We start from the raw sequence: 72,089 nt of genomic DNA, 5'->3' as shown, positions 1-72,089 counted from the left end.
AGACATAGTTTGGACAATGTACAAGGAGACCTCACATGGTCCAGTTTGGGAGAGAATGATATTATTGTGTGATTCAACTCAGATGGAGAAAATGTCATCTGCCCGAGAAGAAACGGCCTGTTGCACTCTCTCTCGTTCATTATTCCTCATCACAGTAACGTGTACGAGCTAAAACAAAACTCTACTGTCATCGTTACCATTCTTATTTTTATAGAATCCCTGCAGTGTGGAAACAAGCCCTTCGGCCCAACAAGTCCATACCAACCTTCCAAAGAGTAACCTTCCCATGCCCTTACAGTTACAACTGACTCGTGCACCTAAAGTAGAAATCGCTGAATACTATGGACTATTTGACCAATCCACTTGTATTATACAGCTTTGGGCTGTGGGAGGAAACGGGAGCACCCATCAGAAGCTCACGCAGACAAGGGGAGAAGATGCAAACTCCACGCAGATAGTCGCACGACGCTGGAATTGAACTCATGCCCCTGATGTTGTAATGGAACAGTACGAACTACTGAGCCACTGTGCTAACCTGGAACCTCCTGCCAGCCTAATGCAAAGGGAACTCAGCCAAATCCAACTCTCCCAGGATAAAATCCCATTGCTAGCAGCTGTGTGAGTAGAATATCTTCAGAAGCAGAATAACATTTTGGACAATCTCTCAATTTTTCCTTTTGTCACTAGCTACATTAATATTTGGACAAGGTTCTTTCAACATGAAATTGCAGAGATTTTGTTTATTTGTGTGTGTGTGTGTGTTTGGAACGGGAAATATCGATTCTTTATTTGCAATACTCAAACAGTTTGCCATTCAGTGTTCCATCATAGTTGGAGTAACATTGCTCTGGATCATAAACGTGCTATTTGAGCAGATTAATAAACTAGCCTGACTTGTTCCTAAAACTGACCCTGACCCAGTCTGAGACCAATACCATCGGCCATGTCACCGATCTGATTACATTTAACATTTGTTGTGAGCAGTGGAGGAGTGGGACGAGAAATGGGACCGGTGAGCCTGATGTCGGTGATGGGTAAGTTGTTGGAGGGGATTCTGAGGGACAGCATTTACATACATTTGGGAAGGCAAGGGCTGATCGGGGTCATCAACGTGGCTTTCTGCATGGGAAATCATGTCTCATTAATTTAATTGAGATTTATGAAGAGGTGACAAAGAAGATTGATCTGGGCAGTTTGTTAGACATTGTCAATATGGACCTCAGCAAGGTGTTCATAATTGATGATTAGTAGACAGATTAGTAAGGTTCGGTCACATGGGATACAGAAGAAGCTCGTCACAATTGGCTTGAATGAAGAGCCTGGAGGCTTGTGAGCAGAAATTATAGCTGCAAATGTGTTGCTGGTCAAAGCACAGCAGGTTAGGCAGCATCTCAGGAAGCAGAAATTATACACTTAATGGTGAGGGCCTGGTGAGTGTTGTGAAACAAATGGACATCGGGCTGCAGGTACATTGTTCCTTGAAAGTGGAGTCGAATGCAGACAGTGCGGTACAGAACACATTATACAAATTTGCCTTAATCAGTCAGAGCATTGAGTATAGGGGTTGTGGTGGCATGTTGTATCTGTACAGGATGTTGGTGAGGCCACTTTTAGAATACTGCGTACAACTCGGTTTTCTGCAGAAATGATTTACACAGATGTCCCAGGACTGGAGGTTTGAGCTTTAGGGAGAGGTTGATTAGTTTGAGGTGTTTCCCCCTGGAGTGTCAGAGGCTGAAGGGTGACATTATAAAGGTTTATAAAATCATCAGGGGCATGGATATTCTGAACATCCATGTTCTGCTCCCCAGGGTAGGGAGATCAGAACAGGAGAGCATAGGTTGGAGGGTAGAAGGTGAATGATTTAGAAGGGACCTGAAGATCAATGTTTCACACAGAGAGTGATGTGTGTACATGAAGTGTTGTCAGAGGAAGTGGTGAAGGCGGTTACAATCGCACATTTAAAAAAGTATCTGAAAGAGGAAGGATATTGGCCAAATGCTGGCAAATGGGACTGGATCAGATTTGATATCTGATCGGAGTGAACAGAGTGGACTAACGGGTCTGTTTCTACTCTGCATGACTCTGATTTTACAAGAGGGATGACGAAAAATTCTGAAAGTACCTTCCAAATCAGAATCCTCTTCACTGGAAGTTTATCATGTCCCCATGTTCATATTGATTGAAAGTTGCGTCAGTGAAATATTTGACAGAGAACGGAGTCATGGATAATGGGACGCAGACAGGAAAGTGGGGCTGAGACCCCAACCTGATCAGCCACAATCTTAGTGCCTGGTGGAGAAGGTTCAACGTATCTAATGATTCACTCCTGTCCCTCAATCCCGTGTTCCTGTGTTCCATTCAGCCCATTAAACCTGTTAGGCAGGAGCATTTAGAGACTACTTACTTCTATAACCTGGTGCACATGAACAGAGGAGATCATTCGGTCCTTCAAGACTGTCCCACACGCTTTGAGGTGATTTGAGAAATGTAATTGTAAAACCCAGCCTGGGAATGAAAGAGGCCCCTCATCTCTCTTTACAGAGCTACCCCTCTCTGAAATTTGTGTTCCATTTGTGGGTCATGTTGTCGACCTAGATTCATTATGAATACAGCCCCCATACCTCACCCAGAGATGGCTCACAAAATCCTCTGGTCTCCCTGATGGCAACATTCAATAACAGAACATTCATGAAAATAACACCCACTAACTTTCCAATAACAGAATGTGAGAACATCAGACACAGGGGCAGGTCATTCACTCCTCAAACCTGCCTTGCCCTTCACTTAAATCATGACTGATCTGCTCTTGGTCTCAAATCCTCTTTCATATCCAATTCTTCATCGCCTTCAAGTCTCTGACAGGTCAATATCCATCTACCTCCTCTTCAAATACTTTCAGTCATCGAGCTCCCCGAACACTCTTGAGAAGAGAAATCCTGACATTCAATACAACCTGTTTTTGAAGAAAACCCTTGTTGCTCCTATACCATGGCCTATTGATGTGACCAAAAGAGGTTGACACAAGGGGTCAGGTAATAATGAGTGGCCCTGATATCAAGGCTTCTGTTGACTTCTGTTGACATCAAGGAGCTTAACAAATCTGAACTTAATGGGAATCATAGAAAACTCTCCAGTGTTTGGAGTCAAACATGGCACAAAGGAAGATGTTTATCATCTCAGCCCTGGGCCACCTCTGTGCGAGATCCTCAGGGTAGCTTCCTCTTCACAAACACCTTCAGCTGCTTCATCAATGTCTCCACACCCCCACCCTCCCCACCATAATATCCGAAGTGGGGATGGTCACTGAGCATTCCACAATGTTCAGAATAATTTGACGCCCCTGTCAGCTTCTGAACTGGACTGTGTCCATGTGCAGCAAGACATGGACTCCATTGAGGCTCGTGCTTTTAAAGAGTCCATAACATTCATATAAAGGACTGTCTGACACTGCACATTGCCACAGCAAAATATGAGTTCATTCCGCACCTCACACTGGTTTCACAGAAATATGAGGAAGTCGTTCAGCCCATTAACACTATTAGAGAAGAACAGGGACAGCCCATTCAGTGCCATCAACATATTACTCAGGAAGAGAAGGATTCTAGTGTGATGGGCCACACCAGAGCCCCTCGACAATGTTTGAAGACGGTAGCCTAGACTCTAATTTTTTTTTATTTTAAAGAAAATGTAAAGTGTCTGTTCCAGATGCAAAGTGACTGGTCAAACAACTCGGTATGAAGCATAACACCATTTACTTAAACACAATAGATTAAAATAAAACAAAAAAGAGGAATTTAGAATAACGTAATTATATTGGACAAGTTAACAGAATAATAGATCTAGGAACTAATACTAATGAACTGTTCCAATACTGGAAAATCACATCAACACAGCACTTGGCAAATAGGAATATTCAGACACTGAATGACACAAATATTTCTCCAATTCAGAATTTAAAAACAGCACCAAGAGAAAATTCATAGAGAGTAGCTGACAGGAGACATTCACTAAAGCTGTCAACTCGGTGGAGACCACAATAATTTCTGATGTTACTGAGAAACCAAAACCCAGAAATCCTAATCTGTGAGAGCTGACCATTCCCATTCCATCTGCATTAAAATAAACCTCAGGCCTCATTAGTTGTTTACTCAAGTGGTCCTAACTAGCCAGCTTGGTAACGGTCATTTAATCTCTCTCGTAAAATAAATCAGACCAAAATAACCTCTTACAGCTACAGCATCATCACACAAGTCAGCACATCGAGCTGTCATACAGGAACTAGGGGTAACCCAATCAGGCCCTTGGCCCTGTCCAATCGGACGGGGAAGAAGCCAGTCAGTCCCTTGTGTCACTTACACAGGAACAGTAGGAGGCCATTCCCATCTCAATGCACTTGCACAGGGGCAGAATGAGGTAATTGATGCTGATTCCTGATGAATGGCTTATGCACGAAACATCTGTTCTCCTGCTGTGCTTTTACAGGAAACCACTGTCTACTCTGATCTTCAGCATCGCCAGTCCTCATTGTCTCCTAATTGATGCTCTAACATGATGTCCAAGTGGAGCAGAGGCTGCACAGACAGACTGCTCCACGTTGTTCCTCTTAGCTCCGTCTGTCATGATACACACGTGGGACTTTAATGCGGTTTTCTAGTGGTGAGGAGGGAAGCCATATGTCTTGTGTGAAGTCACAAGAAGGCACCTTCCATCTCCGAGAAGACAACCTGGTGTTCTCTGTGTAGGGTGTAAGCTGGTGGGAATGGCTACCTGTTTCAGATGGAAGGTATTGTGGCTGCTGTTGGGGATTGTGAGTAACCTAACGTTCAGTACGGGTTCACACGCCGACTGCACAATAACATGGGGAGAGTTAATTTAGGGATATAAACTATTAGGAAAATCACGCTAGACTGATGGATGGACTCTCTAAGTTCAAATAATGCTGACCTTGTTCATGTTGATCTTGTCTCGTGCACGTCCTGTTCAGTGTAACCTGTATGCCTTACTCTGTCCAAGTCTGTTTCCACCCTAGGATCAGTCTGGCCATGCTTACTATGATCTGCTTCCACTGCTCATAAATAAAGTGTTTCCCTGTACTGAGGTACACGTGACAATAAATCAAACCAATAACTCCTGGGAAAAGTATGGAATTTCTGTTTTGGAAATAAGAGACCCCTGCCACTCCTCATGTTTCAGCATCACCATTTTTTCGTCTCTCACACTCTACAGGTTAAACACTCAGTTTCTTCAATCTATCCTCATGTTACCATCATCCGTGTCTGTGGTACGGGAACCATTCCTTAGAAAGGACATCAAATTTGTACAGAATGCCCCAAATGCTCTCTCAGCAAGGTTCTACAACAGCTGAAAGATCGCTTTACTTACGTACTCGAATCATCTTACAATGAAGGACAGGATACCATTGAGTGCACTCATTACTTACACAGGGTTTGATTCGGAGTAGTCAGCATAGACTTGTGTTTGGGAGATCATGCTTCCCAAATTTCTTAGAGTCCTTTGATGGGGTTTGATAAGTTTTCACATGGCAGGCTGCTCAGGAAGGTTCCAACATGTAGAATGCGTGGGAACTGTCCAATTGGATACACAGTTGGCTTGATGGTAGGAAGGAGAGGGTTTCATGGAAGGATACTTGTCAGACCAGAGGCTTGGTCCATTGCTGTTTGATATCTATGATTTGATTGAGAATGTACAAGGTATGATCAATAAGTTTGCAGATGACACTAAAGTAAGTGGGAACATGATCAGTGAGGAATATTATCAGAAATTGCTTCAGGACCTTATTCAGTTGGGGAAATGGGCCGAGAAATGGAATTTAATATAGAAGCGTGAGGTCTTGCATTTTGGAAATTCAAATCAAGGTAGGATTTTCATGGTGAACGGGAAGGCCTTAAGGGGTGCAGGGGGCAGAGAGACCTTGGCGTTCAGGTGCATGGTTCCCTGAGAGTGGAGTCACAGGTAGACAGGGCAGTGAAGAAGGCATTTGGCACATTGGCCTTCATCAGGCAGGATATTGAGTATAGAAGATGGGAATTTATGTTGCAGTTATACAGGACTTTGGAAAGGCCGCACTTGGAGTATTGTGTTCAGGTTTTGTCACTTTGTTTAAGGGAGGATGTTATTAAATTAGAAAGAGTACAGAAGAAATTTACATGGATGTTGCCAGGACCCAATGATCTGAGTTATAGGGAGAGGTTGGACAAGATAGGACATTTTCTTTAGCGTGTAGGAGACTGGGGGAGTTGTTGTAGAGCTGTATAAAATCACGAGGGGTATGGATAGGGTTAATGCTCTCAGTCTTTTTCCAAGGTGTAGAGAATCGAGGACGAGAGAGGATCAGTTTAACGTTAGAAGGAAAGGAATAAAAGGGAACCTGAGGGGCCACTTCTTTCCACAGAGGCTGGTACGTGGATGAGCTACTCGCAGATGCAGTTGAGGGGGGTAAATTAACAAGATTTCAAAAGCATTTGGCTAAATATTTGGATAGGAACGGACTGGAAGGATATGGGCCGACTGCAGGGAAATGGGGTGAGCGTGGATGGACATTAATAAGGTGGAGCCGAACCCCTCTGTTAATTAAAACCAAACACCCAGAAAAGCTCACCTCACCTCGTAATCTGTTAAAATATGAGTGACACAGACCTCCTTTTAAACAAAAATTAACAAGTTTGTTTCTTAACTTTAATAGTGAACACTTAACAACAACTATTCACAAATACAAGCCCCTCTTTTCTTAGCTACTTACTATCTGACTCGAACTCTGTATAAATATGTTGTTCCAACAACCCACATATTAAACATTACAATCCCAAGACCATACAGTCTCTATCTTCCCCGCTGTCTTCACTCTGTCAGCTGCTGATCTCCATGGGTCATTTTTTTGTTGCAAATAGGTTTGCATGAACATGTGTCTTTGAGAGAGTGTTTGAGATGGTCAGTTAGCACTCCTGCTCGACAGCAGTTGCTCTACTGTTGGATGGCAGCAGCTCTCCCTCCGGTGTTCAACATGCTGGGTTTATATACTCTCCATGATATAATAATTCTCATAATGTGATTGCTGTCCAGGTGTCCAAACAATAATATTCAAATTCTGTTGGCATCTGGTATCCTGAGCGTTATTTAAACTTTGGTTACATTTGAACGGCTGTCAAAACAGCAACGAACACTCAGGAATCCATTTCTCAGCTAATGGTGACATGTGGAACAGTGTGACCTTCAGCTGGCATCTGTGGCTTTAATTTATATTCAGCAAAACCCGATCTGTCTTAAAGTGTCCATACATGTTTTTGTCTTCATAACATCTCCCCGCTTCAGAAAATAAAATGAACTATCAGAATGAAAAGATGGCTACATTTGTTTTCCTCTAACTCTTAATCCCAATTTTATGAAATACCAAAGTGTTAATCTCAGTTATATCATTCATATTAATTCTGCACATCAATACAACACTGGAATAAGTCAAATCTTATCTACACTTTTTCCTTTAAATCCGCGAAAACGCATCTGCTGTCACATTATAGGAGCCACAGTATGTACATTTTGTAGGTTTAAAGTCGGTAAGGTAAGACACCAATGAAATAGTCTCATATTCTGGTCTTTAAATATTCCACAAAATGCGAGAGATTTGTCGTTGTCCACAACTATCTCCGACAATTTGTTTGTCATATACACATTAAAATATTGTCAGGCCAGTGTGGAACTTAATCATTCTTGTTCAATAAGTAACCTATCGGGGTCTCCATTTTAATTTTATGATTTTATCTTTAAGTTAATAACGTTTAACAATATATTCTGATTCATTTTCTGTGTGTGTGCATGTGTATGTGTGTGTATATATCTCTGTTGTACATCCATTAGCCTTTCAGGACGGAACACCTCTGCCTGTTCAGGTTTTTCCTGCACCGTTACATCAAACAGGGTGTCAGTTCACTGAGCATCAACTCATTTCTCTTTTTCATTCGTTTTTCCTTCCTGTTGTAACTTATGACAGTGGGATCTTGTTACTACACAGTCTGGAAAAAATCCTGGATAATTTTCTTTTAACTCACCAATTCCCTCATCTTCCTTTGACTTCACAAGGGGTGCCTCTCCCACCTCGCCTCCTGCTAAATCGTTCCCAAGAACAAACTGTATTCCTAGAACAGACACTCTGTTACTCACTGTCACTGTTACTTCCCCAAACTTGATTTGGCACTCCAACCAGATGTTACACAAGGGAATGCTTAACTTCTGTCCCCATTTCACAAGTTATCACGCTCTTGATTAACATGTCAGAAAGAGAGAGAAAAACTTTCATCTCGTACTATTAGAGGGTGAGAGAAAGTGAGGGCGGCAGATGCTGGAGATGAGAGTTGAAAAGTGTGGGGCTGGAAAAGCACAGCATGTCGGCAGCATCCAAGGGGCAGGAGCATTGACGTTTCAGGCATACGCCCTTCATCAGGAAAGTGGGGCATAAGGGAGGGGGAAGGAAGTTGAGAAAGAAATGGGTGGGTGGGGGGTGGAGCTGGGTGAAAGGGAGCTTGAAAGGCGATTGGTAGATGCAGGTGAGGTGTGATGGTGACATGTCAGAGAGGTGAGTGATAGGACACCTATCGGTGGTAGGACAGCTGGAACCCTCAAACTGTACAGCATCAACGTTGACTTCATCAAATTCCAAATCTCCACTCCACCAACTTCTCCCAGATCCAACCGGTCAACATAGCACCGCCCTCTTGAACTGCCCTAACAGGCTATCTTCCTTTCCACCTATCGACTCCACCCTCCCCTCCGACATATCACTATCACTCCCACCTACATCTTCTTAGTGCCTTCCCAGTGACCCTCCCACCAGCCCAGCTACTACGCTCGTATTTATCTTCCAGCCCCCTTGTCACCACACCACGTTCTGGACGATGGGTTTCTGCCTGATATTCGATTGTCCTGCTGTTCGGACGCTGCCTGATCTGTTGTGCTTTTCTGTCGCCTCACTTCCCAACTAATAGAGAGTGAGCAGATCCCTTATCTCACAAATTATAATTTCTTATCCTTCTTCCCCTGTTCTTTCTGAGTAAACTTTATCTACAGAGCTGAATTCTTCAGAGGGATCAGGCACTGCCTCCATACCCAGCCCTTGCCTAGGTTGTGCACTGCCCTGCAGCTCCTCGGATGCACTTGGGGTTTACTTTACCAGTTTCACTAATGCCACTGGCTTAGCCTCTTCTACCGCATCTTTCCCCAAAGTGTCTTCCTTTAACGCCCAGCACGGTGTGTGCCAGCTAACTGCAGTGAAAACAACGTTTTCCCTGTGCCCCTCTTAAACCATCGGCACTGCAATGTTATGTGTTCCAATCCCTTATAGTGAGAGCACCTGAGGCCTTTTACCACCTTTCAACCCCCTTGGGCTTCTTTCTTCACCTGTGGTGAACTATTGTAAGCTACTGTTCGCTTTGTAATGTGTGATCTTCCCTTCTCCCAATTTCTATCCCCCACAGGATGAAATTCCTGTCGGAAGCTAAATTTCATCACATGCCACAATGCATATTTACCTGCCATTTCTGTGCGCTTCTCACTTCTTGAACTTTCTATTCATGAATTTTTCCTATCACTGGAAGTGAGTCTTTTAACTTCTTCAGCAGATTAATCTTCCTTCAAGCCTCACAGGTCTTATCCATTTTTCAGGCCATAACCCACCTATCAAAATGACTGTGCTTAATTCTTTCAAACTCAATATAAGTCTGACTTGGTTCCATCTCTATTTTTCTGAACTTCTGTCTATATGCTTCTCGTACCAATTCATAACTAATCAAAATAGCCAATTTGACATCTTGATAATGTCTTGATCCCTCATCTGACAGCGCTGCACATACCTCACTAGCTGTGCCCACCAGCTTAGTCTGAACTAGCATTACCCAAAAGTTCACTGGACACGTCATCTGACAAGTCATTTTTTCAAATGAAATAAAAAAAAAACGTTTTGACATTTTTCTCACCGAAATATGACAAGTTACTAACCTAGTTGTATATATCCCTACGTTCTCCCTTCATCTCCATCCTGTTAATTTAACTTTCTTACCTAATTCCCAACTTCTGAATTTCAAATCCCCTCTCTCTTTCTTTCTCTTCTCTTTCTCTTTTTTCTCACTCTGTTTCCGTTCCTTTAGTTATCTTCTAACTCCAGTTGCCATATTTGCAATTTAAGTTTTTATAACTCTACTGCAGCTGTCTGATTCTCTGACACACCAAAGTGCTTGACCAACTCCATTACGATTTTAGCTTCCCTTTTCTCCCTGGTTAAACCCAATTCCAACCTATTGGCAAATTCTAAAAAATGTCCTCCTTCTGTCTTTCTAAACTTCCTTGGAAAATTTGGGAACTTCTTTAGTCATGTTAAAAGCCATTTCCCTCACTTTTCAGTTAACCAACCACAAGTAACAAAACTAAACGAATTTTCCCAATGGTTTTATTTGAAGATCAAAGTCACTAATTGCAATGAGTTGGAATTTGCTGGGATCTGTTGTATCTCAAATCTGTTCAAGTCTGTCCAAATCCCACACGGCAAGGCCCCAAACTGTTATGACATCAATGTTGAACCCCTCTGTTAATTAAAACCACATACCCAGAAAAGCTCAACTCACATCATAATCTGTCAAAACGTGAGCGACAGAGAACTCCTAAATTCCACTAATAAACAAAAAAAAAAATTTATATGTATATAAGCTAGTTCGCTGAGCTTGAAGGTATGTTTTCAGAAGTTTTGTCACCATGACTAGGTGACATCTCAGTGAGAGTATCTGCTAAAGTGCTGGTGGTATGTCCTGCCTCTCTATTTATAGGCCTTTGTTTCTTAAAGTGGATGATGTCATTTCCGATTATTTTAACAAGAGAATGTAGACAGGATCTAAATTGATGAGTTTCTTGATGGACTTCTGGTTAGAATACCATTCCTCTAAGAAGGTCCTTGCGTGTCTTAGTGTGTGTGTGTGCTTTGTCCCAGTCCAAGTAGTGCCCTTCTTTGTCTGTATGTATGGAACATAGTGATAGTGCGTACGTCTTTGGGTGACTAGTTCGTGTTCATGTATCCTCGAAACACGACAACAGGACAGTTTCAATGGTGAAAAAAGATTTTATATACACTGTTTAATCAATGTGTGTGTGCAGATAAGCCGCATATGATGTATAAAATTGAAAAAATATTAAAACATGATTTGATCCTCTCAACGTTCCCTCCTTTTCTGGGATTCCCAACTCTAATCTCTCATTCTTACCAGGATGCGTGCTCCAAATTCTTGATTCTAGGGTCCCAACTTATTTCAGTTAATCCCCTTTCTACTGGGAGTTCAATATATTGGCCTGCTGGGTTCTTTCCAAATCTAGTGTTAGTCACATAATTGGAGATAAATATTCTTGCATCAGACTCAGCATTTGAACATATGACTCTGTTGTACATGCACTGTACAAAGGACCACAGCACACAGGCATTGCCAAAACATTGGGGGATGTTCATCTACTTCTTTCGATAATGTAGTTTTCTCATTTTCCACATTTCTATATCTATATCCTCTCTCTAGATCTCCCTTTGTATCTGGTTAAGAATCCCACCAATTATTCTTCGTGTCACATCTCTCAAAACTCCTTCTTTCAGTTTTCATCTCTTCAAGATGTAATGTGGTTATAATTGAGGAATGTAACTGCAAAGACATGCGGGTGTAGCTGGCCAGAGTTAATTGGAAGGGGAGCTGAGCAGGAAAGACCATGGAGCAGCAATAGCAGGAGTTTCTGGGGATAATTCGGAAGATAATACCAGAAATGCAACCCCAAGAACTTGAAACATACTCATGGGAGAACAAGGCAGCCATGAGTGATAAGGCATCAAACCAAAAGAGAAAACATACAATGTGGTGGAGATGATTGGGAATCCAGAGAATTCATTGGCTCTGAAATTACATAACTCTGGCATCACTGACACTACAGAGCTCTTAATCATGGTCAGGGAAAGAAACAGAGGAAAAACAATCACTTTAAAAACAGAAGATGGTATTTCTCAAAGAAAAAAATTCAGGTGAATTAAACATTTGAATTAAGATCAGTTAAGTACTTTTGCAGAATGAGTCAGATTGGGAGCAAGACCCGGGGAGACAGACCGTCAGCAGAATGAGAGTTTGAAATTGAAGTATTTCCACATCAGAAACCAGGTTAGGTCACTGAGTGCAGGACTGTTGGGGGAATGGGTCTCAGTGAGAACTGGGGAACAGACAGCAGAATTGCATTGCAGATATTGCAGCTCCAAACTGCGTTTTCATGTAGTGCTGAAGACCACAGCAGCGGAAGAAGCAGAACAGCATCCAACCACAACCTGTAACTTTTTTCCAGGATAACACCCCAGTCTGTCATTACCATCAACACCATCTATGGCCCTGAAACGAGTGTAGGTGAACATGTCAGAGTCAGAATGACATGAACCTTAACCTGATGCTAACTCATTAAAGCTACCGGACTTGACCAACAGATCTGAACGAAGCCCTGCAGTCCTGTCACATTCAGTTATAAATGGTGATGGACGATTAAACAAATGGCTGGAGGAAAGGGCTCCACAAACATCCCCATCCTAAATAATGGAACAGACCTGCACATCAGTGTAAAAGAGAAGGATGTTTTATCTGCACCATATTCTGCCAGAAGTGTTGAGTCGATGATAATCATCACCCTCGCCATGATGCCCACAAAATCACGGATGTCAGTCTTCAACTAATTTCATTTGCTGCGTGTGAGATGAAGAAACAGCTGAACACAGTAGATATGACACAGGCAATGGGCCCTGACACCATTCCTGCAATAGGACTAAAGACTTGTGCTGCACAACAAGCCGTGTCCCCGAGGGAGTTTCTTCATTCCAGCTCCAACTCTGACATTGTTGGAGAGTCAATGTGGAAAATTACTCAGCTCAGTCCCGTTCCCTAAAACGGGAATAATTACAATCTGATCATTTACCAACCCCTCCATCCCATCACGACAGTCAAATTGCTGGGAGTTCTTTTTGACAGAGCTGTCAAGCAGCACAGAAATAACCAGCTCAGTGTTGTCTCTGACAGGTCCCCATGTGGAGATGGTGCTGTTGTGGAAATGTCACTGGATTACTAATCCAGACCAGGATAATGCTCTGGCAGTGGGTGGAAGTTAAAGACAATTAATAAAATATCGAGATCTAAAACCTGGTGTCAGTAACAGTGACCTTGAAGCCAATATCGATTGTAAACAGAATTTTCCTCTCCAATGTCTTTTTTGAAGTGAACCTCCCGGTGATTTCCTGAGCTGGCCTAAAACTGACTCCAAAGACCCTGACATATGATAAATAATTCAATGGTCTCTGAAACTGTCAAGCAAGGGCGCTCACTTGTATCAAACTGCTGCGAGGTCTGAAAGGATGAAACCGGACAGAACACCCGGCCCCAGCATCAGTGTCAGAAAAGGGAATGGGAACACAGTCCTGTCGACCCTGCAGAGACCTCCTTCCTAACATCTGAAAGCTTGTGACAAAATTTACCGAGCTTTCCCACAGTCTGCACAGAAACAGCAGGAGAGGAGTACGTCATACAACACGTTGAGCCTCCCATTCTAGTTTATGGAAAAAATCTCCTCAATGCACTTACCTCACACGACATACATATCCGCTAATGTGAGTAACCTTGGAAAACTATAAAATAGGTGGTGCAGTAGTACGTTTGGTCCATTGAGTTTGCTAACCAATTCCATGTAACGTTGGTTGGCCATTCATTTCCACACCGTACTCCTGCTCTCCCATCATCACTTTACTGTCTCTAAATCCTTATTTATAAGCAGTGCCATGGCTTCCAGGTGTGAGCGAATTCCCCATGGTCACCACTCTGTGAGTGCAGACGTTTATTCTCATCTCATTGCAGAGTGACCTGCCTTACTTAATACTGTGGTTCCTTGTTTTAGTCATCCCAGCCAGGGGAATATCATCCCTGCTTTCAATCTGTCTCACCCTGTCAGAGTTTTGTATATTTCACTGAGATCGCCACTCATTTCTCTAAACCCCATGGAACATTGGCCCAGTCACCCAAATTCTGCTCCCACAACAAGTCCGTCATCCCAGAGATCAGTCTGGCCATCCTTCACTTGATTACACTATAACAAGGGTATTGGGGGACCTTTGGACATTCTGTCCAGCGTGGGGCCATAAGACAGTTGAAATCTCCTTCTACAATAATCTGCCACAATGCAAGATAACTTAATTTGGAAAATTCATCTACCAGGATTTTAAGAGGGTGCGCCAGAGGGGCGAGGAACATTCAAAATATGACATTATTTCCCATAGTTCAAGACTTTGGGGATGATGATCCTCCCGTGAGTATCTAATACAATCTAGTAATCTAAATGGAAGACTCTTCCTAACTAGAATGGCTTCTCCCCTTCTCCTAGTATTAAAAGACGAGAAATAAACACGATCAAACCTGCCCTGCTGTAACGTCAAATGTTCCTTGTCATCTAGGTGCATCTCTTGAAATAGGACAACATCCACCCTCTCTGTTTTAAGACGAGAAGGTACATTTTTCCTCTTGACTGTCAGATGGCTCCCCTTAATGTTCCAGGTACACCATTTAATCACATCATTATCCATAACACACTGAAGCAACATTTCAACTCTAGTTTCACATCGAATTACGCATCACTGATCGTTAAGGAAAGAAAAAGCTCATAGAGCCTAGAAACTGTGCAAACTAAAACTACTACAACGAACAAGCTCTCAAAACTTTCCAAAGCTAAACACATAAAAAAAAGAACGAAATAAACTCCAACGTTCCAATGAAACCGGTAAGGGGAATTTACCTCCCCCGCCTCCTCCCCCCACCCCATTCCCCGTCAACTGGGGACCTTATATATCTTAAAACTTCAACTTCTGCCCGCTACCAATTTGGAATCCAGGGCAATTAGCAACAAAAATCGGGCTTGAACTGCCCTTCGGTTGACACTTAATTATCACAACTACCTCTGTAACACCCTCCAGCTTGAGCCGCACCCCAGACAAAAGCAAAGAAAGAGATAAACAGTAGTAATACTAATGAAGAAGTTAAAAATGAATACTCTACCCATATCCGACTATATTTTAACACTGGTTAATAGCTGAGAAATCCAGCGAAATTTCTTTAAGGAGAAACATGATTACCTAAATAACCAGCTTACATTAAAATGTCCACAAAGTTTTCACTTTCTCTGGAGACTCAGACGAGTTCGTGGATCCATTGAAAGCAATACAGAGCACCGTTATTCCCTTATTCTTCTTTTGATCCCATCAAAAGATTTTCATTCCTGAATCACCGCCGCTGAAATATCCTGAAAGAACATTGTCCTGTATCTCTTGTGAATTAAACCCATCGGATCTTTCCCCTGGGTTCTGAAAGCTTCCATCAGTCTTTGTTTGTCCACATAACTACATAATCGCACAAGGACAGGATGAAGGCGTTGGTCTGAGTCTGACTTCCGAGCCGTAACCAATGAACTGTCTCACTCTTCACCCGTCCCTCCTCAGTTTCGAAGTGAAGGGATCCCTGCAGCCAGTTCTTGAAAAAACTCACCAGCTGACCACCGTCTGTCCGCTCCAGCAAACCGACGATGTGAATATTCTTCATCCTATCCCTGTTCTGGAGGACGTCATCTTGTTCAGTTATGGTGCAGACCTGTTTTTCAAGGGCGAGGATCCTCTCCCGAGAGGTATCGATCACGGTCTCTGTCGCTGCAGTTTGGCCCTGGCATCGTCTGTTCTGTTTCCAAGGCTGTGAAGTTGCTGCTCACGGCTGAGAGCGGCTCTAGCCACGGCTGAACTGTTCTTCAATCATGGCTTCAATCATTTCACGGAACTTGGTGAACTCAGTGTCCAAGGCCTGGTGAGATAATTGGGTCCATCGAACGAGCAGAGTAGGTTGCAGATACAGCCTCAGGCATGCTCGATGCTTCTGACGGGTGCACCGCTTCTTGGGACTGACTCGATCCTTTCCCGTGTTTTGTCATTGCCCTTTGACAAAACGGGATTAGTCAAGATTCTATCGCTCTTTTAGTGTTGAATTTTAAGTAAATGGCTGGGATGAGGTGGGTTAGAGCCCAGCAAAGCAGACCTTCTTGATCAGAGCCGTCTAGTATTCCCCCTTAACATTTTATCGATATTATTATATTCCTGCAGGTTCTGAAGCCGTGTTATCGTGTTATTTGATACCACTGTCTACATTTCCCCCCACTCTGCACATTGCTGCCCATTTCTCGATAATCTTCAACTCTGTTGTTATTTATGAACCTTACATCTGTGCTTCAACAATATTCAATATCTCTGTCCCCAATGCTCTGTGGGTAAGAGTGTTCCAAAGACTCACAGCTCTTTGAGAAAACAATTATAAGCATTATGATCTGAGTGTGAGATTAGTTTTTTGTATCTCCTTATCTGAGAAAGGATATAATTACATTGGAAGCAGTTCAGAGATCTTTCATTTCACGTATTCCTGGGGTGAAGGGCTTATATTATAAAGGCTTTAACAGGTTACTCTTAGAATGAGAATGAAACATACAAGACTTTGATAAGAATGATTAGGTATGTACCAACTGGTTGTTTGTATCGTCCAAATTTATTGTCATTGTCATAGAACCTCTACAGTGTGGAGGCAGGGCATTCCATCCATCAAGTCCACACTGACCCACCAAACAGCATCCCACCTGGATGTGCCTACCAATCGTATCCATGTGACCCTGCATTTACCATTACTGACCAACCTAACCTACGCATCCCTGGACATTATGGGCAATCCACTTTCAACTGCACATCTTTGGACTGTGTCAAGAAACTGGAGCACTGAGAGGAAACCCACACAGCCAGAGGGAGAATATTCACGCTCCACATAGAGAGTCGCCTGAGTTTGGAATAATTGAAGACCTTGGTGATGTGAGGCAGCAGTGCTACACACAGATCCAACATATTCCTCTGTTAGTTCTGTTAGTAACTTGTGACTGACTAAGTAAATCTACCTGACTTGTTCTTATCACTGAACCTGACCCAGTCTGAGACCTATATCATCGGCTATACCACCAACCTGGTTTCATTTAAAATTTGTTGTGAGCAGTGGAGGAGTGGGACTAGAAAAGGAAAGAGTGACACCCTCCATCCTCAGTCACAACTGGAGTGAGAAAAAAATCACAAATTGGGAATTCATTCAAGTGGGAATTCTCTTTCCCAGAAGTTTGGGATGGCTGAATCTTAATATTATATCGAGGCTGGCTTCGTCTGATTTTCCATAGACAAGTGAATCAGGGATAATGTTGCAAGGAGAGATACGTGCAGCTGGGACCACAATGAGATGAGCCACGACCTTATTTACTGGTGGAGTAGTGTCAAAGGGCCGAATAGCCCCCTCGTGTCCCTCAGCCCTGTGTTCTGATGATCCATTCTGCCCTTCTGACCTACTACACAGAGGCAGATCAAGGCCACTGTAATGGTTAGGTGCAGTTTTGGAAATGCACTTGGAAAATCGAGGCTGTGTCAGGAAGGGACACTTACCCCCAATCCCTGTTTCCAGGCTTCCCCTCTCTGCAACGTCTGCTCCAGATGTGGGTCGTGTTACAGACCCAGATTTACTGTGAATACGGCCCCCAAACCCCACCCAGTGTTAACTCAAACAAGTCATCTGCTCACCCAAATGTAGCATTACACAACACAGCTTCCGGGAAATTAACCAGTTACTTTGCAAAAGCATAACATGTGAAATTAATAAATTGGAACAAGAGTAGGCTATTCGGCCCCTCAAGATTGCCCTGTCATTTAATACGAACATGGCTGATCTACTCCAGGTCTAACTCCACTTTCTTGCCGACTCCTTGTACCCTCCACATCTCTCTGGGTCAGGGAATTCCCGACATTCACTACATTCTGAGAGAAGACATCACTTTGCATCTCAGATAGAAATCGATATTCCATATTCGGTATCTATGTTCTCGAGTTCGAGAACCCACTCAGGAATGGTAACAACTTCTCAACATCTACCTTCTCAAGTCCCTATGTGTCTTGTTCTTTTCATTAGTATCACTCCTCGTTCATTTAAACCCGAATGAATAATCACCTCACCGTTTTAGAGATTCTCAATAAGATAACCCTTTCATTTCTGGAGGCCGGCTAATGAACCAACCGAGCTACTTGCTGCATCAGCATGCTGACGTTATGCTTCATACACAGGAAGACTCCAATCCCGTTGTACTTTTCCTTTTCTGGAAGTCCTCTCCATTAAATAATAGCCTGCCTTTTGATTCTCAGTGTCATCCTCAAACTCGGATGTAAATTGCACTCAGCTCTCTCTTTCAGACTATCAGTATAGAGTGTAAATAACTGATGCCATCGGACTGATAGCTGTGGTCCTCCAGCAGATACACGTTTATCATGAAGATCCATTAAACCTGACTCTCCGATTTCTATATGTTAAGCAATCATCATCCCATGTTAATACATTCTCCATCATCCTACTAGCTTCTGTCTTGTGTAAGAACTTTTATTTTGTAATACCTTGTGGAAAAACCGTGGAAAGCCTGGTGTCTAACAGATCCCCTTTATCAAGTCCGCTTGTTACATTCTCAGGCATCTCCAGAAATACTTTGCATGATTTTACAGGCCAAAATATAATTTCACTTTCACAAACCCACACTGACTTTGCGTGAAGCTTTTTTAAATGTCCATGTTAGCCAGGTTTTCCAAATTAAGCTAGTCCCATCTGCTTTCATTTGGCCCATAGGCCTCTAAATGTTTTCCATTCATATGTTTTATCCAAATGAGTTTTAAATATTGTAGCTGTACTGGCATCCAGCACTCTTACTCTGGCAGTTCATTTCATACCCACACTACCCTCTGTGTAAAAACGTTGCCCCTTCATCACTTTTAATTCTTCCACCTTTCACCTTAAACCAGTGCCTACTATGGCTAAACACCCCCATCCCGTGGGCAATATCTTGGCTATTCACGCTATCCATACCTCTCATGATTTTAGAAACTTCTATAATGTAATTCCTCAACCTTCTACACTCAATCCAATACTAACTTCAAGAACAAGCATTTAAAGATAAATACCGCAAATTTGAAACTATAATAAGCATGACAGGTAAACAATACTCAGCCCAAACTTCATACTGTGATTTGTTTTTTTCTCCATATTACAAAACTCAGGCAGCATGAATCGCTTACTAGTGTCAATAAAAAGTCAAGCACCTGATATCCTTTGTCTAAAGGAGGTGATGATCTCGACAGCGAAAACGTATTTATGGCCAGATCTTTATAATGCCATATAGTCAACATTCTCTCTCCTGGCCTCCCTATGACCTTGTGTGATTGTGTCTTCTTTATCTTGCACTCAATAGAGAGAACCCATTTTCACATTCACATCTTTATTTAAACCCGTTTTATATCATCTTCTCGTTCACCACTGCTAAAAGCCGGTATATCTTTGCCACGCCCTCTTTCCCCTGTGACCTATCTTCCACCTCGGGCAAGGTATTTAAAAGCCAAGTTTCCAATGCTTTTCAGTTGTGAATAAGTGTCACACTGGGCTTGAAATGCAAACGCCGTTTCTCTGACTCTGCAGATGCTGACAGATCTTTGGAGTTTCTCCAGACATGAATAGGCACAGAACAATTTTCACAAACAACTAACTATGGATACTGGGAATAAAAATACCAAACTTGCTTTAGACACTGGGAGCTTTGAAGTGGGTCACTGAACCTAAAAGTTAAACACTGCACTCATTGCAGAAGATGCTGCAACATCTTCAGCAATTTCTGTGTTTGGACAATTTCCAAAGAAGGATGTCAAAAATGCTCAAACATCCTGTCCAACATGGAGAGCCGTACACTGGGAACTGAACAATAACGCATGGTGCACAAGTTCCTTGATTCTGAAACTACATAAGTCTGGCATCACTGAAACTACAGAGCTTTAATCATGGTCAGGGAGAATAACAGAGGAAAACACATTCAATTCAAATACAGAAGTTGACAATGTGGACAAGAAACGATTTAGATTATTACTTTAAATGGATTGAGTTAAAGTAACAAATTAGAGGCGTGACATCAGGGTGAGGCCCTTAGCAGAATAAGATTATGAAAATGCAAGTGTTACTGCATCAGAAACCAGCTTAGGTAGAGAATACAGGGCTGATGGGTAAATGGGTCTCGGTGTGAACTGGGGGAGAGTCGGTCGAATTGAATTGTATATATTGTAACTCATACTGGGCTATCATTTGGTGCTGTAGATCGCAGCAGCAGCAGAGACAGAATTGTATTCAACGACAATCTGTAACGTTTTCCCGATAATAATTCATCAGTCCACCATTACCATCAAGCTAATCCATGGTTCAGTGATGAATGTGGGTGAACATGGCAGGGTCAGAATCACGTGGACCTAATCCTGTTGACAACACATTAAAGCTACTGCAATTAACTAGTTACATTCTGACCAGCAGAACTAATGTCTGATGGTGAGGGGAAATGATCTCAAGACGAACAGATTAGATTTAAGGTCTGTTGTCCTGCCAAATCCAAACTTAAATGTTGATGGACTATTAAACAATTTTCTGGAGGAGAGGACTCCACAAATATCCTCATCCTAAATATCGGAACAGCTCTGTACGTCAGTGAAAAGAGTCAAGGATGTGGTGTCTGCACTATCCTCAGCCAGACATGTTGAATGGATGATCCACCTCAAACTCATCATGTTTCCCACAGAATCACAGATGCCAGTCTTCAAGCAATTCGATTTGCTGTACTGTCATGAGGAAACAGCTGAACACAGCAGATGCGACAAAGGCAATGGGCGCTGACACCATTCCTGCAATAGGACTGAAGACTTGTGCTGCACAACAAGTTGTGTCCCTGGGGAAGCTGTTTCATTCTAGCTCCAACTCTGACATCTCCCTGGCAATGAGGAAAATTAGAGCTGAAAATGTGTTGCTGGAAAAGCGCAGCAGATCAGACAGCATCCAAGGAGCAGGAGAATCGACGTTTCGGGCCTGAGCCCTTCTTCAGGAATGAGGAAAGTGTGTCCAGCAGGCTAAGATAAAAGGGGAACATTACTCAACAATGTCCAGTCCCTGAGTAGGCGAATAATTATAATCTGATCAATTACCACCCCCTCAGTCCCATCACGATAGTCAAATTGGTGGGAATACTTTTTGATAGATCTGTCAAACAGCACCGAAATAATCAGGTCAATGTGGTTTCCGGTGGATTCCCATGTGGAGATGGTACTGTAGTAGAAATAGCATTGGATTACGAATCCAGACTAGGCCAACACTCTGGCAGCTGGAGGAAGTTGAAAATTATTAATAAAATATCGAGACCTAAAATCTGGTGTCAGTGATAGTGATCTTGTGTCCAATGTTGATTGTAAACATCGATCTCCTTCACCAATATACTTTCAGGAAGTGAATCTCCTGTGCTTTCTTGGTCTGGCCTAAAAGTGACTCCAGACGCACAGAGTGTCTCTGAATCGGCCAAGTGAGACACCCAATTGTATCAAACTACTCTGAGGTCTTAAAGGATAAAACCAGACAGAACACCTGGCATCAACCTCGTTATCAGCAAAGGGAATGGGAAACACAGTCCTATTGACCCTGCATAGACGTCCTTCCTAACATCTGAGAGCTTTCCCACAGACTGCACAGAAACATCGGGAGAGGAGGAGGTCATTCAGCACATTGCCCTTCCCCCATGCTATTTCATGGCCGAACATCTCCTTAATGCAGTTTTCCCCACACAATGTTCATATCCCAAAATATGTTTAAACATTATGAAACATAGTGCCTTCGGCCCATCAATATATAGTGAGTTCTCTGACAACGCTTGTTTATTAAGTACGATTTGACTGCAATGCGGTTCGTGAACTGTTTTTATCAAGTGAACTATCATCCCTGCTTCAAATCTGTCACACACTGACAGAGTTTTATATATCTCACTGAGATCTCCACACATTTTCCTAAAGCCCATGGAATACAGGCCCAGTCACCCCAAACTCTGCTCCAACAACTAACCTGTCATCCCAGTGATCAGTCTGGTCATCCTTCACTGCACTCCCTTAATGTCAGGTTTGCCCTTTATTAGGTAAGGACACCAAAACTGCACACAACACTGCACAATGTTCGAGATAGGGTTACACCAAGACCCTGGACAGTTGCAGTGAATGACCCTTACTCCTGTATTCTAAATACCCCTGAAATGAAAGTGAATAAAACATTTATCTTCCTATCTGCTTTCTGCTTATGCAATATTGCTTTCAGTGACTAGTGTACAGGGAGATGCAGATTCTTTTCAATGTTACAGCTCCCCACTTGGTATGTCTATGTACAATGTATATAGCGTGGCAATGCCATGACCAGCATTGACTTCCCTGTTCAGAACTCAGTGCCCTCCATGGACTCGGAGGGCTGTGCAGAAACAAACAAAAATGCAGCTTAAGTTCATTTATAGATCAACATTTTTCAACCAATCCCTTTTCCAATGATAAGCTGCCATTCAATTGATCCCATCAAAGTACACAACCTCTCATCTCTGCCATTTCTCTCCATCTGCCAGATATTTGGCCAGTCACTGCACTTGTCTCAATGACCTTGGAGCCTTTTTTTTACATCCTCCTCATCCACTCACAAGCTGACATCGTTTAGTGCTGTCAGCAGACTTGGGACCATTGCAATTGAGCCCCTCAAACAAAGATGTGATATGTATTGGGAATAGCTGAATGCCAAATCTCGATCCTTGTTATATCCTCCAAGCCTTCCATTCAAAAACATGGTTTTATTGCAACTCACTGTTTCCTGCCAGCTCTCCCATTCTAAAACCATGACCATATATTAGCCCCAGTCCCACAGGATTCGAATTTGCACAAAAGGCTTGGGGCTTTATCAAAAATCTTTCTGAGATTCCAATCGTATTGCGCTGATACCTTCTCCATAATTTTGCTAACAGCCACTTTCACAAATCTGATTCCTATTTCATAAACCTCTGTTGACTTTGTCTATGCCCATTAATTTCAGTCCAATATTTTCTCTAAAACGTTTTAGTTGCTAATTTCATTCTATTCCGTTTTTCTCAGCAGACTAAAATTCCCTAGAATTGCGAGGAAATTTAATTTTTGCTTTTTTATTGTGAAGGCATAACTGAAGTATTTGCCCCATTAATCCGCTATTTCCCTGTCCTCAATTACCTGGTACAGAATGTAAGGAAGCTGCACCTTTTTCTCTTAATTTTGTCATTGACGTATTTTCAGAAGATATTACAAGTTCACTCATATACACTTTGATAAGATATTCTTCAGAAATCCATCAATTCCTATCTTAAGCTATTGAATGATTGACCTTTCACAGCCATACAATCGCAGAAGCACAGACTCTGCACTGTCAGAAATACAGCACGGTCTACATTAGCCCCACTTTCCAACACAAAACTCGTCGCTGTGAATCTTATGGCATTTCAAGTGCACAACCATGTATTTTTTAATGGTTTTGAGGTTACCGTAACAATTCCCCTCTGACGAAGTGCATCCAAGACCCCAACATACTTTGGGTAAAAAACAGTTCTCAAATTCTCACTAAGTCTCAAACGCTTCACTTCAAAAGTGTGTCCCTTTGACTAAAAGGGCCAACTGCTGTCTGCCCACCCCGTCCATGTCCTTCGCAATCTTATCCTCCTGATTCACGTCCTCCTTAGTCTTCTCTGCTCCAAACTAAACAACCCGAGCTTATCCTGCCTCTCTCCAAAGCTGATATGCTCCATCCAAGGAAACATCCTGGTGAATCTCCTCTACACCCTCTCCAGTGCAATCACATCCTTCCTGTAATGTAGCTCCCAGAACTACACACACTATTCCATCATGGCTAACGAAAGTTCTGCATAGCTCTTATAATCTATGTTTTGATGTGTGAAGGCTGCGTTTACGCACCCGTATGCTTTCTCAAATTGTGTGTTACCCTGTCCAGCCACAGTCAGGGATATGTGGAGAAGCACTCACTGAGCTTCCTCTTGTTCTGCCATTCATTTAGTCCTCCCCGCCTGGTTCCTTCTTCCAAAGTGCATCACCTCATATTTATCAGGGTTACATTCCATCTGCCATTGATGTGACCATCTGACCATTCCATCTGTATCTTCCTGTAACATAAAGCCTTCCTCCTCACTGCCAACCACCCGGCTAATCTTTGTATCAAACACAAACTTACTCATGTCACCCCCCATCCCTCGTCCAGATTCACAGCTGCATCCTTTATGATAAGGTTTAAAATCAGGAAACATCAGCTTATAGTCCAACAAGTTTATTTGGAGGCACGAACTTTCGAAGCGCTGCTTCTTCATCAGGTGATTGTGCGCTTTGATAAGCACTTCGAAAGCTAGTGTTGCCGCAAAATCCTTTGGAATATAACCTGGTGTCATGCAATTTTTGGCTTTGACCACCCCAGTACAACACCAACACTTCCGAATCAGAAATATTAAGAGGCACAGCACTGATCCCCGTGGTACAGCATTGGACACTCGCCTCCAATCACGCATTTTTTATTGGGAACAGACAGGAAATGGATGGTCAGACACACTCGGATTAGCCATGAACGTTCTGAATGGAGAAGCCGAATGGGCAACTTCTTCCCCTATCCCATGTATTGTTCCCTCAATCCACTCCTCGATGCTGTTACAGAGTTGGGGAAAACTCTATTCAGTCAGACAGGATCGTTACAGTGACACAGGAGAAGACCATTCTGCCCCTCTAAGGAATTATCTTCGAGTAAAAAATGAGGTCTGCAGATGCTGGAGATCACAGCTGAAAATGTGTTGCTGATTAAAGCACAGCAGGCTAGGCAGCATCTCAGGAATAGGAAATTCGACGTTTCGAGCATAAGCCGTTCATCAGGAATGAGAGAGAGTTTGCCAAGCAGGCTAAGATAAAAGGTAGGGAGGAGGGACTAGGGGGAGGGGCGATGGAGGTGGGATAGATGGAAGGAGGTCAAGGTGAGGGTGATAGGCCAGAGTGGGGTGGGGGCGGAGAGGTCAGGAAGGAGGTTGCAGGTTGGGAGGGCGGTGCTGAGTTGAGGGAACCGACTGAGACAAGGTGGGGGAGGGGAAATGAGGAAACTGGAGAAATCTGAATTCATTCCTTGTGGTTGGAGGGTTCCCAGGCGGAAGATGAGGCGCTCCTCCTCCAGCCGGCGTGTTGGTATGTTCTGCCAGTGGAGGAGTCCAAGGACCTGCATGTCCTCGGTGGAGTGGGATGGAGAGTTGAAGTGTTGAGCCACGGGGTGGTTGGGTTGGTTGGTCCGGGCGGCCCAGAGGTGTTCTCTGAAGCGTTCTGCAAGTAAGCGGCCTGTCTCCCCAATGTACAGGAGGCCACATCGGGTGCAGCGGATGCAATAGATGATGTGTGTGGAGGTAAGGTGAACTTGTGGTGGATATGGAAGGATCCCTTGGGGCCTTGGAGGGAAGTGAGTGTGGAGGTGTGGGCGCAAGTTTTACATTTCCTGCGTTTGCAGGGGAAGATACCGGCGGTGGAGGTTGGGTTAGTGGGGGGTGTGGATCTGACGAGGGAGTCACGGAGGGAGTGGTCCTTGCGGAACGCTGATAGGGGAGGGGAGGGAAATATGTCCTTGGTGGTGGGGTCCGTTTGGAGGTGGCGGAAATGACGGCGGATGATACGTTGTGTGCGGAGGTTGGTGGGGTGGTAGGTGAGAACCAGTGGGGTTCTGTCTTGGTGGCGGTTGGAGGAGCGGGCCTCCAGGGCGGAGGAGCGGGAAGTGGAGGAGATGCGGTGGAGGGCATCGTCGATCACGTCTAGGGGGAATCTGCGTTCCTTGAAGAAGGAGGCCATCTGGGCTGTGCGGTGTTGGAACAGGTCCTCCTGGGAGCAGATGCGGCGGAGACGAAGGAATTGGGAATATGGGATGGAGTTTTTACAGGGGGCAGGGTGGGAGGAAGTGTAGTCCAGGTAGCTGTGGGAGTCAGTCGGTTTATAGTAGATGTCTGTGTTGAGTCGGTCGCCCGAGATAGAGATGGAAAGGTCTAGGAAGGGGAGGGAGGAGTCTGAGACAGTCCAGGTGAATTTGAGGTCGGGATGGAAGGTATTAGTAAAGTTGATGAACTGTTCAACCTCCTCGTGGGAGCACGAGGCAGCGCCGATACAGTCATCGATGTAGCGGAGGAAAAGGTGGGGGGTGGTGCCAGTGTAGTTGCGGAAGATGGACTGTTCCACATATCCAACGAAGAGGCAGGCATAGCTGGGGCCCATGCGGGTCCCCATGGCAACTCCTTTGGTTTGGAGGAAGTGGGAGGATTGAAAAGAGAAGTTATTCAGGGTGAGGACCAGTTCAGTCAGTCGAAGGAGGGTGTCAGGTGAAGGGTACTGGTTGGTGCGGCGGGAAAGGAAGAAGCGGAGGGCTTTGAGTCCGTCGTGATGGGGGATGGAGGTGTACAGGGACTGCATAGGAATATAGAATGAAGTACACTACACAGTCCAGGAGGAGGCCATTCAACCCACCCGAGCCGCTACACAGGAACAGTGAAGCTGTCGCTAACAGGAAATAGAGAGTAGAGATAAATGTTTATTTTCAGGTTGCAAAGCTGTAACTGATGAAGTGCCTCAGGGATCACTGTGGGATCATCAATGATCAACAATCTGTATCAAAGACCTGGAGGAAGAAGAGGGAATGGCTTGGAGCTCAATTAGCTCGTACACCAAGATGGTCATTCAATGTGTCGTCAAATGGAGATAATAAGTCTGCAATGTGATACAGGCAGGGAAGGTCAGTGAGCAAACCTTCAGCATAAATAACTTAACGTAAGTTGTCAATTTTGGCATGAAGGTTGAAACAATTGTAAATAATTTAAATCGATTGAACAAAGGCACAAATGGTTTATTCAGATATTGCACTGTGACTGAGGACGAGACTGGGATATCACGAGGGTTGTATTCGGCAGGATTGGTGAGTGGGGAGGAGTTGGAGATGTAAATCTGTGAAGGGCAAAATAGATTATGGAGTTTGAGAAGAGTCTGGTTCCTTCTGGCATACCAGTGAATAATGTATAAATCGTAGTTTGATAGTTATAGTATATAAGGAAATATTTTTTTGTTTGGAACTGAAGATATTGATGTGCACTTTCCAAAATCTAGATATCATGAGTAGAAATTCAATTCAACCCTGTTTAGTAGACAAATGTAAAGACTTACCAGGAACACCAACTATTGCGAGGATGGGATAGTAACCACCTTGAATAATCCAAAGGATATCCAGGATCCGATATGCTAATGATATCCAAGGCTGAGAAAGCCAGTAAAGACCCGAGGATAAACTCCTGTCCATTGTTGTAACATTCCTGTCTAATGTTCTCAGATTCTGATCCATTGTTGGAACATTCCAGTCTAATATTCTCAGATTGTGATACATTGTTGGAACATTCCAATTCATGGTCCTCAGATTATGAACAATTATTGTAACGTTCCTGTCTAATGTTGTCAGATTTTGATATTTCCTCCCCCTCTCTCGAGCAGCTGATCCCTGTTAGTGCTGTTATTGATGCTCCTACTCACACTATGGGTTAGCACATTGAACAGAGTCCATTTATCTTTCAACGATGGAAACTCTCCACTGGGATAATTAGGATCCACGGAGATTGACAATAATCACAGTCACTGAACAAATAGCTCCATTTAACCCCTTTCAGTTCAATATTGATTTTATTAAAATTCAAAATAACGTTTAAAATGTATTCATTTAGCTTGGGATACGTGCGGGTGGCCAAGTGAAGGAATATTGGAGATGGTAGATTGATTGTGTATAATCATTCAATCTGCCTTGGATGGGGGAGTAATGTCAAACGATTGTCAGAACATAAACAAATTTCTCCGTTTATAAATGGAAACATACTGTCTGTAACTACTGATCAGTGATTATAATGTCAGTAAAATATGGAGAGAACGTTTCTAGTCCATAACCTGACAGGCAAATGTGCCTACCACAACATGAGTTATATCAGACAAATGGCATGGATGTATTAACAGAGAATATGATGTGACACAAAATTCAGATGGTTAGTCGAGGATCAGAGAGGGCAGGTGAGTGTCGTGCTGTTAATGTTGTTGATGTCAATCAACTGTGATGAAGTACCATTCATTGGTTTTCAATTTCAGTGTGATTATATTATTGGGGACATGGCTGCAGAGACTGGAGGGAGGGAACATGATATTTCCCAGTCATCAGTATTGGGATGTTACTCTTTATAAATCATAAGAAAATCAAATTCCAGGATACATCTCCAATGTGGAATGAAGAGAGCCAATATTGACCATACGACCATAAGACATTGGAGCTGAAATTTGGCCATTCAGCCGATTGTGCCTGCTCCGGCATTCAATGATGGCTGTTAAGCTTCTCAACACAATTCTTCCGATTTCTATCTGTAACCATTCATCCCCTTTACAATCAGGAACCTATCTGTCGTATTCTTAAATATACTCAATTACCTGGCCTCGACAGCCTTCTTTAGCTGTGAATTCCCCAGAGTCACCACTCTCTGGCTGAAGAGGTTCGTGTTTATCTGTGTTTGAAAAGGTCTTCTCTTTACTCTGTCCCCTCGGGTCCTAGTCTCCCCTCCATTGGAAATATCTTCCCAAAATCCACCCTGTCCAGATCATTCAATATTCTGTAAGTTTCAATTAGATCTCCGAACATCCTTCTGAACTCTATCAAATATAGACCCAGAGCCCTCAGATGTTCTACATATGTTAAGATTTTCAATTCTCGGAACACTTTTGTGAATCTTATCGGAAAATTATCCAGGGCCAGTACATCCTTCCTGAGATATGAGACCCAAAACTGTGCACAATAATCCAACTGTAGCCTGACCAAAATCTTATACTGCCTCAGAAGTACATCCCTGCATTTATATTCAAGCCTTCTTGAAATAAATGGAATCATTTTGTTTACCTTCCCAACTGCTGACAACCTGCAGGTTTACTTTTCAGGATCCTTGGACTAGCAACGCCGCACCCCTCTCTCCCGAAGTCTTCTGAACTTGCTCGCTATTTAGAAAATAGTCCATGCCTTTATTTTCCTGGCAAACTGCATGACCTCACACTTACCCACGTTATACTCCACCTGCCACTTCTTTGCTCACTCCCCTAACCTGTGCAAATCCTTCAGCAGGAGGAAGTGAGGACCGCAGATGCTGGAGATCAGAGTCAAAAACTGTGTTGCTAGAAAAGCACAGCCAACCTGGCGGACTCTGAGGAACAGGATATTCGATGTTTCAGTCATAAAGCCTTTATCAGGAATGAAGTGGGTGGGCGGAAAGGGATTGAGAGATGAATGGGAGGGAATGGGAGGAAGTTAGCTTGGAAGATGATGGCTAAATGGAGGTGAGTGGTGAGAGTGGAAGGTGGACTGGATAGATGGGCAGGAAGATAGACAGGTAGGACAGTTCAACAGTCGGTGCTCAGTGGGAGGGTTAGATATGGGATAAGGTGGAGGGAGGGAAGATGAGGAAACGGATGACATTGCGCTGGATACCATGTTGTTGAAGGGTTCTAAGGTGGAAGTCAATGCGCTCTTCCTCCAGACGTCTCGTGGCTAGAATGTGGCAGTGGAGGACGCCAAGAACTTGTATGTCCTTTGAAGAGTGGTAGGAGGAGGCGAAGTATTCAGCCACAGGGAAGTGGGGTTGTTCGATGTGTGACGGAGAGTGTTCCTTGAACCGTTCTGCAAGTTGACGTCCTGTCTCCCCAGTGTAGAGAAGACCATAAGAAATGGACTGAGTAGATGAGGTGTTTGGATGCACAGGATATTCTCTGCCTGATGTGGAAGGATCCTTTGGCGCCTTGGATTGAGGTGAGGAGGAAGTTGTTGGCACAGGTTTTATACCTCTTGCATTGGCAAGGGAAGGTGCCAGGAGTGGAAGGTGGCTTGTTGGGGTGTGGGAGGCGGGACGCGTGAACATAACGAGGGAGTCGTGAAGGGAATATTCTTTGCCGAATGCTGATGGGGTGGGGAGGGAAGTATATCTCTGGTGGTTTAGTCTAACTGTTGGTGGCAGAAATGGCGGAGGATGATGCGTTGTATCCCGAGGTTGGTGGTCTGGAAGGCGAGCATCATAGGGGTGCTAGAGGGTGCTCCTGCACCATCCTGCAGCTGAACCACCTCTTCGATGCTACCTATCCCTCTATTCCATCTCTGCACTGTTTGAAAACTTAGTCAGAATGACCTTAGTTCCTTCATGTAGACCATTAATGCATAAAGTGAATTTTGTGGTCCCAACACTGAGTCTTGTGGAATACCACTTGTCACTAGATGCCATCCTGAGAAGGACACTTTTATTCCCACTCTGTGCTTTCTGTCTGACAGCCATGCATCTATCCAAGCTAGCACCTTGCCTGTCACACCAGGGGCCCTAATCTTTCTCAATAGCCTCCTGCGTGGCACCTTATCCAAGGAATTTAGAGAATCAGGTGGATAATATCTACTGGTTCTCCTTGGTCAAATCTGCTCGTTACTCGCTCAAAGTATTCCAGCAGGTTTGTCACGCATGACCTCCCATTGATGAAACAATGTTGACTTTGCACCATTTTGTTAAATACTTCCAAGTGTTCAGAAATCCCATCCTTCACGATGGATTCCAGGATGTTACCCACAACCAAGGTTAGGCTAATCAGTCTGTAATTTTCCATTGTCTGCCCAACTCTCCTTATTAAATGGAGTGTCACGTCAGAAAATTTCCAGCCTTTCCTGATTTTAGTCATTCCTGAAAGAATACCACTTTCACTTTCACTACCTCTTCAGCTATCTCCCTTACAATGCTGGGGTGTAGTCCATATGGTTCAGGTGATTTATCCAAATTCAGTTCATTCAGTTTTCTAGCACGTTCTCCTTGGTGATGACTGCCATACCCAGCTGTGCCCTCTCACTCTCTTCAATTTTGGGGAAATTACTCGTGTCTTCCACCATGAACATTGATGCAAAGTTCCTCATTCATTGCATTGTTTTTCACTGTTGTCTCTCCAGCATTATTCACTTTTGCCTCTTTTTTGGGCTTTATATATCTAAAGATCCTCTTCCAGTCGCCGTTGTATTACTGGTTAGCTTACCTCCATACCTAATCTTCTCTGTCCTTTTTTTTTGCCCTCTGTTAGTCTTTGTAAGTTTCCCCATTCTCTAGTTTCCCACTGCCCCTCACTACATGATGCGCTTGCTCTTTTGCTTGTATGCAATCCCTGACTTCCGTCGTCAGCCCTGGCTGTCTCATCCTCCCTGTGCCATGCCTCTATTCCTCGGCAAGAATCCCTGCTGTGACTCTTGAATTAATCTTGGAATCTGCTGCCATTTCTGTTCCCCTGTCTTTCATGCTTGACCTCTCCCCCAGTCAATTCCACCCAGCCTCTCCCTTCTGCTTCTGTAATTGCCTTTATTCAGCTGAAATGCTGTTACTTCTGATTCTAACTTCTCTCTCTCAAATTGCAGAAGAAATTCAACCATGTTATGATCATTGCTTCCGAAGTTTACCTTCACCCTAATCTCCCTTACGAATACTGCGTCATTAAATCCAGTATCATCTGTTCCCCAGTGGGCTCCACCAGATGTTGCTCCAAAAAGCCATATAATAAAGAAGCCCAAAATTCATTTTCTTGCGAACCACTACCAATCTGATGTTCCCAGTTCCTCTGCATACTGAAATCACCAATGATTACTGTACTTTGCCTTTCCTACACATCTTTTCTATCTCCTGGTGTATCTTGTGCCCCAGCTCCTGACTACTCTTTGGAGCCCTGTTCAAGTCTTCAACTGTGGTTTTCGTACGTTTGTGGTTCCTCAATTCTCCCCACGCAGATTCTCCACCATCTGACCTTACTTCCTTTCTTACTATTGGTTTAATCTCATTTCTTACTATTAATGCAAATCCACTCCCTCTGCCCACCTGCCTCTCTTTTCGAAAGGATAAATATTCAGATCGTCTTGCAGCCACATCTCCGTGATGCCCATCGCTTCATACCTGCCGACTTAATTCTGCGCCACAAGCTCATTTACCTTATTCCTTATACAGCATGCATTCAGTTGTAACCACTTCAGTCCTGCATTAACCGTCCCTCTTCTCATTGTCATTCATTTGTGCAGTGTGCTTGAAGTTTGATATGTTAAACATTTCCAGATGCTCTATCCTAATTGTGTCTGTGCTGGAGATTTTAATAACCTCTCATGAGTTCTGTACTCTTACCTCCTCTTTTAATTCAGCTTTTCTAATTAAACCTAATAACTGCACCCCCACCGCGCACACACACGCACTCCTAATCAGTTTAAAGCTCTGTCTCCAGCCGTGGTCAGGATTCACTCGGATTGTGGTCTCAGCCCGGTTCAGATGACGAATGTTCTATCGGAACATGTCCTTTCTTCCTCAGTAATAAAATGTGTTTATTCAACACAAAGTACAAGGATAAAAAAGCTTTTCTGTACATACCAAAATATGAAAACTACAAGAAGACAATATTGTTAAAATACACTTACTATGTGGAGCTATATAAATTTTAATGTGAATTACAAAACCATGGAAGTGGTGTGCAAACTTTATCAAACATTATTTGACCCACAGTTGAGATCCTGATTTCCCCTCTGCCAGTGAATCCCTTCACTGAGATCCCACCCTGCCTCTCACGCAGTGTCTAGAGGGGCTACAAGTTCCTGCCGGCCCAAAATATTTAAATTAATCCACCTTCTCCCTTGAACCATCTGTTGGTCTATTTAATTGTGTTTAACTGTCTGCCTCTCAGTTCTGGGATGTTATTGGCGTTAAATGATCTGGGATGGCAGCCAGTATCAGCATGGTGTTCACGGGGTATGGCACCAGACAAAGGGCTTACAGTCTGTGAGAGTTTCTAAGAAAAGTTTCTGTGTATTTCTCCTCATGCTATCTCCTGATCTAACTTCACATTCGTCTGACACCCCTTTTGCTCTCACTCACTCTGTCGCTCATTTTCTTCACTCTGTTTATCTCACTTCACTGTCTTTCTCTCTGCTTATTACTCTCCTTCTCAGTCTAGCTCCGATCATTCCCTCTATTTTCAAGTTGTCAAGTTGGAGAGCTCATGGACGCAAAGTGGGTTGAATGGCCTCCTTCTGTGTTGTATTAATTCTGAAGATCTCTGACCCACAGTAACAAGTTTTGGTGCCTGGAGAGACAAGCTGGTCCAGTGAAGGACACAGTGGACAATTAACCATTATCTCTTCCTATTTTCTGACATGCAGCGTCATCGAAATAGCTGTTCAAACAAACAGATTCCTCATATTAAAATCAACACACTTCAGTCTGCCAGGCCACTGTGTTCAGTACCCTCTGTTTTATTTTTTGGTCTTAGCTGTACTGGGATTAGTCTCCAACTCCTCCTCACTCACTGTACCTGTGGATGTACTGCTGTGGTTACATACACCCCTCCCCCACCGCCGCCACACACTAGTTTAAACCCTCGTAAAGGACAATAGCAAATCCTGCCTGCCAGGAGATTGCTGCAAGTTCAAGTCCATCCCGCCCATCTTGTGTATATCCTATCAACCTGGGAATCCCAACGATCCACATATCGGAGATTGTTATCAGTTCATGTGCATTCCGTCCATCTTGTGTGTATCCTACGGACCCGTGAATCCCAATAATCCACATATCGTAAATTGCTGCCAGTTCAGGTTCATACCATCCTTTTGTGTATATCCTCCAGACTCGGGAATCCCAATTTCCACATATCGGAAGTGCTGCCTCCCCGACCAGCTCTTTGATCGTGTATTTAACTGTGGGACCTTACGATTCCTAACCGCACTCGCACGTGACATATTCTAATGTCTCCAAAATTTAAATATCCTTTCAGCACAACTCCAGCAAGGCCTTTTCTTTAATCCGGATAGACTAGATAATAAAAACTTATGTGTGACGTCAGGAAAGTGAGACCACTGAATCAGTCGAATGACCACCGGATCTGATATCTATCCGCGCCACCAAAACTGTTTGACAAGGCATACATATGGACCATCTATTTGCAGATGGACGAGGATAAACAGAAGATTAGAAAATGTCAGAGCAGATGGATGTAATTCAGCCTGTTTACTCAGCTTTGCTATTCAATTGGATTCTAGTTATTCTGTTCCTTTCAATGGCAGGGTCTTTACCCAGCATCCTCAGCGGGTCAGAAAGACCCCAGTGTCGTTGTGTGCACAGTCCTGCGAAGGGAGTATTCAGTGCCAGGCAATGGGGTGTGGGGAGTCCCGGGTGGGATAAGGAAAGGCTGCATGTAGTGACGATGGACTGACGGAACTGAGTGAGATGGAATGGGCATCCAGGGACACTGCACTCATACAAATGGCCAGGCAAGATTCCGAAACACTCAGAGGAATCCGCGAACCACGGCTGTTTTTACAAAAACCTATCACATTTGCTGCATTTCTGCATCGAACAAAAGCAAAAATGCTGTAGATGGTAGAAATCTGAAGCAAACACAGAGACGTACTGTGGAGAGAGAAAGAGTTAACACTCCCAACGTAGACACGGCAGACTAGGGAAGAATGTACAAAGTTCACACTGACAGGGTCCAGGGAATGAACCCAAGTCCCTAGCACGTTGAGGCCGCATTATTGTGTCACCATGCTGCCCAATGCTGGATTATTGGGGATAGTATAGTTAAAAGAATAGAGAGTGTTCACCGTGATTGGGATTAAGAGTCCTGAAGATGGTGTTGCCTACATGGTGCTCGAGTTTGGGATATATCATCTGGGTTGCAGAACATGAAGTGGGAGGGGAATGATCCAGTGGTCAGGGTCCGTGTAGGTACCAACAGCTGGACAAACAAATGACAATGAGAAGAGCGACAGGTAATACAGGACTGAAGTATTATAACGGAATGCATGCAGTATAAGGAATAAGGTAAATGAACTTGTGACTCATCCATAAATTGGCAGGTACGACATAGTGGGCATTACAGTGACATCGCTGCAAGAGCATCAGTATTGTGAGCTGAATATTCCAGGATATTCATCCTGTCGAAAAGATAGGCAGTTGGGCAGAAAGATAGAGTTTTCTCAGTATTAAGAATGGAATTGAATCAATAATCAATAATAAGAAATGTAATAAGGTCAGATGGCGTAGAATCTGTGTTGGTAGAATTGTTGAATCAAAAAGGTGAAAAAATACAGTTGGGGTTAGATTAGATTTTTTTTTAGATTACTTACAGTGTGGAAACAGGCCCTTCGGCCCAACAAGTCCACACCGACCCGCCGAAGCGAAACCCACCCATACCCCTATATTTACCCCTTACTTAACACTACGGCCAATTTAGCATGACCAATTCACCTGACCCGCACATCTTTGGGCTGTGGGAGGAAACTAGAGCACCCGGAGGAAACCCACGCAGACACGGGGAGAACGTGCAAACTCCACACAGTCAGTCGCCTGAGTCAGGAAGTTATATACAGGGAGCTGGGGTGTAAGATACACGAAGAGCTAGAAAGATCCGCAGGAAAGGCAAACTTACAGTGATAAATAATATATAAAAATGAACTGGGAATTCAGATTGATAGTTGTTGGCAGGAAAAGGAATTTCGCTTTTGGAGCAGCTTGTGCAGGCAGACTAGATGAGGGGAGCTGAAAGTGATGTGATCATAATATGATTGAATTTACTATGCAATTTCAGGTGGGGAAGATAGAATCAGAAGTAACGGTATTACACCTTAATAAAGGCCATTACACTGACATGAGTGAGGAGCTGGGTAGAATTGACTGGGAGACCGGCCCGGTAGGAAAGACAGTACAACAGAAATGGCAAGAGATTTTTGGAGTAATTCAGGATACAGCAGAGATTTATCCTAACGAAAAAGAGGCTTGTATAGGGAGGATGGGATAACCATAGCTGACTAGGGAAGTCAGGTATAGCATAAAAGCAAAACAGAAATGATATAATGTGGCAAAGTACAGTGGGAAACCTGAGGATTGGAAAGCTTACAAAGACAAAACAGAGGGCAAACAAAATCAAATAAGGAGGAATATTATTAAATATGGGGGTAATCTAGCCGGTAATATAAAGGAAGACTTTAACAGTTTATTTCGATATATAAAGTACAAAAGAGCGGCAAAAGTGAACATTGGACTGCTGGAAAATGAGACTGGAGAGATAGCAGTGGGGAACGAGAAAATGGCCAAGGAACTGAATAATTACTTTGCATCAGCTTTCATGTTGGAAGGCACGAGTAATACCTTAAAAATTCAAGAGATTGAGGGGCCAGAGCTGAGTATGATGGCCCCCACCATGGAGAACATTCTAGCATGAAAAGTACTGGTCCGAAGGTGTTTAAATAACCTTGACCAGATGGACGACATCCCAGTATTACAAGGGAGATAGCTGAAGATGGAGTGGAGGCAATCATGGAGATCTTTCAGCAATCACTAGAGTAAGGAACGATCCCGGACCATCGGAAACCCACTAACGTGACACCCCTTTTTAACAAGGGAGTAAGGAAAAAGACAAAATAAAACCCCACCATCCTATGTCATGTGTAAGATCGTGGAATCCATTGTGAAGGATGAGATTTCTGAATAGTTGAAAGTGTTTGGTAAAATAGGCAAAGTCGGCATGATGTCATCAAGGGAGGTTAATGACTAACAAATCTATTGGAATTCTTTGAAGAGGAAATGAGCAGCTGGACCAAGCACAGCCAATGGATGTTATCCACCTGGAATTCAAGAAGGCCCTTGACAAGGTGTCACACAGGAGATGACTGAGTATGATAAGGATCCGTGTTAGAGGCAAGGTAATGGCATGGATAGAAGCTTATTTGTCTGGCAGAAAGCAGAGAGTGGGGATAAAAGAGTACTTCTCAGGATGGCAGTCGGGGACAAGTGGTGATCCAGAATGGAATCATCACTTTTTACTTGTTACATTTACAATCTAGATGAGGGAATTGAGGGCACTCTGGTTAGGTTTGCAGTCGATGCAAAGATAGCGAGATGTCAGGTCGTATTGAGGAAGCGGAGAGGCTAACGAGGATTTGTACAGGTAAAGAGATTGTCAGATGCATGCCAACGTTGGAAAGTGTGAGGCCATGCACTTTGGCACGAAGAATAGAGGCACGGTCTATTTTCTAAATGGCGAGAAAATTCAGACATTCTGAAGTGCAAAGGGACTTGGGAGTTCTCGTGCAGGGTTCTCTCAAGGTCAGCCTGCAGGTTGAGGTAGTAGTTAGGAGGTTAATTGCAATTATGACTGGGAGCATTTACTGTGAGAAGAATTGAATATAAGAACTGACTGTACACGCCTCTGGTCAGACCAGGTTTGGAGTATTGTGCTCATTTTTGAGCTCCATACCTCATTAAGGATGTACTGGTCCTGGAGCGTGTTCAGAAGATTTCCACGAGAATGGTCATCGGAATGAAAAGCTTTTTGCATGAGGAATGTTTGAGTACTCTAGGTCTATACTTGATAAAGTTTGAAAGGATGAGAGGGAATATAATTGAAATGGACGGAATACTGAATGACCTGGAGAGAGTGGATGCTGATAAGATGTTTCCATTGGATTAGAATCCGAGGGCACAGCATTAAATGAAAGGGAACACCTTTTAGAACAGTGACAAGGAGAAAGTTATTTAATCATAGAATGGTGAATCTTTGGAAATTATTGTTAGAAGGCTGTGGGGGAAGGTCATTGAATATATTTGAGACAGAGATAGATAGTTTTTGATTATCCAGGGGATGAACGGTTATGGGAAGAAGGTCGGAGAATGGATTTGAGAAACCTATCAGCGATGATTGAATGACGGAGAAGACCCGATGGGCTAACTGCCCTAATTTTTGCTCCAACATCTTATAGTCTTCTGGTCTAAACCTTAAGGAAGTACCTTGCATCTCTGAGAAAATAGATTCATGTCCTTCATGAATGTCAGTAGATGGTGGGAAGAGTTAACTGCTTTAGAATGAAGATACTGTGGTGGATAATATGACATTCAGTGCAGGATCTTGAACTGAGTGTCTGTGTCAGCTGTTCCACAGGACAATAAATAGTAAAACAAATTGACGTGGGCTTGACCAGAGAAGGATGACCCACTGCCTTCTCTAATGGGCATAAGGCAAGCCGATATCAACAGATTATTATTCTGGGTTCTGGAATACGAGCCAATGACGTGACCCACCATACACTGTCTGCCCATATTTCAGATTTTGTGCAGAGAACAAGTTAAACATCTCAAGTGCAAGTATTTTCCAATGGACACGTGGTTAGAAGGGACTTGAAACAGATGTATCTGGAATTAACAAACGTAAAACAAGATCGTTTATTAAGGAATTGAACTGAGGCTGAGGAGGTGACTGGGACGTCTTAATGGTGGTACTGGACAGTATTGGCATGTGGGGAGGATATGGAGATGTACACTTTGCAGGAGAAAATGAATCAAAGAGATTGAGAACAGTCTGTTTTACCCTCGCGTATTGGTGAGTAATTTGTAAATAATAGTTTGCTAGTTATAATTTCTAAGGAAAGGAATGTTTGATTGGAGCTGAAAACGTTGGCTTTCACCTTTCCAAAATTTGCATATCATTAGCATCGATTCAGCTCCGACCATTTCATTAAACAGACAGAGTGACTTACCAAGAACACCAACTATAGCAAGGATAGGATAGTAACCAGCTTGAATAACCATCAGTACATCTTCAATCCGCGAGGCTAATGATATCCAAGGCTGGGAAATTCAGAAAAGACCATAGGATAAACTCCGATCCATTGTTGGAACATTCCAGTCTAATATTCTCAGACTTCAACCTCTCCTGCCCTTCTCTCTCAAGCTACTAGTCCGTCTTACTGCGGTTGGACGTGCTCCCGCTCACACTATGGGGTAAAACGCTGAAAGCATTTCCTTATTGATAGAAGGGAGGAACTCTCTAGGGACCCATACGATCCACAGAAACTGACATAATTACAATCGCTGAACAAATAGCTCCGGTTAACCCCTTTCAAAACAATGCTTCTTTATTAAAATTCAAAATACCTTTGAACATTTATGTGTTCTGGGCGTGATATGCGAGTGTGACTGAAGGAAGGAATGTTGAAGATGGCAGATTGATTGTGTGTAATCACTCAGTCAGCCTTGGATATGGACGTAATGCCAGAAGTTTAACGGAACATAAAAATGCTTCTCTGTTCATAAATACAGAAATAAATCCCATAACTACTGATCCGTCATTGCAATATCTGTAAAACATGGAAAATGTATCTATCATCCATGATGTGATAGCAAAATATGCCAAACAAAACGTGGGTTACAACAAACAAATAGTATGAATACATTAACAGAGAATTGCACATGACAAACACAGTTCAGATTTTTATTCCAGGATCAGAGAGGGCAGGTGTGGGTCATGCTGTTGAAGTTATCGATGTTAAGGAACTGTCATGAAGTGTCATTTAATGGACTTCAATTACATTGTGATTATGATATCGGGGAAAAGACAGAAGACGGAGAGGGCTAGGTGACATGGCTGGTTAGATTGGGCGAGGGACAGTGATGTTCCCCAGTTACCAGAATTGCAATGTAACTCTTTATAACTCGTATGGAGAACAGATTCAAGAGTACACCTACAATGAGGAATTGGCAGAGACAATATTAATGAAATGCGTTTATGCAATATAAAATACAGGAACAAAATGATTTTCTGAACATATGCCAAGTACAGAGACATAAGGTTGTCAAAATACACTCCTGATATTGAGCTATAAAAATTGAAATGTGAATTACATAACTAGGAAAGTGAAAGCAAACTTTATCAACCATTATTTGACCCACAGCTCAGATCGTGATTTCACCTCTGTCAGTGAGTCCCCTCACTGAGATTCTCTGGCCTAGTCTCTCATACAGTACCAGTGTCGGGGTGGGGGGAAACGGGGTGGTTCGTGGAGGCGGGGTGGTGGTTATCATTTCCTGCTGCTCTTGGCACAGTCTATTTTAAAAACTCTGCTTTCTCCATGGAGCCTTTCTATTGGCCTAATGGGTTATGTTTAGCTGTCAGTTACCCAGCTCTGTGATATTGTTGGAAATACATAATCTGGGAAGACAGCCAGTATCAGCACAATGCTCACAGTGTATGGCGCCCAGACAAAGGGCTTGCCGACCAGAGGAAGTTCTAAATAAAACTTCTACCTTCTGTCTTTCCATATTTATCTACCATAATGCAATCTTCTGATCTATCTAACTTCACCCTCATCTAACACCTCTTCCTCTGGTACTCAGTTAGTCGCTCCCATTTCTATCCTCTCTCAGTTTATCTCCCTTCACTTGCTCTCTCTCTCTATTTAATTCTCTCTCACACATCTCTCTTCACACACTCTCTCGATCTCCAATTGTGCAGTTGGAGAGCTTGTGACTCCACGATGGGCTGAATGGCCTACATCCATGCCATAATAATTGAGGTTCTCTGACCCACAATAAACACTTCCTGGACAGACATGCTGGCCCGGTGACAGGTCCAGTGCACAAACACACATTATCTTTTCCTGCTCTTCTCTGGTGTACAGCTGCCTTGAAATGTCTGTTCAAACAAAACAGACTGAATGAAATCCGAGCAGTCGAGAAGACGTTCATGAATGTGTATTGCAATCAGGATTTAATGAAGGATGAGATTCCAGAATAACATAAGCAATGAATGAAAAACAGAGTAACATAAGAAATAGCAGCTGAGTACAACACGTGGTTCCAAGTAGGTCTCATGGTGTGACCAATAGATTATCAATCCAGAAAAATCAGCTCCTGTTCTGTGGATCCAGGTTTAATCCCGCCACTGCAGATGATGGAAATTCAATTCAATAATGTAAAAAATATCCCTGGAATTAAGAATCTACTGCTGAGAATGAAATTATTGCCAATTGTCAGAAAAATCTATCTGGTTCACCAGTATACTGCAATTAAGGAATCTTCCATCCTCCCCTGGTCTGGCTGACATGCAACTCCAGACCCAAAGCAATGTCAGTGGCTCCCAATCGCTCCCTGAAATGGACTAATGAGTCATTCAGTTGTTCCAATCGCTGCAAAGTTTCAAACAAATGAAACCGGATGGACCACCTGGCATCGAAATGGGCACCGGAAAAGTCAACATTAGAAACGTCACTGTAGAACCTGCAGTCTTCCTTACTAACACCTGAGGTATGGTGCCAACATTGGAACAACTGCCTTACAGACTAGTTAAGCAACAGCCTGACATAACCATACATACACAATCATACCTAACAGAAATAACAGAAATTAAACATTGACAAAGGAGTCTATTACTGATTACCACGTAACGTCGTTCCTCAGCTGAATCAGTCCTCCTCCATGTTAAACAACAGTTGGAGACAGCATTGACTGTGGCAAGGGCACAAATGTATTCTGGCCGGGGGATGTCAAAGTCGACTGTCAAGAGTGGTTTTGGCAGCAGTACGACTGATCGTGCTGGTCGGTTCCTCAGGACATAGCTCCTATATTGGGTCTGGAGAAGGTGGTGAGGGAATGAATGAGACGGTAAAAAAGCATACCTGATCTCATCCTTACTAATCTACCAACTGCAGATGTATATGTCCATGAAAGTATCGGTAAAAGTGACCACCATACTGTCCTTGTGGGGACGAAGTCTATTGTCTTCATAAACTCTATTGTGTTGTGTGGCACTATCACCATGATAAATGGCACAACTTTTAGCAGACCTAGCAACTCAAAACTGTCCGTCCATAAGACACTGTGAACCATCAATAGCAGCAGAACTGTACTCCAGCATAATTTGTAACATCACGGCCCAGCATGTCACCCACTCAACCATTACCATCAATCAGAGGATTAACCCTGGTTCAATGGAGAATGCAGGAGGGCATGCCAGGAGCAGAACCAGGAATATATAAAGATAAAACGTTCATCTGCTGAAGCTTCCAAACAGAAATCCTTGTGTGCCAAATAGCATAAACAGCAAAGGACAGTCAGAGCTTAGAGATCACAGAACCAATGCATCAGAATTAAGCTCTGCAGTCCTGCTAATCCACTCGTGAATCGTGGCGGACGATTAAACCAGCCACCGGAGTAGGAGTCTCCACAAATATCTCCAAACTCAATGACGGAATAGCCCAGCACATCTGTGCAAAATATAAGGCTGAAGCTTTCGTTGCAATCTTCAGTCAGACGTTCTGAGTGGATGATCCATTTCGGCCTCCTCCGGTGATCCCCATCATTGCAGATAGCAGTCTTCAGCAAATTCGATTAACTGATATCAAGAAACGGTTGAAGGCACTGGATACTGCAAAGACTATAGGCCCTGATAACATGCCGACAATAGTCCTGAAGACTTGTACTTCAGAACATCCCGCTGCCCTAGCCAAGCTGTTCCAGTATGTTTACAAACCGACAATGGGGAAAGACTGCTCAAGTTTGTTCTGCACAAAAAACGCAGGACAAATTCAAACCATCCCAATAACGCCTTATCAGTCGACTCTCCAGCATCAGTAAAATGATGGAAGGTGTCATCAACAGCGCTATCAAGCAGCACCTGCTCAAAAATAACCTGCTCAGTGACGCCCAGGTGGGGGTTTGCCATGGTCACTTAGCTCCTGACCTCGTCACAGCCTTGGTTCAAACATAGAAAAAGGAACTGAATTCCAGCCCTTGACACCAAGGCTGCATTCTGCCAAATGTGACATCAAGGAGCACAAGCAAAAACAGTATCGTGGGCCAACACTCCATTATTGGAGTCATACCTGACAGATAGGAAGATGGTCATTGTTGTTGGAGGTAAGCCATCTCAGCTCCAGAACATCTCTGCAGTGGTCCCTTCGGATAATGTCCTCGGTCCAAACATCTTCAGCTGCTTCAACAGTTACCTTCCTTCCATCATAAGGTCAGAAGTGGGGATATTCGATGATGACTGCACAATGTTCAGCACCTTTCGCAAATGTTCAAGTCCAGAAGCAGTCGATGCCCAAAGCAACAATATCTGGGCAATATCCAGGCTTGGCTGGCAAGTGGCAAGTAACATTTGCGCCACATAAATTCAGACAATGACTGTCATCAATAAGAATCAATATAACCACATTGTATTCAGCAGCATTATCATCACTAACCGCCCCCCCCCCCCACTATCAATATCCTGGGCGGGGTGGGGTAGGGGAGGTATTATCGACCAGAAACTCAGCTGGACTCGCCACATGAATATAACAGCAGATCAGAGGCTACGAGTACTGCAGGAGACACTCACCTCCTGACTACCCAAAGCCTGTCTATCACCTACAAAGCATAAGTCAGGAAAGAGATGGAACATCCTCACTTGCCTGGATGGTTGCAGGCACAACAACACTAAAGAAGCTTGACACAATCCAGGACAAAACTGCCCATTTGATTTGTACCACATCCACAAACATTCACTCCCTTCACCGTGGTCACTCAGGAGCAGCAGTGTGCACTATCTACAAGACACAATGGAGGAATTCCCCAAAGATCCTCAGACAGGTCCGTCCAATCTCACGAACACTTCCAACTGGAATGACAAGTGCAGTAGACTTTTGAGAACAGCAGGATCTTCCAATTCCCCTCCAAACTAGTCAACATCCTGATTTGGATATGTATTGCCTTTCCTTCACTGTTGCTGCGTGAAAACCCGGGAATTCCCTCTTTAATCACTCGTGGGTCACCGCACAGCAGGTAGATTGCAGCAGTTCGAGAAGGCAGCTCAGGACCACCTTCTCAAGGGCAACTGGGGACGGGCAAGAAATGCTGGGCACATCCAGCAATGCCCACATCCAATAAAAACTTCTTTAAAAAAATAATTCTAAGTTAAGCATCTCAATGGGACAGGTTATCTGATTTGAACATGAACAGGAAAGCAGTGTTTCTAATTTTGAACGTTTTAGACGTTTCTGTTATTAGAAGGGTGTTCAGTATTCGATGACATACTGCTGAGAATGTAATGAGCTATGGACAGATGGCATTTGTGAGTGCTGTGATAAATTGCACCTGTTTTGTTTAAATCAACTGTACTGGCGTAACAGGATCAATCCTTCGAAACCACCAGACAGAAAATGACAATCATCGTGGAGAGAATGTACTCCCGCCAGATAAGACTCACTGATAGCAGCTCATATTCAAACTATTAATGGAATACTGGCTGACACTGAATCTTCCCACTGTCCATATCACAGGGGTTACCATTGACCAGAACGTGAAGTCAAATCAACATACAAATACAAGAGTTACAAGAGCAGGTCAGAGACTTACAAGTCTATACTGAATAATAGACCCTATGATCTAAACGGCATAAGATATAGCAATAGATTTAGGCCATTCAGCCCATTCCTTCACCCAGATACTGTGCCATTTTGTCATTGTCTCTGAAAAGTGGAAATATCTTCTACATACTGACTGTATCAGTCTTTTCAGGAATCCATTAGTTTCAATCAGATCCCCCAACCCGCCACAATTTTTCTACATTCAATCATGTACACACACTGCCGCTCATACGACAAGCTGTCATCCCCAGGATGTATCACCCCCAACACCAGCAGATCTTTCTTCAGAGATAGTGTCCAAAACAGCTCACAATTGATCAAATGCCATCTGTCCATAGCTCATTACATTCTCAGCAGTATGCCTCCCGTCTTGCATTCTTGCTCTCTTGAAATGAATGCAAACATTGCATTTGCTTTCCTAACTGCCAACTGAACATGTACGTTAACCATAAGAGAGAACGAGTTGCTTCAAAATCATTTTGTGTTTCAGATTTAATGGGTCTTATTAGAACATAATGTCTCCTCTATTCCACCTACAAAAGTGCATATTCGCAACGTTAACATATTGTGTTCCATCAGAAACGTGTTTTCCCACAGTCCTAAACTGTTCAAGCCTTTCTGCAGCTTCTCCACTTCGTCAATATCATCTGCAAACTTAGCAAAACTGCCCTCAAGTCCTTTGTTCAGTTTCTTCACATATAATACATTTCCTGGCTGCCTAAGGCCCGTCCACCCATCTACAAGGCACAACAGTCAAGGTGCTTGACACCACTCAGGTTGAAGCAATGGCTTGACTTGAATTACACCGTAAAGTCTTCACTCCCTACACCATTGACTCTCAGTAGAGTACACCCTACCCCCTTTTGATGTGAGTTTACTTCATTGTGGCGCACAATCCCAGTCTATTAATGGCACTCTGTCCCAACACAACTGAGTGGTGCTCACACCAACCATGTCACTGTGTATTGATGATGGAGGAGGGTTGTCGGCGAGGAGATGTCTATGATGAAAAACTGTGTGACTGCCAGGCTGAAACCTGCCCCGACAGCCCTCAAATGTACCTTTGCCCACTCTCACTGCTGCAGGCATGATCAGTCTTCCTGCAGGTCAAATCAAGGAAAGCGACGGGCCTGGATAGTGTTCCCGGCTGAGCACTCAGATCCTGTGAGGATCACCTGGCAGAGGTATTCACATACAATTTCAGCCTTTCCCTCCCACAAGGTGAAGTCACAACCTGCTTCAAGAAGACCAACATCAAACCTCATCATTGTGCTGTCAACTAAAACTGTTGTACTATAACCTGGTGTTGTGTGATTCAGTCCAACACCGGCGTGTCCAAATCATAACATCTAAATTGTAAGTGAGAAAGCTCATGTTTTAATGACTTAAAGATTACCGCCAAGTGGCTCTAACCTCAATAAACATGGAGTGATTTGAAAGGCTGGTTATGGCCCACATCTCCTCCAGTCTCCCAGCCTTACTTGATCCCCTATAATATGCCAACTAATGTAACGGGTCCACAACAGATATCATATCACGAGTCCTGCACTGATCCCTCGGAAATCAGGACAACAAAGACACCTACACCAGACTCCTGCTCATTGACGACAGCTCCATCTTAAACATCATTATCCCCTCCAGACTGATCTCAAAATTCCGTGACCTTCGTCGTTGCTCCACCCTCTGCAACTGGATTCCCTGGATTCTGACCCACAGAATACAATTAGTGAAGATAGATATCTGCACCTCCGCCACAATACCACTCAACACTGCAGCTCCTGTAGGATGTGTCCTCAGCCCCCTACTGTACTCCCTGTACACACACGGCTGTATCCTCAGCCCCTATGTACTCCCTGTACACCCACGGCTGTGTACCTTAGCCCCCTACTGTACTCCTGTACACACATGGCTGGGTCTTCAGCTCCCTACTGTACTCCCTGTACACTCACGGCTGTGTCTTCAGCCCCCTACTGTACTCCCTGTGCATACACGGCTGTGACCTCAGTCCCCCGACTATACTCTATGTACACGCACGACTGTGTCCCTCAGCTTACTACTGTACTCCCTGTACACACAGGGTTGTGTCCTCAACCCCCTACTCTACGCCCTGCACACAGAGGGATGTGCCCTGAGCCCCCTACTGTACTCCCTGCACTCCGATGTCTGTGTCCTCACCCCGCTACTGTACTCCCTGTATACACACAGCTGTGACCCTCAGCGCCCTACTGTACTCCCTGCACACGCAAGGCTGTGCCCTCAGCCCCCAACTGTACTCCCAGTACATACACAGCTGTGCCCTCAGCCCGTTACTCTACTCCTTGTACACACCCGGCTATGTCCCTCAGCTCACTACTGTACTCCCTATAACACATACGGCTATGTCCTCAGCCCCTTACTGTACTCCCTGTACACCCACTTCTGTGTCCTCAGCACCCTACCGAACTCCCTGTACACACAAGACTGCATCCCTCAGCCCCCTACTGTACTCCCTGTACACCCACAGCTGTGACATCAGTCCCCTACTGTACTCCCTGTACACACCCGGCTGTGTCCTCAGCTCCCACTGCACTCCAAGCACACACACAGCTCTGTCTGCATCCCCTACTGTACACAATGTAAACCCAATGCTGCGTCCTCAGCCCTCTACTGTACTTCGATACACACACGGTTGTGTCCTCAGCCACCTAGTATACTCCCTGTACACACCTGGCTGTGTCCTCAGCCCCCACTGCACTCCATGCACACACAGCTGTGTCCGCATCCCCTACTGTACACAATGTAAACCCACGGCTGTGTCCTCAGCCCTCTACTGTACTCCCTGTACACACACGGCTGTGTTCTCAGCCCCCTACTGTACTCTGGTATACACGTGGCTGTGTTGCCAAATTCCAAACAATGCCAACTGTAACTTTGCTGATGACATCATATCAGTACTTTTCATCAGTATTCACTCAGGAACAGGACACTGTTGCTGATGTGAATATGGAATCACAAATAATTAGAATGGAATGCCTTGGAAATATGCAGGGAAGAGGTTTTGGGAATATTGGAAAGGATGAATATAGACAAGTCTCCTGGGCCTGATGGCATTTACCCCAGGATCCTATGGGAAGCTAGGGAGGAGATAGCAGAGCCATTGGCCTGGATTTTTATGTCGTCATTGTCAACGGGAATAGTACCAGAGGACTGGAGGATAGCGAATGTGGTCCCATTGTTCAAGAAAGGGAGTAGGGATAGCCCTAGTAACTATAGGCCAGTGAGTCTGACTTCAGTGGTGGGCAAAGTCTTAGAGAGAATGGTAAGGGATAAGATTTATGAACATCTGGGTAGGAATAACGTGATCAGGGATAGCCAGCATGGTTTTGTGAAGGGCAGGTCGTGCCTCACAAACCGTATTGAGTTCTTTGAGAAGGTGACTAAGGAAGTGGATGAGGGTAAAGCAGTAGATGTTGTGTATATGAATTTTAGTAAGGCGTTCGATAAGGTTCCCCATGGTAGGCTAATGCTAAAACTTCGGAGGTATGGCATTGAGGATACATTAGAGGTTTGGATTAGGAATTGGCTGGCTGGAAGGAGACAGAGGGTAGTAGTTGATGGATTATGTTCATCTTGGAGCGCAGTTACTAGCGGTGTACCACAAGGATCTGTTTTGGGACCATTGCTTTTTGTTATCTTTATAAATGATCTAGAGGAAGGACTTGAAAGCTGGGTAAGCAAGTTTGCGGATGACACAAAAGTCGGTGGAGTTGTGGATAGTGAGGAAGGAAGTGGTAGGTTACAGCGGGATATAGATAAGTTGCAGAGCTGGGCGGAAATGTGGCAAATGGAATTCAATGTAGCTAAGTGCGAAGTCGTTCACTTTGGTAGGAATAACAAGATGATGGATTACTGGGCTAATGGTAGGCTACTTGGTAGTGTGGATGAGCAGAGGGATCTTGGTGTCTATGTACACAGATCTCTGAAAGTTGCCACCCAGGTAAATAGTGCTGTGAGGAAGGCATATGGTGTACTGGGCTTTATTGGCAGAGGAATTGAGTTCCGGAGTCCTGAGGTCATGTTGCAGTTGTATAAGACTCTGGTGAGGCCTCATCTGGAGTATTGTGTGCAGTTTTGGTCGCCATACTATAGGAAGGATGTGGAAGCTTTCGAACGAGTGCAGAGGAGGTTTACCAGGATGTTGCCTGGAATGGTAGGAAAATCTTATGAGGAAAGGCTGAGGCACTTGGGGCTGTTCTCATTGGAGAAGAGAAGGTTTAGGGGAGATCTGATAGAAGTGTATAAGATGATTAGGGGTTTAGATAGGGTAGATACTAAGAACCTTTTACCGCTAATGGAGTCAGGTGTTACTAGGGGACATAGCTTTAAATTAAGGGGTGGTAGGTATAGGACAGATGTTAGGGGTAGATTCTTCACACAGCGGGTTGTGAGTTCATGGAATGCCCTGCCCGTATCAGTGGTGAACTCTCCTTCTTTATGTTCATTTAAGCGGGCATTGGATAGGCATTTGGAAGTTATTGGGCTAGTATAGGTTAGGTAGGACTCGGTCGGCGCAACATCGAGGGCCGAAGGGCCTGTACTGCGCTGTATCCTTCTATGTTCTATGTTCTATCACCAAAGCTGGTGAGATAACAAACAACGATGAGTCTGAACACAGAAAGAAGATAGTGGGTTTGGTGGCATGGTGGAATGATAATAACCTCCCTCTCAAATTCGGCAAAAGTAAACAACTGATCATTGACTTTAGAACGAAAGGGGTGGGGGGGAACAAGCCATTACCTACATCAACGGTCGAGACAGTGCAGAGCGTCAAGTCCCTCAGAGTGATGATAACTGGCAACCTCCCCTGGACTTCTCCCATAGGTGTGACAGTCAAGATGGTTCAAAAACGTCTCTCCTTCCTCACTTGGCTCAGGATATTTAGCATGCACTACTTCTACAGATGCACTATTGTGAACGTACTGTCCGGGTGCGTAACGGCCTGGTACGGCAACAGTCTGCCCAGGACCATCAGAAACTACAGAAGATTGTGATCACAGCCCAGAGTATGACGGACTCCAATCTCCCAACCATTGACTCTATTTACACGGCTCGTTAATATAGGCTGCCAACATCTATCCCAGATTACTGAGGGAAGGGAGAGAGTAAATAGCTAGGCCCTTAACCGATATCTTTGTAACATCCTTGAACAGAACTGATGTCACGGAGCACTGGAAAGTTTTTAATCCCCTTGTTTAAGTATGAATAGTATGAATAATCCAGTTGGTTTTCGACCAGTGAGCCTGACCTTTGGGGTAGGGAAGTTGCGAGAGAAAATACTGAGGGATAGGATCTATTCTCATTTGGATGAAAATGGCATTATCAGTGAGAGACAACATGGTTTAGTGCAGGGAATGTCGTGTCTTACCAACTAAATAGAATTATTTGAGGAAGTGACGAAGTAGATTGATGAGGGAGGGACTGTAGATGTCATATACATGGACTTTATGAAGACGTTTGATAAGATTTCCCATGGTCGGGTTATGAGGAAAGTGAAGTTACATGGTGTCCAGGGTGTGCTAGCTATATGGATAAAGAACTGCCTTGGCAACAGGGGACAGAGCGTAGTAGGGGAAGGGAGTTTCTCAAAATGGAGAACTGTGACGAGTGGTGCTCCATTTAAGATATTTCGCGAAATATACATGAGTGGGCATGGAGCACAGGGATACAGACCTTTAGAAAATAGAAGACTGGTTGAGATGGAGGATTTGTATCTGCGCAGGCTTCGACCGCCGAATGGCCTGTTCCTGTACTGGAATGTTCTTTGTTCTAACATTACCAAAGACCCATCATATGCCTGTAAATATCTCCCACAATCTCTTCCTTCAGGCTAAAAGGTACAGACGCTTGAACACACAGAGCAGCAAGTTCAGGAACTGCTTCTTCCGAGCTGTTATTAGATTGATGAATGGACTCTCTAATCTCAGATAATGCTGATTGTGCTCATATTGACCTCGCCTAGCGCACACCCTGTGAAGCGTAACCTATATGCCTCTCAGACATGCTTTACAGCCATCGTGCAGTATATCCATTCTTACCATCATCTTCATGGACATCTTGGCGCAGGACAAAATAAATCCTCACCTCCCTACCCCCAGCTCCCTCCAGTGCTCACGCCCAGGTCTCTCTGATCCTCACCCCAGCTCCACCCAATCTCCCCACCTCCCCTTGACCCTATCCCCAGCTCCCTGTGACCATTGTCTCTCACTGTTGCGCTCACACTGCCTATTTCCTGTGTTTTCCTTTTCCCTTTCTTCTGTTTCTTTCCCTGAACCTATTATCTTCCCTTCTCCCTGCACATGCGACTGTTTGTTTCCTTGTTTTGTTTCCTTTTTCTCTTTGACTGACTGTCCATCTGTTGCCCTCGCTGTGTTCTCTCTTTCTGCTTCCCTGTGTTTCTTTCTCTTTCTCCTTCGTTTGCTTCTCTGTTCGTTTGAAGCAGGTGATGGCTCATTGGTTCGATGTCGACAATATAATGCACTCAACAAGGTTTTGGTATGGAAGACATAATTCAAAATTACCAGTTAAATTTCAATTGTTGTCAAAACAGCAACCAGAACATGGCTATCCATTTAACAGCCAATTGTTACATCTAACTATTTTGAAACCGCCCGTCTCCCAGTGCTCTGTATACTGGCAACTCAAAGCATTCTATTCGGGTGCATAATGACCTGACATGGTAACTGCTCTGCCAGCAACATATGAAACTACAGACGGTTGTGTGCATAGTCCAGACCATCACGGAAGACAACCTTCCGTCCATTTATACTTGTCATTGTCACAGAAATGCTGGCAACATCAAAGATCTCTCCCAAACCGGTAATGATCTCCTACAACCTCTTCCAACAGGGAGGAGACACAGAGGCTTGAAAACATGGACCAGCATGCTCAGGAACACTTCCTTCCCTACTAGTATTAAACTGGAAAAATGACATCTCTCACTTTTCAAATAATATTAATCTTGTCAAAGTCGATCTTACTTTGCACACCTCCTGTGAAGCTGTAACCTTGTATGCCTCACTCTGTCCAAGGACCCTGTGATCTCTGTTTTCTTGTTTACTATCATGTGCCTGCACTACAATAAAAACAAACCTTTCCATTGTGCATTTGACTGAAATAAATGAAACCAAATTAGATCAAACACGTGGACTGCAGTGGCTCAAGGTCTTCTCAAGGGCAACTGGAAAAATGAACTCATGCTGTCCCAGTCAGAGATACCCATATCTAATTAATGAATATAAGAAGATGACCACACTTAGGGGGGACAGACAGAGGGAATCAAATTGCTTCAAACATTATCATAGATATATATAGGTTTCCTTCACTATTTGTAAGCAGAGTGTTCATATGAAACCGTTGGCAAGCTGATATGGTGTAAAGTGCAATAGCACTAATTTATATGGGAAAAAAAATGACTTTCTTCGTAAAAGTGAAAATCCTGTTCGGATATATTTTGGTTAGCAAAACAATGTCCTACTGTAAGTCATTCGGAAAGGGAAGTGGCGAAAAGCAAACTTTTGAAAAGCAGGGATACAGGGGCATGATATTCAGTAAGACAGGAAAGGCGAAAAATACATGAGGTGAACCTCACATTTGATTTCCAGCCCAGCTGATCATCATTCTCTTTGTTTGCTCTTTTTCTTCTATATCTCTTTCTCTATTAATTCCTCCACCCCTTCAAAGCTGACTTCCCTGACAACGGTATTAAACACACTCCTTTCCAGCAGCTTTAATTTCGGAAAAGTTCTCCAGCACTTTCTGTTCATTTCTTTGCATTTCTTTCTATAATTTCAGATTTTCAGTATCTTCCTTTGTTTGATTTCACCCTGAATTTTGTCAATTTGTGGGATGTTGGCATCTCTGCGAAGAGCAGCATTTGGTGACCATCACTAATTGTTCTGATTATGAGGCTATTCGACAAGCCAATATAAAGTTAAGCACATTGTTATGGGTCTCAAGTCACACTTACTCCAGGCCGGGTAATAACATTAGATTTTTTTTTTACCGAAGGTGATCAGTGAAAGATGAAGGTTTTCAGCCAAAAATGTTGCTTTTATGTTTGATTTTCGTGAAATTCACTTTTATTCCAATTCTTATCATTTTTATTTAAGTTCTGTCATCAACTGTGGTGGACTTGAAACAAATCACTTGAAACAATATCTTTCGTTCAATAAACTAAGCTTCTGAATTACATCCAGCGACATTCCTACATTCATACATTGTCCTAATCATGAAGTAACTTCTGAGACAAGAACAATTTTATGATTGAAATATTTGTAATCGGATAAGTGGTCAGGAGAGAGCTTGAAACATTAAGTCTGAATTTTACCAACGTGCAACCAATGGTTTGTTCAGCAACAATACTGACGCAGAGATGAAGATTGGGGTTATTAGGAGCTGGGAGTGGACAGGTTTGGTGACAGAGAGAACAGGAGACATAAATCAGTTCAGGGCAAAAAGGGATCTCGAGGTTGTGCACAGTTTTGTTCACAGATGTTTATGAGGGAGGGGCCTGCAATTCATGGGTAATGAATGGAGACTGCAATTGAAACTGAAGGCAATAGTTTCTTTCTCTGACAAATATAGATAACAGAAATTGCAAGGAAGTTCAAACTTGTTTATGGGATTAATGAATGGACAGAGGTAGAGAACACCAACAATAGCGAGAATAGTTGAGAAACACACCCAAAATCCCGCCCAGAATAATCATCAGCACTGCTGATATCCGATATGTTAGAAATCCCCAAGAGGAGGAAATTTTGAAAAGACTCAAGGAAAACCTCCTTGCCATTGTTGTAATGTTCCGGTCACTATTCTTAGATTCATATCTGTGCAGCTGTTGATCTCTGTTACTGTGAGAGCTGATGCATCTGTTACTACAGTGGGATAGTGCACTGAATGAAGCCTCTTACTAATAGGAGAGAGAAACCCTGCAGTGAAACAGATGCATTGCATGGAGACTGACATCAATCACAGTCAGAGCAATACAGCTTTCAATACAGCACATTCGTCCACAATATATCTGGACTGGACTACATGTTCACATTGCTGGCTATTGGTCACATCTCCCATCACCAATTGCTCTCGTGAAGTCAGTTGTGAGGGAGAATAAAAAAACTATTTTCTTTTCGTAGGCTAGATGATTCTGCTCTGTTGTATGTTTAGTCTGCTGTAACCATCACTTCAAAAATCCTCCACCCCCCAAAACAATCACAATCAAGATGTTGTTCCTGTGCTGATCTCTCCTCCGCAGGAACAAACGCTCGCGAACAGACTGTCATTGGGCACAGTCTCCCTGAACATGGACAGGAAGTGTGGACTTCTCTGAATGTTCCTCTCCCTGCTCTAATAATGCAACTGTGGAACTTCCATAGGGAATATGCTTCCGTAATTTATTTATATAAATTGACAGACTTCTAAATGCAGTTTCATTTGCTGTACACCATACATTTTTACGCATTTTGGCCTCAGCCCAACTCCCTGAGCACAGTGTCCTTGCAGCAGCATTGCAATGAGAGTTATCAGTGCACCCTGAACTGCAGCATTGAAGTACAGAAGACGTATTGTTAGTGGGTCGGAGATGTGCTGGGAGTGCATGATGAAGCTGGCATGTGTCAGAGTCCGCATTGGTGGGTGTGAAGTACATGCAGTGTCCCCGAGACGTTGGTGTCCAGGATAGAAATCTGCAGGAGCGAGCGGCGAGATGGAGTCACCAGGTACCAGGTCTGACTTTCATGTCAAATTCTCTACATTGAGTTTCCCCACAGTTGGCGAGGATATGAAGCTGCAAGTTGAATCAACAAACCCAAACATTACCGCTGTAACTCTACATTTCCCATAAACAATTCACTGAACCTACACATCGCTGGATACTGTGGATCAATTCAGTGAGGTCACTGAAGCTGACATGGACATTTTTGGACTGTGAGAGGGAAGCCAAACACCCAGAGAAAGCTCACGCCCACACAGGGAGAAGGTGCAAACACCGCACAGAGAGTTACCAAAGGGTGGAATCGAACCTAGGTCATTGGTGCTGTAAGGGAACATTGCTAGCCACTGTGCCACTCAATGACCAGATACGAGCGAGGCTGCATTCTCCAACATTCTCTGGATCCGTCAAATCTATTCAAATGATGCCAAATTCCAGTGCAGAGTTTCCGACAAGCCTTCCTTTACCTCCACCCCAGGTTTCACATTCTGAATGACAGGGCCTTAAGCTGTTACTGACACATTGCCTGCTGTTCTGCCCTCACCCCTTCCCCTTCTTCCCAGATCAAGTTGTCCATTAATACTGCAGCATTTACGATAACTGCTGATCTAAAATAAAACAAATACCTGCATATACTGGGTGATTGAAAACAAAACGAAGAATCCCCAAATTAAAAATGTTGACTCACTCTCTTCTTAAGATTATTAGGAAAAAGTTAATTCTGAAATGAATTCCTGATGAATGGTTTATGACCGAAACATCGACTTTCCTGCTCCTTGGATGCCCCCTGACCTGCTGTGTTATTCGAGGGCCAACGCTCGTGTATCTAATTTCCTGTTTATTACATACACAATTATTTTCCCTGCAGTATTTAAATCCATACAGATCTCCCACCAGCGTTTGCTTCTCCTTCTTTTTTATCAGGTCCAGTCAAGTTGTTTCTGTGTAATCTGATTGCTGGGGTGAGATGAATGGTAGATTCAGCGAGATATTTCCTGACGCCTTTCTGGATGTCACAAAACCTCGCTGCACTTTGTTCGAACAATATATGGATTGGAAAGGCAGAGAAGTTTATGTGCCATATGCAGTGAAATGGGGTTCATGTGGACGGGCATTTTGGTTGGTATGGACCAGATTTGGCTGAATGGCCTGTCTCTGTGCATGACTGCAAAGGAAAGTGGTTTTGAGTTAAGAGCAAGAAGGTGAGATTGAGTAACAATGTCATGGAAGGATAAGATCACAGGTTTCAGATTGCTGAAATAGACGTTTCAATACCATCTGGCAAAATATGCCAGTATTACCAGGAATAGGTGTGAGTTCAGATGGTGGAGAGTTTTGGATGAGGATTTGTTCTGCAGCTTTGTATCTGGGATTGGTGTCAGCAGAGACTTCAACTCATTGGGCTGAATCCAACAATAATTCATCTTTGTGTTATTCTCATTGAGTGTGGCAGATGGATTGTCTGCACGAGGCCGAGCTATTTTCCTTGTGCTATCTTATAAAACTCACCTCATGAACTACCCACCCTCCCCCATGGCATCACTCCCATTCAATGCAAGCCCGATTTTCCCACCCGTCTTGGCTGGAGGTACCCACCATCGCTCGTATGCCCCTGGATATTCCATGATCTCTGGCACTGGTGCCATCTTTAAAAGGACAATGGACACACGATTGAGCTTTCCTCAGTTTGGGGCTGCTGTGTACAATTTACCCAGAACATGGCAGATTAAGGCCAATTACACCACGGGTTGTCAACAGAGTCACGGATGTCCTGGTGGATGAGTTAGTACGTATCTTCCCAGAGTGGGCCACAACACCAGACCCACCGAGTCTGGTCTGAGCTCACTACCGAGCTCAGTGCAGTATCTGCGGTCTTGATGAATGTTCAGTAACACACGACAAGCATCAATAACCTTCCCCACTTTGTCAGCATAAGGGTCACTCTATTCTCTCTGCTCCCTCACACTTACTGTAAATCTGTTATAGCACCGATCCCCAACAAGGCTCATGCTCCATTACTCTCACTGCTGCGTGCAGCACCTATCCCCAGCCCCTCTCTCTCCCCCTCTGTTGCTTATCTTTGTAACACCCCACACAGATTGCAGAATGCTCTGGAGAATGCTGACTATGGCATGTTCCAGATAATATTCCAAATAATTCCCAGTTTCAGGAAAATGGCAGTGTCTCTTTGAGTAAAACATTGAGGAACAGAGTGTTTTTTTTAATAATCACTTGCAATTAAAATCCATAATGAGGCCATTCAGCCCTTCAAATGTGCTGTACCATTTAATAAGATCGGGGGCGATCTGACTGTCGCCTGAGCGTCACGTTCCACGAACGTTCAATCATTCAGCTCCCCTGGTTTCCTATCACTGACTAGACGACACCCAGGCAATTTTTGCGACGAGTTTCTTCAAGCATGTGATCGGGAGGCATTTCCCATGGGGATGGACCCTTCAAAAAATGTGTTCCATCAGCTTTTTACTTTCAGGCGATGCTTAGCATGCTTCACACAGACCAATCAAGATATACTCTTAATTTACGTTTATCGATATCTAATCACAATTAGTAATTCTGGTTATTTCGCTTGTGTCACATTATTATATTCAACCAAAGAAAGCACCTAATCACCTGTCTCCTTATAAAATACAATTTCCCGAGGCTTTTTATCCTCAGCCATTATCTTGACTGTCATCTGAATTGTACCTTTTACCTTCTTATAAAAGTTTATATCTTACTATGAGTTTGGCTATTTCTGTCTATAGCAGTTACACAATCTCCCACTCTTTTGGCTGGATGGCTGGCTTGTGATGCAGAGAAAGTCTAACAGCGCAGGTTCAATTCCCCAAACAGACGGAGGTTCCCATGAAGGGAAAGTCCTCCCAATCTTACCCTGTCACCAGAGATGTAATGACCCTGAGGATAAACCACAATTTGTGGTCTCACCAATGAGAAAGTGGTCCTTTAGGACTCTATTCTACCCAGGATAACATGTTAATTGTTTTGAAAAATATTGGTATTGAGAGAAAATCGTCCTAATGCTACAATGAACCAAAAAGTACCCAACTCAAAAAACCATGCAAATTGAACAAAATTACACCCATGTGCATGCACATACAGAACAAAAAGATAAATAAACGGGCAGAAGAAAAACAAAAATAAAAACAAATGAATAATGCAACTCAGTGTGACAAAACTTTGGCTCTCAACCGACACGAGCATGAACTAATACACGTCCATTTGCCTGTAATTCTTCCTGCCTGGACATTAGAATCATTAGTTCAAGATCGTCATACCTATATACATGCCCTTATTAGAGTGGCAGATCAGCCTTTATCTTGGTAATTCAAAAAGGGCTGCCATGTCTTATAAGAATCCTCTATTTTCTGTTGCACCATACCTTTAAAAACGTCCAAAAGCCTATGCTCCATGACGAGTTTGCGAAAATACAACAGACCCAGGGGGTTTTCAGGCACCAAACGCAACAAAATGTTTTATCTGAACACAGAGAGTGAGGGTATTGAAGTATTTCTTTTTCCTATGCACGACGGAGTAAGGTACACTGGGCAGGCACACGAAAAGGGAAACCAGATCCATCTTAAATTCGGTCTCCAAGATCCACTTCATAACACACCACTTGTATAGCGCTGGCGCAAAGTCAACAAGCAATGTATAATAGTGTCCATAGTCATTCTGTATTTGAGACATACTCCCATTTTCAATTTTGAGAGAGGATCTGGGGCCAGATCAACTTTATGAAGAATCTTCAACTACATGGCAAGAGCCTTCTTACAGATCGAAATCCTTCTTGCATTTACATAAATATCCTCCCCTGTGTCCAAAGAGATCTGAGCGCCCAAATCTCTTTGCAGACCTCAGAAAGGCACAAAGTCTTGTCTGAGCGGCGACTCACCAACAAATGATAAAGGGCACTGACAGAGAGGGTGTTCTTAGCACTAAGTACTCTCTTCTGTGTATCAGATCTGTACGGGTCTGGTAAAAGCGTGGTTCTTTTTTGAATAACATTTCTGATCTGATAAAAAGAAAACAGAAGACATCTCTGCTCGGTAGTCTATAGTTATGACTTATTTGATCAAAGGACATCCTTGCTTCTCGCTCATATAAATCATCAAAGCAAGATACACCGACGAGTTGCACATAGTTTAAACATGGAATCCAGTATCCCCCATTGGGAACACGGTATAACGCGTTTTGGGATAAGAAATGAGGTTTGGCTATATTGCCCTCGATCGGACACATTGCCCTCAATGTTTTAAAATTATTGATACTCATTGGGAAATGTCAATACTCCATAAATGTCCTTATTTTGTCTATGAATAGCAGACTAATAAGGGAACGCTTGGCCTGAGAAGCTTCAATATCTAACCATATTGACGCCGAGGCCTCACTAACATTGGGTAAAGAAGAGCTTATTTGATAGCTTTTAATATTTGTAAGATCTATTCCCCGCAAACTGTGGGATCTTTTGTAATTTGGTTAACTTGATAGGAGGTCCCTTATGCTGACAAATGAAAGAGCTAAATTATCCATTAAGTCTACTAAATGTCTGTCCGGAAAACATCAAATAAAGCATTAACACGTGGTATAGCAAACAAGGGAGGGCATTCATTTTAATAAGAGCTATCCGATCTAGCCAGGATATTGGAAGTGCCTCCCATCTTCGAAAGTCTTGTTTAAGTTGGTCACACAAATGGACAAATTCCACTTAAATATAAGTTCAAAGATAGGATTAATGAATATACCTAAATAGAGAATATCCCCATACCTCTGGGATCATTGAAAAAAGAAACCAGGTTTCTCCATCGACTTTAGGTATTTCCCCAACATCGCCCATAGACATGACCTCCGACTTTGTAACATTCATGGTATTAAGGTGACTTCTCTCCCACTTCTGGTGCAGATATGTTGGGGTCCCTGCAGATGGCCTTTACCAGTGGCTCAATGACCAACGTAAACAACACTGGGCAAAGGGGTCTACCTTGGACTGCCTCTTGGAATATTAATGTTACAGGATCTCAAAACGTTGGTGAGAAACGTGGACAGAGGATCGCTTTCAAGGATCCTCACCCACTTGATAAAAACTTTGCCTCGACCAAACCATTCTTATACATAGAAGACATACAGCCACTCAACCCAATCAACTGCCTTCTCTGTGTCTAAAGGGATGGTGGGAGTCAGTCGTGATCGTGTGAGTGACTAACATGGTAAGCATCGGCCCTGACAATATGTTTATAAATTCCTCATAAAGTTCGCTTGGAAATCCGTCAGGACCTGGCGCCTTTTCGCCCTGAAGCTGTTTTATACTCTCCAGCACTGGCAATAGTGATTAAGGCAAGACACACATTTGGGGTAACCCCTGGAAAATCCAAGTTCTTGAAGAAAGACTCCATTTTAATCCTCATAATGATCAGTCCGATATAAGTTGGAGTAAAATCCGACTTAACCGCTGCTTTAACCTTTATCGGATTGCAGCTAAGGGTTCCAGTAACTTCCCTAATTGAGGTAATGGCTTTGTGGCTCTCTTTTTACTCATAAGATAGGCTAAATGCTTGCACGGGCTTATCACCATGCTTAAACAGCCTTTATTTTGCAGAAGTACGTTCCTTTTTGGCTGTCTGTGTGAGCATAGAATTCACTGTAGACCAATGCGTTGTGATCCTCTGCAGCCTAGCCACGGAGCGTTTATCACAGTGTGCCCTCTCGGTTCCCTTCAACTGTGCCTGGAGCAAGCGTTCCTGTTCCAATCTCTGCCGCATCCTAAGAAATAATTATTCCTTTGGCATAAGCCTTAGCAATTTTCCACAGAATGGATGGGTTACAGGTTGAATCTGAATTAATGAGTAAGAAAGATCTGAATTCATTACAGAAATACTCAATGAACTTACTATCCTGAAGAATAAAGGGATCCTTTCTCCCGTGTCTCGAACCTGGTATATTGCCCTTAAACTTAACCAATAAGTATACTGTTGCATGGTCAGAAATGGCAATAGTCACAATTGTACAGAACACCACGAATCGAAGATTGCTGCAAGATGAGGAAGAGATCAACCCTAGTGTGGCCTTTCTGCGGGTTAAAGAAGAAAGTAAAATCCCTATACATGAGGAGGATCTGCCTCCAAACATCCTCCTGCCACAGCTCCACACAAAAATTGCTTAGATTGTTAATATGGTACTGGGGGCTTTTGGCCATTCTGCCCACCATCGGTGCAAATGACAATTGAAATCCCCTCCTCCAATAATGTGCTGCGAAGAAAGATTACTTAATTTGGAAAATGCCTCTATCAGGAATTTAAGGCTGTGCGTCAGGGGGCAATAAACATTCAAAATTCAGTTTTCATCCCCATATATCTTTGAGGTATATCTATTGAGAATACAACATAATAATTTAAATGGAAGATTCTGCCTCACCAGTATGGTTTCACCCCTACTCCTAGCATCAAAAGACGAGACATAAACCCCATCAAACCCACCCTGCTGTAAAGTGAAATGTTCCTTGTCATCAAGATGCAACTCCTGCAATAGGACAATATCCACCCTCTCAATTTTAAGGCTAGAAAGTACCCTTTTCCTCTTAACTAGCTACCCTTAATGCTCCAGATACATCATTTAAGCATGACATTAACCATAACACATTGGAACAACATTTGAACTTCAGAGAGAAAGAACTCAAATTACAAATCGCTGAGCATCAATGAAAAAACACTCATAGAGCCTAAAATAACATACTAACTAAAGCTACTAAAACTAACAAGCTCTCAAAACGTTCCACAACTAAATACATACAAAGACAACTAAAAAAAAGCTACAAAGTGCCAATGGCTCTCAGGAGCGGCATTTACCCGCCGCCCACTGGGGACATTTGCACGTCACGATTCTTTACCTTCTGCCCCATTATCAATACTGCATCCAGGGCAATTAATCACAAACATCGGGATTGAACTGCCCTTAGGTCGGCATTCAGTCATCACGATCAGCTTCATAACTCCCTCCAGCTTCAGCCGAAACTGACACACAAACAAAGCAAGAGAAAAACGAGTAGTAATATTAACGAAGTTAAAAGTGTGTACTCTACCCATCCCCGACTATAATTTAATACTACTTAGTACCAGAAAGATTCAACAAACTTCCTTTAAAACGAGAGAAGCATGATTGTCGATATCCATTAAAGCATCCAGCCTGCTTTATAAAGTCCACAAAGTTTTTGCGTTCTCTGGCGAGTCAATGTATCTACTGAAAGATTAACCAGTGCGTGGATCTATTGAAAGCATACGGAGCACCGCTGGGTTCATTAAGGAATACTGGATCTCAAGTTCCCTAAGTCTTCTCTTGATATCATCAAAAGATTTTCTTTTCTGAATCAATGCCGCTGAAAAGACCTGGAAGAACATAATCTTGGAGCCCTTGTCGGATCTTTTCTCTGTATTCTGGAAGCTTCCATAAGTCTTTGAATGCCCTGCAACGATGTAATCGGACAAGGGTGAGGGCGTTAGTCTGAGTCTGACCTGCCCTCCGTAACCCGATGAACTGTCTCACTCTTCACCCGTCCCTCTTCAGCTTCGAAGTGAGTGAATCACGGCAGCCAGTTCTCGAAAAACAAAATCACTGGCTGAACACCTTATGTCTCCAGCAGACCGATGATATGAACATTCTTCATTCTGCCCTGTTCTCGAGGTCGTCACCTTGTTCAGTTAAGGTAGGGTTATGTTTTCCAAGGGCGAGCATCCGCTCCTTAGAGGAATCGATCACAAACTCTGCCCCTGCAGTTTGGCGCTCGACCTCATCCGTTCTGTTTCCAAGGTTTTCAAGTTGCTCGTCATGTTTTTGGAGCACGGCTGAGAGCGGTTCTAGCCTACTGCTGAACTTTTCTTCAATCATGGCTTCAATCATTTCACGTAACTTGGTGAACTCGGAGACTAAGGTCTGGTGAGTAACTGGGTCTATCGAACGAGCAGAGGGGGTTACAGCTACAGCCTCAGGCAAGCTGAAAGCTTCTGACATTGCCCTGCGTGTTGGGACTTACTCGATCTTTTCCCGTGTTTTGTCATTTCCACTTGACAAAACGGAATTAGTAAGGATTCTATAGCTCATTTCGTGATGAATTTTAAGTAAATGACTGTGGTGAGGTCGGTTAGATTACCACTGTGATTCAGATCCAACAAAGCAGACCTTTCAGATCTCTGCCATCTTGATTACCCCTTAACATTTTATCGATGTTATCATTTCGTTTAATTCCTGGATATTCTGGAGCCGTGTCATTCGGTACCACTGTCTTCATTTTTCCCACATGGCACATTGCTGTCTATTCCTCGATAATCCTTGACTCCTTTGTGATTCGTGAACCTGCCTCAAAAACATTCAATATCTGCCTCGAATGGTCTGCAGGAAAGAGTGTTCCAAAGACTCACTACACCCTGAAAAAATGAACATAAACCGACTCATCGATGTGTGAGATTAGTTTTATTTTTGTATCCTTATCTGAGAAAGAATATAATAATATTGGAAGCATTTCATAGGTGCTTCCCTTCACTTATTCGGTGGATGAAGGGCTGACAACATGGAGACTTTAACAGGTTACCCTTGGTATGAGAGCTGATCTTATTGAAATATACAATGCCTTGAGGTGAATGGATCAACTAGATACCGACTGGGTGCTTGCATAGTCCAAAATTGAAATAATTGTCATAGAACATTTAGAGTGTGGAAGCAGGGAATTCTGCCCATCGAGTCCACACAAATCCACCGAAGAGTATCACTCCCAGACCTGTCCCCCTACCCTATCCATGTAACCCTGAATTTCCCACGACTAACCCACTTAACCAACACATTCCTGGTCACTCTGAGCAATTTAGCATGACCAATCACTCTGAGCTGCACATCTATGGAATATGAGAGGAAACTGGAGAACTGGGAAGAAACCCACCGGGACACGGGAAGAATGTTCAAACTCCACATAGAGGGTCGGACGAGGTTGGAATTGACCTCAGATCATTGCTGATATGAGGTAGCAGTGCTAACCACAAATCCACCATACTGCTCCATTAGCCCTATTAGTTATCTGCGGCTGATGAAAGAAATCTGCCTGACTTGTTCCTGTCACTGAATCAGGCCCAGTCTGAAACCTTTATAATCGATCATATCATTGGTTATAATCGGTTACATTTAAAATGTGTTATGAGCAATGGAGGAGTGGGACTAAAAAAGGAAACTGTTGACACCCTCCAACTTCAGTCAGACCCGGATTGAGGTGAATTTCTCAAAGTTGGATTTCATTAAAGTGGGAATTCTCTTTCTCAGAAGTTTGGGATGGTTAAATCTTTATATTAAAGCAAGGCTGGCCTCGTCTGATTGTTTATAGACATATGAATCAGGCATAATGGTGCATGGAGGGAAAAGTGCAGCTGGGAACACAATGAGATGAGGCACGACCTTATTCACGTGTGGAGTAGTGTCAAAAGGCCGAATGGCCCACTTGTATCCCTCAGCCCTGTGTTCTGATGTTCCATTCAGCCCTTGGGACCTGCTACACGGGGGTAGATCGAGACCACTCCAATGGTTAGGTGCAGTTTCAGAAATGTACTTAGAAAATCCAGGCTGGGTCAGAAAGTGACCACCAACCTCAATCCTTCTTTCCAGGCTTCCTCTCTCTGTAACGTCTGCTCCATATGTGAGTCATGTTCCAGACCCAGATTCACAGTAGATACAGCCACCATACCCCATCAAGGGTTAACTCTAACAAATCTTCTGTTCTCCCTGAATGCAACATTGTACAATACGATTTCCAGGAAAAATAACCCGTTACTTTCCAAAAGCATAACATAGGAATGCAAGTAAAAGGAACAGGGGTCGGCCATTCTGCCCCTCAAGCCTGATCGCTCATTTTATAAGAACATGGCTGATCGGCTCCAGGTCTGATCCCCGCTTTCCCACGCAATTCGTTGTATCCCTCCACAACTCTTTTGGAATAGGGAATTTCAGACATTCACTACCTTCTGAGAGAAGATTGAAATTCTAGTCGGTATCTATCTCCTTGAATTCGAGGCTCAGAGGAAACACCTTCTCAGCATTTACCTTGTCAAGCCCCTCTGTATCTTGTACATTTCAGTAATATCACCCTTATGCATTTCAACCGCAATGAATAATCGCCTCACCATTTTCGGTTCACTCAACAAATCAAACCTTTCATGCCAGAAACCCGCCTCATGAACCAACCTAGTTATTTGCAACATCAGCATGTTGATGCTACTTTTCATGCACAGGAACACTCCAATCCCTTTGTACTGCTCCTTTTTTGGGAGTCCTCTCCATTAAATAACAGCCTGAATTTTGGTTCTCAGTGTCATCTACAAACTCGGATGTATATTGAACTCAGCTCCCGCCGTCAGGTTATCAGTGCAGATTGTAAATAACTGATGCCATCGGCCTGATATTTGTGGTAATCCAGTAGATACACCTTTTTCATGAAGATCCATTAATCCTGACTCTCCCATTTCTATGTGTTAACCCACCGTCATTCCATCAAACTAAAAGCCTCTGTCTTGTGTCAGAACATTTATTTTGTGATACCTTGTGGAAAATCTCTGGAAAGCCTCATGTTGACCAGTTCCCTTTATCAAGGCTGTTTGTCACATCTCAGGAGTTCCTGATGAAGGGCTCTTGCCCGAACCATTGACTTTCCTGCTCCTTGAATGCTGCCTGACCTGTTGTGCTTTTCCAGCATGACTCTAATCTTGACATTCTCAGGGATCTCCAGAAAAAAAAATATATGATTTTACAGAATAAAAGTAGTTTCCCTTTCACAAAACCATGCCAACTCTGGCTTTAGCTCTTCTAACTGCTCTGCAGTTCCTTCCTTACCAACAGGCTCTGGAAGATTCCCAGCAATAATGGTTAGTCAAAATGGTTCTGTTTCATTCCTTTCTTGAAGACATGCAACACATTGGAGGGTCCCCAGTTTCGCTGGAACAATCCTGTAATCCAGAGTGTTATGGAATATTTGACACAGTGCCGCTAGTCACTCTGTGAACACTTCTTTTAAAATTAACTTCTGACCTGCTATCCTTATTCTTATCTGTTAGTCTAAAACCTTGCTACTTTTGTTACAAACAGTTCAAGAAATTCCGTCCTATTACCATTTTGTTTATACCATTAAAATGCTTACTGTACTTTCCCCATGAGGAACTATTTAAAATACTGGTGTAATTTATCTGCCTATTCCCTGTGGCCAGTTCCCTATTTACACCCTCCATATGGCCTCAATGTACTTTCCTGTCTGCACTTCTGCCTCTGCTCACAAACACATTTTTAAGCTTTTCTTTATACAGACGGAAAAGCTCGTGATGCTTGCTTTTAAAATTCATGCAAATCTATTACATCCTATCTTTTCATACATCTTCCACGCTTTCTAGATTCATACAGTCATATTATGCACAAACAGACCATTTGGTCCAATTTGTCCATGCTGGCCAGGTTTTCTAAACTAAACTAGTCTCATTTGCCTGCACTTGGCCCAAATGCCTCTAAACGTTTCCCATTCATATGTTTGTCCAAATGTCTTTGAAATATTGTAGCTCTACTTGCATCTACGACTGTTCCTCTGGTTGCTCATTCCATACTTACATCACCCTCTGTGTAAATAAAGTTGCCCCTTTGTCACTTTCAAGTTTTCCCTCTTTTACTTTAAAGCTATGCATCTATGTTTGACCTCTGTGATCCTGCAGAAAAGACCTTGGCTATTCATCCTATCCATGCCTCCCATGACATTATAAACTTCGAGAAAGTCACCCCTCAACCTCCTACACTCCATCTGATACTAACTTCAAGATAAAATGTTTAACAATAAGCACTGCAAATGTGAAATAATTATAAAGATGACAGGTAAAGAAAACAGCCCAAACTTCACACTGTCAGTTTTGCTCTATGTTACAAAACTAAGGCAGCATGAAAGTCTGACTAGTGCCAATAAGAGGTCAAGCACCCGAATTCCTTAGTGTGAAGGAGGTGATGATCTATAGAGTGAAAACTTATCTGTTGCTAGATCTATATAATACCACATGGTCAACATTCCCTCTCCTGTTCTTTCTGTGACCTTGTGTGGTTGCGTTTTCTTTATTTTACACTCAGTTAGAGAGAACCCCTTTCCCCCATTCGCATCTTAATTTAAACACATTTTGCATCATCTTCTCGTTCCCAACTGCTAATAGCCCGTTTATCTTATGCCATGCCCTCGTGTCCAAGTCATGCATCCCCCAACTCCGGCAAGGGATTAAAAAGCCCAGTTTCCAACCTTTTTTCAGTTCTGAACAAGTCACACGGACTTGCAAGGCTAACTCTGTTTCTCTGTCTCTGCAGATGCTGCCAGACCTGCTGGGTTTCTCCAGAAACGAATAGGCACACCACAAATTTTCAATTAAAGAAATAGCGAAGAATACTGGAACTAAAAACACAAAAATTGCTGGAGAAACTGAGAGCTTCGTAAAAGAGTCACTGGACCCAAAAGATTAACTCTATATTCACTACAAAAGATGCCCGTAAACCTGCTTTGTTTCTTCAGCAATTTTTGAACAGTTCCTATTTATGAAAGCTTCTCAAACGCCCTGTCCGACAAGAAGCGTCGTACCCTGGGAACGGAATGATAATGCAAAGTGCACACATTCATTGGCTCTGAAACTGCATATGGCTGGCATCACTGACACCACAGAGCTCTTCATCATGGTGAGGGAGAAAACCAGAGAGAAACACATTCAATTCAACCGCAGAAGATGACATTAAGATAAAGTAGAAGATTCAGATGAATATGTTAAAGGGTTTGAGTAATGTAACAAATTGGAAGCATGACACCAAGGAGAGGCCCTCAGCAGAATGAGAGTAGGAAAATGGAATTATCACCGCATCAGAAACCAGGTGATGTCACTGAGTTCACAGCTGATGGGTGAATGGGTCTCGATGTGAACTGGGGGACAGTCTGTAGAATTGAATTGCGGATATTTCAGCTCAAACTGGGCTATCACGTGATTCTGTTGACAACAGCAGCAATAGAAACAGGATTGTATTCAAACATAATCTGTATCATTTTCCCCAGGATATTCCATCAGTCTCCAATTACCAACAAGCCGAGTGATGGTTCAATGATGTGTGTGGGTGAACATGCCAAGGTCAGGACCATGTGTACCTAAAGCTGATGACAAACCATTAAAGCTACTGCACTTGAATTGTTTCATTCCACACAGCAGAACTAACATTTGATAGAGAGGACGAAATGATCCCAAGACGAATAGATCAGATATAAGCTCTGCAGTCCTGCCACATCCAGACATAAATGTCAGTGCACTACTAAACAACTTATTGGAGGAAAGGTCTCCACAAATATCCCCATTTTAAGTAATGGAACAGCCTTGCACATTAATGAAAAAGACAATGATGTAGAATCTGCACCATCCTCAGCTAGAGGTGTTGAATCGATGATCCACGTCACCCTCGTCATGATGCCCACAGAATCACAGATGCCAGTCTTCAACGAATTCGATTCGCTGCACTTGACATGAAGAAACAGTTGGACACGTAGATATGACAAAGGCAATGGGCCCTGACACCATTTCCGTAATGGTACTGAAGACTTGTGCTGCACAACAAGCCGTGTCCCTGGGGCAGCTTTTCCATTCCAGCTCCAACTCGGACAACTCCCCAGCAATGTGGAAAATTACTAAACTATGTCCCGTCCCCTAATAGATTAATAATTAAATTTGACCATTTAACACTCCCTCAGTGCCTTCACGATAATCACATTGGTGGGAGTTCATTTTGACAGAGCTGTCAAGCAGTACAGAAATAACTCGCTCAGTGTGATTTCCGATAGGTTCCTTTGTGGACATGGTACTGTTGTGGGAATGTCACTGGATTGCTAATCCAATGCAGGATAATGCTCTGGTGGAAGTTAAACAAATTCATAAAATATCATGATCTAGAATCTGGAGCTGGCAACAGTGACCTTGCATCCAATGTTGATTGCAAACATCGATCTCCTTTCCCAAACGTACTTTCAGGAAGTGAATTTCCCGTGCTTTCCTGGTCTGGCCTAAAAATAACTCCAGACACAGAGCCATGTGATAAAGTCTTCAGTGGTCCCTGAAATGGCCAAACAAGACACTCAATTGTATCACACTGCTCCAAGGTCTAAAAGGATAAACCCAGACAGAATACCCAGCACCAGCCTCAATATCAGAAAAGGGAACGGGAATCACAGTCCTGTTGACCCTGCAGAGTCCTCCTTCCTAACATCTGAGAGCTTGTGAGAACATTTCCAGAGCTTTCCCACAGACTGCACGGAAACATCGGGAAAGGAGTAGGCCATTCAAAACATTGAGCCTTCCCCATTCTAGTTCATTGAGAAAATCTTCTCAATGCAGTTTTCCCGACACAGTGTTCAGATACATTAATAAGTTTAACATTGTGAAATATAAAATAAAAACTGTTGTAGTCCTTTCAGTCCACCAATCTTGCTCCTCGATTCAATATACAAGCAGTTCGCTGATAACACGGGTTTATTAAACGTGATTTGACTGCAATGTGATTCGTGAATTGTGCACCTTTTTTTCTATAAAGTGAACTCCACCTCACTGTGACGCGATTCCTTGACAGGCACCAGCTGAACAACAAAACCCAGCTTCAGGATCCTCTGTCTGCAAAATGCACCCTCTGAGTGTTCAGCTAAAACAGGAATGCAATCCGCTCTGCAAAGCCTTGAACCTGAGCCTGAAGCGGGGAAGTGTTCTCTCCAATTAGAAGGAACTTTGTTTCAAACTGGAGGAGAATCTTGAGGAGAAATGGAACTCCATGTTGGCATCACGTGGTCAGTCAGCCCTGCGTGCTTTCTGGTGAAGAGTTTGGTGAAAGGTACAGGGATGTAGCCAGTGACTGTATTGTGAAAGTGTTGCATTTACAGCACTATTTCATTACCATATATGCTTTAAAGGTTTCATTAGATTGTGCAAGTGTGTGCGTTAGACGAACTTTAACTTTGGTTTTTCACTGATATTTTGCAGTTCACCCATTATTCTCTTTCCCCCATAGACCACATTATTAATATTGCATGATTTTCTGCAACACAGTGATGCACAGGAACACAGCTACCACGTTATTGAAGAGCAACCTGTAATGATATCTGATCCTCTATCTTCATACCATACCCTGCTCTCTTCCTATCCCTTTAGTTTCCAGAAATCCATTTTTATATTCAGTGCCTTGGTTTCCACAGTCTGATCTGGGAGATAACTCCCCAGGTTCACCAATCTCTGAGTGCAGACATTTATTCTCATCTCAATGCAGATTGGTCTGTCTGTACCTAATCATGTGGTCCCTTTTTTTGATGCCCGAGCCAGGGGAATTGTCACCCCTGCTTCCAATCTGTCTTTTCAAGACATAGTTTTATATATTTCACTGATATCTCCATTCATTTTCTCTAAAGCCCATGGAATTCAGGCCCAGCCACCTCAGATTCTGCTCGCACAACAGCGATCAGTCTGGTCATCTTTTACTGCTCTCCCTCAATGTCAGGTTTGTCCTTTATTAGGTAAGGAGACCAAAACTGTACATAATACTGCACAGTGTTCGAGATGAGGTCTCACCAACGCCCTGTACAGCTGCAGTAAAACACCCTTACTCCTGTATTCAAATCCCCCTGTAATGAAGGTGAATATACGATTTATCTGTCTATCTGCTTTCTGCTCCTGCAATATTGCTTTCAGTGACTGGTGTACAGGGAGATCCAGATCCTTTTTCAATGTTACAGCTCACCACTTGTTGGGTCTGTGTACACTGGTCAGCATGCCAATCCCATTACCAGTATTGACTTCATGATTCAGATCTCACTGCCCTACACTGACCTTGGAGGGTTGCCCAGAAGAAACAAAAATGCAGCTTAAGTTCCTTTATATATCAACATTTTTCAATCAATACCCTTTCAATGATAGGCTCCCGTTCTGTTTTTCCCATCAAAGGTCACAATATCACATATCCCACACCTCCCCTCCCCATTGCTCCTCATGTGCCACGTATTTGCCCAGACACTCCACTTGTCTCAATCACCTTGGAGCATTTTGACATCCTGCTCACGCACTCACAATCCGATATTGTTTAGAGCCATCTGAAAACTTGAAAAATTGTTTTTAATCCGCTCAATCAAATATATGATGTGTATTGGGAATAGCTGGGGCCCAAACCCCAACCCTTGCTATATCCTCGAAGCCTTCCATTCTGAAAAATACATTGTTTTATTTCTACTCACTGCTTCCTGCCAGCTCTCCCATTCTAAAATCCCATTAATGCCAATCCCATAGGATTTGAATTTGCATAATAGGCTTTATCAAAAATCTTTCTGAAAATGCACACATTTCATTGATTGCTTCTCCATAATTATACTAAAGGCACTTTCTCAAATATGATCCCCATTTGATCAATCTCTGTTGACTTTGTCTGTGCTCATGACTTTCAATTCCAATACTTCCTCTAAAACTGTTCAGTTGCTAATTTCATTCTATTCCCTTTTTCTAAACAGACTAATGTTCAGTAGTTTTGATGGGAAGTTTTCCTATGTGAAGACATAACTGAAGTATTCGGTCCACAGTTCTGCCTTTTCCTTGTCCTCAATTCTCTGGTACCAGACTGTAAGAAAGCTGCACCTTTTTTCCTGTAATTTTGCCATTGACATATTTTCAGAAGGTATTACAAGTTCAATCTTAAAAACCCTTGTTAATATACACTTCAGAAACTCATCCATTCCTACCTTAAGCTACTCAATGATTGACCTTCCACAGCCATACAAACACAGAAGTACAGACTTTGTCCCATCAACAATAGAGCACGGTCTACATTAGCCCCACTTTCCGACACAAGACCGTAGCCGTGAATCATATGGCATTTCAAGTTCACAACCGTGTATTTTCTAATGGTTGTGAAGTTACCATGACAATTCTTCTCTCAGGAAGTGCATTCCTGACCCCAGCACCCATCTGAGTGAAAAACAATCCTCAATTCCTCTCCACATCTCAAATCCTTCACTTTAAAATGTGCTCCATTGTTCTTGACCCTTTGACTAAAAGGAACTGCTGCTATCTATCCAACCTGTCCATGTCGCTCGTAATCCTATCCTTCAGAATCTCGGCCCATTCAGCCTTCTCTCCTCGAAACTAAACAGCTTACCCAGCCTCTCTCCATAGCTGACATGCTCCATCCCTGGGAACATCCTGGTGAATCTCCTCTGAGCCCTCTCCACTACAATCACATCCTTCCTGTAATGTGGCTCCCAGAACTACGATCAGTATTCCACCGTGGCAAAAGCAAACTTCCGCGTAGCTCTTATAATCTATGCCTTGATGAATAAAGGTTATGTCTACGGTTCCCTATGCTTTTTCAAATTGTGCATTAACCAGTTTAGTCACATTCAGGGATTTGTGGAGAAACACCCTCAGAGCTTCCTCGTGTGCTGCCATTCATTGAGTTCTCCCCTGTCCAGTTCCTTCTTCCAAAATGCATAATTTCATATTCATCAGGGTTACATTCCATCTGCAATTGATCCACCCATCTGACCATTCCATCTGTATCTTCCTGTAACATAAGACCTTCTTCCTCACTGCTAACCACACGGCCAATCTTTGTATCAAACATAAACTTAGTTGTCACACTCCCGCCTCTCCTGTCTATATTCACAGCTGCATCACTTATGAATACCACAAATAATCAGGTTAAAGATGACACAACATCAGGTTATACTCCAACAGGTTTATTCGGAGGCACTAGCTTTGAAGAGCTGCTTCTTCATTTGGTGGTTGTGCATTTTGAAATCTCGTGTCTCTGAATAAACGTGCTGGACTATCACCTGCTGTTATGTGATTTTTAAGTTTGTCCTGATGAAGGGCTAATGCCCGAAACGTCGAATTTCCTGTTCCTTAGATGCTGCCTGACCTGCTGCGCTTTTCCAGCAACACATTTGCAGCTCTGATCTCCAGCATCTGCAGACTTCACTTTCT

The sequence above is a fragment of the Hemiscyllium ocellatum genome, chromosome 5 (genome assembly GCF_020745735.1).
Source record: "Hemiscyllium ocellatum isolate sHemOce1 chromosome 5, sHemOce1.pat.X.cur, whole genome shotgun sequence".
Taxonomy (NCBI): Eukaryota; Metazoa; Chordata; class Chondrichthyes; order Orectolobiformes; family Hemiscylliidae; genus Hemiscyllium; species Hemiscyllium ocellatum.
This window is presented reverse-complemented; position numbering follows the sequence as displayed.